This window comes from Larus michahellis, chromosome 1 (assembly GCF_964199755.1).
Source record: "Larus michahellis chromosome 1, bLarMic1.1, whole genome shotgun sequence".
Lineage (NCBI taxonomy): Eukaryota > Metazoa > Chordata > Aves > Charadriiformes > Laridae > Larus > Larus michahellis.
In genome coordinates, this window is record NC_133896.1 from 125,110,510 (window position 1) to 125,171,457 (window position 60,948).

General features: G+C 45.4%; 2 protein-coding genes across 2 annotated transcripts; both read right to left on the reverse strand.

The window, feature by feature from the left end:
• Positions 1–20,820: 20,820 nt before the first annotated feature.
• RIPK4 (receptor interacting serine/threonine kinase 4) lies at positions 20,821–44,614 on the reverse strand. Its single transcript, XM_074572868.1, has 8 exons — positions 44,377–44,614; positions 36,169–36,460; positions 28,149–28,297; positions 27,272–27,321; positions 26,032–26,190; positions 24,929–25,068; positions 24,183–24,408; positions 20,821–22,955 (listed from the first exon to the last, which is right to left on the reverse strand). The coding sequence occupies exons 1-8, from the start codon at positions 44,559–44,561 to the stop codon at positions 21,778–21,780; spliced, it is 2,379 nt and encodes a 792-aa protein (XP_074428969.1). The 5' UTR covers positions 44,562–44,614; the 3' UTR covers positions 20,821–21,777.
• Positions 44,615–52,128: 7,514 nt separating this feature from the next.
• Positions 52,129–60,621, reverse strand: LOC141737615 (histone H4 transcription factor-like). Its single transcript, XM_074572559.1, has 7 exons — positions 60,561–60,621; positions 58,997–59,013; positions 57,986–58,043; positions 55,239–55,359; positions 54,069–54,207; positions 53,175–53,290; positions 52,129–52,528 (listed from the first exon to the last, which is right to left on the reverse strand). The coding sequence occupies exons 1-7, from the start codon at positions 60,619–60,621 to the stop codon at positions 52,129–52,131; spliced, it is 912 nt and encodes a 303-aa protein (XP_074428660.1).
• Between the last annotated feature and the right edge of the window lie 327 nt (positions 60,622–60,948).

The following is a 60,948-nucleotide window of genomic DNA, read 5'->3' on the forward strand; positions in this document are numbered from 1 at the left end:
TGGCTCAGGACTCCTCTTCCCCGCTAATACTCCTCCCTCCCCCATACTCGGCTCTGTGAAATGAGGTCCCTCAAAGCTGGCCCTTGCTTCAGAGAGCTTGGCACCCAAGCTGGCACTGTTCTGCAAAACTTTGAAATATACTGCCTTCTCCAAGTGCCATTATGCTCTGTCCTCGTGATAGCTGCTTTCTGTCTTCCTGTCTCTGTCTTTCTTTCTGCCTTCTTCCTCTAAACCTAAGCTGTGTATGTGTAAGAGGAGCCCACTCGTTCTGCTCTGTCAGTGGGCTCACAGCATGCTCTCTGCCTGGCTGCAGTTGATGGGAAGGAGGTTTTTATCATCCGCCCATCAGCGGATGCAGCCCAGCCCTCCACTGAACATCTGTAGGGAACAGGGGATAATATAGAGGGTTGTGTTCAACCAACACATTAACAGACAAAGAGAAGTCAAGCTGTCTTTTAAGGCAAAAGATGAGCTGAAAAAATATGTATATCTCAATGACAGTGGGATTTAAGGGGTGAAAATAATTGGATGCAGTTTAAGGAATGAAAAATGTCCCAGATCTAGATTCTTTCCTGTATGTCAATATTTAGCTGTAGGATTTTATGGAGAGGGTATCTTGGGATCAATAGTTGTGTTTCAAAGAACGCCTTTGACCTACTTATGTGACAAGCTTGTTACTTGGTGTCTAAATAAAACTTCTGATAAGTAAATGATGCTGTTCCCAAGTGAACTCTACAGAAAATGTGCAGATTGTTAGCTAACTCATTTTTCACCTTGGGAGACAGACACTGGAGTGAAAGCTGATCATGAACTTGCTACTGTAAGCGTCAAGCACTGGAAACATTCATCATTGCTCACGGGCTGTTAAGTCAGCTTCCCGTTCCCCAGTACTCTTCTTATTTTGTCAGGTTTTCTCTCTTTATTTTTTTTTTCTTAAGTTTTTTTTTTCTCTCTCTTAAGTTTTTCTCTCTTATTTTCCAGTCTTCTCACCTCTCTCATTCCTCTTTCCATCAGCGCTGCACCTCCTATTGAGCTTCCTTATACCCTTAAAACACTGCCCACATCTCTTGTGGACAGGAAACTCACCATTCTCCTCCACATCATTGCTGGGGAGGAAGAGTAAAAGTATTGAGGAAGATGCCAGGAGCTAGGGTTTACATTTTTTTTGCAGTGGTTTGGGGTGATTATTTTATGGGCAAAACTTTTAATTTGAGCAGAACTTACATTCATGTCAATATGTATTTAATGACAATTAAATCCCCGTTCCGATTCAATTTTTAATTGGCACTTTTAACATATCCTACTTTGTGTATTGGCAAAGACAAACTTTTTCTCTTTAATGCATCCTCCCACTTTTTGACTCTTGTCCTTTCACTCTGTTCATTTCCAACACCTGATCAGCCAATTTATTTACTTAAGGTTTTTCAAGGTAAAAATATAATTTGGCATATGTATGAAAACATGCTATTCAAATGAATAAAAATAAGGAATATTGAGATTCTTTTTAAGTCCTCAAATCTACCTATATTATATTAATTTTCACAACAAAAGTTTCATAAATTATTTTGGAGACTTTTCATGGAATGGAAACTTTTTTCATGTTTCCTGTGTTGTTTTTTTGGTTTGGCTTGGGTTTTTTCCTTAACTAGAAATTCATGTTCTTTAAGAGCTGTTTGCCCAGTGCCATTTTTAAACTCCTACCATTATCTCCCATGCATACCTTTTACTTTAAGTATGTAATTGATGCTGGAGACTGCGCCGTGTTTAAAAACAATTACATTAATTCCTGTATTTTTCACATAATGCGGTGTGTGTCTGCTGCAGCCTACAAAGGCTTAATAACATGGCTAAATACTGCATGAGGGTGCAGTGAAGATTAGGCTGAGCATGGAAAGTGCAGAAACTGAAACGGAGGGGAAAGGCTTTTGTTCAACTAGAATGGGGTGAGAAACCTTTTCCTTACCTGGGACCACAGAGGGCTCTCGGGTACCAGATCAGTGGCTCTTGCAGTAGCACACACCAGTGTGTATTTCCTTTTCTCCTGGACCCTGCACAGTGCCCACTCTTGCCCAGCATCTCCCACCCCACAGCACCAGACTTCCTCAGCTTGCTAAGCCCAGAATCATCGCAGCATTCTCTAGCACCCTGTGTGGCACTAAGCTGCCCCGAGCCAGGTGTCAACCTGTGTGGAGTTGGAAAATGGGAGTCCCAGAGCATCCTTTGGGACACAGGGTTGAAAATGGAGAGTGGAAAAAGATCAATAGAAGGGATGGGAAACAGAGGTGGGACTTCACAGGGCACCAGGCTGTGCCGGGGAAGTTGTCATTGGGGTGCAGGTTTCCCACCTCTGTGCTAGAGAGTCAACTTTCAAAATCAGCCTAGCAAGGAAAGGGTTGAGCCCTAGCCCTGTGCGATGGGAGCTGGGCATGCACAGGTATGTTCCCTGGTGAAAAACGGCAGCTGTGGTTGTGGTAGAGGGAGCAGCTCATCAGTTTGGGGAGGGCAATGGCAGGAGCGGAGGGAGGTCCGCACTGCTGTGTGTACAGGCAATGTGTTGCAAAATGATAGTTGTGTCATCCTGCCAGAGGGGATGTGACCCAGAAAAGATGATACAAAATACGAAGGAATACATTAACTTGGAGGAGACCGTGTTCCCGGGCAGGACAGCAGCTGGCCAAGCCATGTGGATGTAGTAGGGAGAACTTTTTGCCTTTAGCCTCACTCTGGGGGACCAGATTGGGTAAAATGCAGATTTATTACCCAGGATTTAATTTCTAACTTCTCCCAGAGGAGAAAATTTAGAGCTAACCTTGTTCTTTTTTTCTCCCACTCTTGACACCCTAGAAAGGAAAAGTAACCAGCCGAGGTTTAAAGCGTCTGACACCAGGCCTGATGCAATGGCAATATGGGGTAAAATAACAAGTTGCAAACCCTGCCTGGGAGCGTGGAAGATTGCTGGTGCCGTGCTGAGGGACACAAGCTGCCGCCGGTGCTCGAGCCGTGGCTTCCCAGGTGGCAGTCGCACCCTTTTAGCCTGTGGTGTGGGCATTGCCTTTGGTGTTACTGGCTCAGCAGCGAGAAGTGCTGAGCCAGTTGCTGGCTATTTAGGTAGGGTTCCCGGCCTGTCTCCCAGGGAAATCAGAGTTGCGTAAGGGCACAAGTTGGAAGTCTTGCTGGGGCACAGGGGAAGTGGAAGTTGTAATGGGAGAAGTGTATGCAAGGGAAGATCCTGTGGGAGAAAAAAGGGTGAGAGCCAGGTTTCTCTTTGTTGGTTGGAGAGCAGACCACCTGCCCACCTGCTTATTTTTTCTAACTTTCGATCTGCTCATGGTTCGCCACCTTTGACCTGGTGTAAATTCCTATTCTCTGTTCATATCTCCATCCTCTCGCTTATAGCGGGTTCCTGTGCTATCACTAGCAGTTGCTGGAAATGTCGGACCTGGTCTTCAAAACTAGATGGCTCCAATTGGGTTGAATTTGCCCTGAAGACTTGTGTACAAACGAGTCCAATACACACACTTGGATTGGGTGGTGGGTGGCTGTGAAGAAGCCGTCTCACTGAGCTCCTTACAAGCACTTATGCAGTCATGCACACAAACCCAATTATGAAAGGGAAAACCAAGGTAATATGACAGGAAGGTCTGTAACAGACCCCTACGGCACGGGAGAAGGGATGGATGTGATTTATTATTTTTTTTCTAAAGGCAGCTATTGTGCCTGTCTGAGGGGTGGGACCTTGTGGTAAACAGACATCTCGCTCTCCCAGAGGCCTGTTGGAGCAGCAGTTGGGCGGCCAGGTTCCTCCAACACAGTAGAAACAACTCATCTCAGAAATGGGAGGCAGCTAATAATGGACTGGCTATTTTAGTATTTGTCCTGGTTAATAGAAACTGATTTAACAATCCAAAGGTGGGAGTTAATTGAGTGATCATAAAATAAGCCAGGTCACTATGATAATAATCATGGATTTCAGGAAAGGTATGGAGCTGGTCGATTGTTATCCGGGGCAAAAGTCTAAAGGGTAAAGGATGACTGACAATAAGATACTGTATCCAAAACATGCTGGTAGACTTTACTGATCTAGCAGCCAGCTGGAAAGCTCTGTCTGAAATGCCCTGCAGTCCCTGGAGAGGAACTCGGTACAGACAGGTGCATTCCCGCTTCAGGATGTGGCACAAAATGAAGCGTGGGGAATATCTCCTTGGCAGCAGTGGAGCAGAAGGATCCAGTTGTGAACAGAGTGCAAAGGATGGCCAGCTGCGATGCAAACGTGTCCTTCAGCAAGAATGGCCGAAGTCTAGACAGGCTTGTGCTCCTCTATGGCCTCGCTGGGTTTGTTTGTGTTTTGGGATTCCAGCACGTTGTATCTCAAGTGTTCCACATCCACAGGAATGTGAAAAGCATTAAAATCAAGATTAGGATGACTGATATAGTGCTGTTTGTTTGCTAACCTGGTTACAAAAAGTATTCCGCTTTGTAGTGCGCTCTGAATTATAAGTGAATGTAGCCCGATGTCTGAGTCTGCTCTGAAACGTATGTAGTGTAGCCAAACGTTTACAGTGCCCTGAACAGTGCTGACGTGTTAGCCTTTGTGCAGTCTGGGTACATGGGGGAGTACTCACTTTTGGTATAATAATAATAATAATGAAAAATTAGATATTTGAAAGAAATCTCATGGAACTGGCTGAGTCTTCCTATTCAGCTACACTTTTGTTGTTTTGCAGCCCTTTTACACCCTAAGTACATTCTGTTAGCTAATGCTAGTGGTTCCTTTTACTGTTACAAAGCTAGTTCATGAAGAGAAATATGTGCCGTGTCCAGCTTTTCCTGTTCAGGGAGTAATTTTTTCCATGACGTCTAATCTTTTTCTTTTGCTGAACTGTCAGTAAAGCCAGACCACTTTGGCTTGGCATTTCGCCCACATCCACCTACATATTTTTCTTAACAGCAAACAAACTAATTAAATGCCTTTATCTTATGAGGCATTCCTTTCTCTCAGGTAGTTACTGATTAAAAAAAATAAATAAAACTTCTCACTATTTTGAGAAAACAAGAGATGAGTCAGTGTGTTCACAGCCTGGTTTATTATTAAATAAGAAGCCAGGATCAAAAAATGAGCAGGGTGGAAAAAAATGTTAGTGCCATCGTATTATGTTTGTGGCCAGTGAAAAGAGTCTGTTCTCACTCCAGTGAGCATTTCCAATATTCATTAAAATTCATGAGCATTACATTTGCACATGTAGGTGGACAGGGGTACATAAACGAGGAAGAGGTACCTCTCATGTGAAAGATTACTGCAATAAAACGTTAATTTATAAACCATAGTGTGTATTGCTTCATGTTAGGCATGTGCTTCAATAGCCTTTCCAATAATGCTAACCTGAAGCAGAAAGGCAATTGTTCAGAGTCAACAGAGGTTCTCCAAATCTAATAGGTAACAATAACCTTACCAATTGAAGCTTTGTCTTCTTTTTAACTTAAAAAAGTGGTACACTTATAAAATGAATTAATTGGAAATGGAAATATTCAGAGAGATCATCTAGGCCAACATCTGCTATTGGAGGAGTCGTGGGGAATAACAGTATGTGTACTCTGGGTGTTACAGCTCCCAAGCAATTTCCCTTCATGGGGTAAAAAAGGAGCAGGAGCAAAGGGCAAAAAGCCTGGCTGGGTGGTGCCATGGGGGAGAGGGTGGGGGGCCTGATGCCTCGGTGGCTCCACATGCTAGGGCTGAGGAGCAAAGGTGCTGCTAGATAGCCTGGTGAAGGCAGGTAGCTCTGGTGTTAACCTGAACTAATCCCGATGGACCTTCTGGGCCTGAGCAAAATAGTTGTTCATTCGGCGCCGCTGCCTGAGCACTGACCGCAGCACCCTGATCGACCCGAGGCACCAACCAGGCAGTGAGTGATGAATGTACCAGTAAGCTCCTGCCAGGGCAGCATCCACTGTAATGCTCTACACTTAAGAGAAAACAACAATTAAGAGGTCTTTGGTCCCTGTTGTCTCTTTCCCTAATATTAAGCCCAGTTCTAGGCTTGCCTGTGTTTGCCTGGAGAACAATCTGTGCCCCAAGACAAACCAGGAGACGCTTGCTGCTGTTACCAGCAGCCCTCATTCTACCTTGGGAGGTGTTGCAAAATGTGTAAATCAGCTTAGCTCTTCATCCCTTGGTTTTCTTAATCAGGAGTTCGACTCCAGCCTTTGAAGCAGGCTTTAGTCACAACAGACCTATTAAGTTATTTGCTTCTGCTATTGTATATCCAGGAGATCCACACATGCCCCACAGTTACATAGAAGCCATCCAGACTGACACCAGTATTTATGCAAATCTACAGGATTTATCATTTGGCGTAGAGTTTGGGCCAAAGTGCCAACCCTGTATTTAAAAACTACCGTGCCATAGAGTAGCATCACAGTAAACTCTCCCTGCCCCAGAAAAAAGCAGGAGCTATTGGCTTGCAGTGGCACCATCTCTAATCCCAGCCTCCAAGGGCTGAATGATTCAGAAGCAGGCTGAGATCTTCCATGCATTGTTTTGATCCCTAATCCTGCCCAGTCCTCTTCCTTTGATATGTAATAGAGGGCTGCTGGCAGCTGTGGTGAGTGGCTGCTGTTCGCCAAAGGGTGGTTAGGAGGCACCAGATGCTGGAGCTGCTGAGGTATGTTAGCATTGGGCAGAAGGTAGAATCAGTGCAGCCTGAAAAAGGAGATTTGCTGCTGGAGCTGGGAAGGCCCCATGGGTGGAGCTGATGGTGAGTTTGGCCAGACAGTGCTCACGGAGGTGGTGAGAAGGGCTAAATAACTCTGACAGCGTGACACCAGCTCCCATCCTGCTTTCCCACTGGGCCAATTAAAGCAGGAAAACAGGCTCTTCCAACCCAAGCATTAAGTGTGTGCCCATAGACACATGTGTAGGAGTCCCTATCTCATCCCAAAATAGTCCAAAAGGTATTTGCTCCTTCTAATGCCAGCCATCCTCCTGCTTATCTGAGCTTTGTGAATCAGTTGGGCTCCTCAAACCCTGCTGTTCCTAATCCTGGCCCTCATCTTAGCACAGGACCTCCAGGAGCTCATCCTTATGAAAAACAACTAATCCTTTGAGGATGCTGCACAGGCTCTCATCCCGGGCCCTCAGCTTTACCTTGTGGTAAAACAAGAAACTCCTCAGTTCCTGTTGAATGAAGCCCTGGCCTTGCCCTAAGCTTTCTGGAGCGTTTCTACTGCCTTTGGGCTTTGATTAGCACTGGTGGCACGTGGGTGTGTGTTTGTAGTTCCTGTGTCTGAGGGACCACATGGAAAGGTAAGGGTCTAAAGAGCTGCATGGGTCAATATGTGCATGTGCCTGCAAGACTAAACAAGCAAAAGTGAGGGTGGCATCCTGAGGGAAAACACTGATCTTTGATTTGTTCAGGTGTGTTTTTTTAAAACACAGCAGAAGGCATGATGGTTAGGGTTTGGCTTAGCACAGGCTGAAGATCTCCCGGACTCTGTGTTCTGTTCTGCTGAGCCCTGCTACACATTTAAAAGTAGGATGGCTACCATGTGGGTGAGAGAGTCCTCTGGGAGCAAGGATATCAAGCCTGTTGTTAGGACTTAAGCTGGCTCACAAAGATCTGTAATTTCTGTTTGGTTCTTGTAGTCTCGTAAAACTGAAAACTTAGCATCACCTAGGGCAAAAGGCTCATAATTCATTTAGGTTCAGCTCAACATCACTGGGCCAGAGTGTTAAGGGCAGAAGCTGAAGAGTTTGATATAATATGAGCATCCTGTCTGGCTAAGATAAGGGTTGCATAATGTGGAGGCAATTTTGCTTTGATTTGCTCAGAAGTGGGATGAGAGTTTTCTGTAAGGCTAAAATGAGAGTCAGTGCCTCCTGGCATGAATTCAGTATTGATTATTCTAGACCAGATTCAACTAATTGAAGAGGCATTATGGTTTGCACCCAGAGTACAGGAAACTCCAGTGTAAAAGCAGAAAGGGTTGCGGCCTAGGCAAGAGGTAGGGCAGGTGTTAGGTCTCAGAAAAGCAGAAATTATCCTCATTGTGATGAGAAGTGAGTGGCAAGCTTGTCCACTGAATGTGAGGCTGGTGCCAGGAATTCTGAATGGAATATCTTTGTCTAGGACAAATGGAAATGGCTGGGTGTTACTGGGAAGGCTGAGAGTTACTTGTCCCTACTACTACCATTGGCCTGCATTCACTTTCTAGGCAACATTGCTCGGGTTATTTCTTTTGATCCTGTGGTTCTCAATGCTGACCCTAGCCTTAGCAAAGAGTGACTTAGCTCAACACATGCCGCTAATCCCTGCTGGCACCCTGCCTTGTCCTCTGTCTTTAGTGTGCATTTGATTTGATTCTGAACTTCCTCAGACCTGCCTCTACCAAATGACCATCTGACCTACCCCTCCAGCCGTGAGCTTTCCTATACCAAGGAGTCCTCAGCCAATTTCAGAATTATGTAGAGCCCTTCAGAAACTTGCCTTCATGCCCATGTCTCCCAGGGCACCTTCTGTGAGAGCAGCCCTGCTGCCCTAAACCCCAACCCTAACACAGCAGACCACCTCAGTGAAGCACTGCTAGCTCCTCAAGGGTTGATAACCCGTTTACCCCTAGAGACAGCGGCACTTACTCTAGGTCTTTGGTCCGTGCTTTTAACACAGCAGCAGACCCGTCTCTTTAGTTCCTTCTGTTCTTGTCCATAAACATAACCCTAACCCTACTGTTAGCCCATCAGTCTGGTCAATTCAACACAACCTATTAGACAATTAGCTTTGACACACAGCGAGTGCTCAGCCTAGGAGGACCCACCAGATGAGATACCTGGCTCTGCTACCATTGCAGTCCTCTTCCTTCCTCAAGAGACTGTACAATACACAGTCATGAGGCCAATTCTCCAACTCCTAGACCAAACACCCCTCAGAACTCCAGTGATACCCTAAGGCATGTCACAGGAGCTGCTTATCATGTCCCTTTCCTGGGGCTGTTCTAACAAAGCATAGGTAGCCTCGGTGGGATGTAGCTCTCCTTACTTTGTCCAGCCCAGTTCCCAGGGGTCCATCTGGGCAGTCTGCTTTCCCTCTCTGGTCAGTGCAGGGCACTCAGCTCACCCAGAGACACATCTCAGTGTCCGAGGAAGGTGGGATGAATAAACACACTGGGGTTTCCTCTTTTTCTCTCCACTGGCTGCTGAGGGACCGTTTGCACACGTGTGGTCTATTGGAGGCCTAAAGTTGGGTGTGCTGCATCCCACCTGGCTACGAAAGCTTGTATTTCATGAATAACCTAAACTGTGATCGAGTTACTAGCCCTGTTCCCCCTGTCTTATTAGTCTCTGGGTTGGTCGTATGTTTCCAGCACTTGCAAACGTGTTCTTTTGGCTCTTTGTTGGCACTCTCCATAATTAGTAAGCGTGTTACCCACTGTGCTCTGCATGGTGATCTGGGATGTGCAGGAGATGAGCCCACATGGCAGGGGCTGCCTGATCCCACTGCAGGAGGGCAGTGAGCACAAGTCCTCGGTGACGCTTAGACACTTGGTGCCATGGATTTCAGCTTTGAGGAGCTGGGACACTGTGCTTAGGCAGTTGGCTGAGCCCTTCCTTGGGACACCTGCCACTTCTGAAGTCTCTGAGACCGTGCATCTATGTTCATCCAGCGTGTGCTGAGGAGGAAGGGACTGTATGAGGAGGCCATGGAAAGATGCAGCAATCGGAGGAAAATGAAACAAACCCACAAACTCCTTTTTGTTAGGAGCAGTCATAAAAACACCTGGTGGAGAGGTGATTTCAGCTGTAGGTGCTGTTACCTGATACCAGCTTGATATCATGGTGCCATCTTGGGTGGGGTCTTTGCAGAGAACAACTTTGTTACAAGAACATTAAAGCTGTAACAGCTGGCTCAAACAATGCAAGTAAAGGGAAATAAAAGAGAAGGATAAGAAAGTAATTGTCATAATTAGGCAGGCGGAGAAAACTGAATAGGCTGTGTTGGGGGGAGCGGAGGCAGCAAAGCGCTGCTGGGCTACCTGCTGCAGGTGTGGAGCTGTAATGGCAAAGACTCAAAAAAAAATTTAGAGTTGTGTAATTAATACCCTATGAATAATGCAAATAGGTGCCCTCACAGGTAGTTGAATAACTGATTTTGTTACAGGGATACTGCATAATTCCACAATGTGCTTTTCTTTCCCAGCTGCCTTCTTGATTTTCTTCCTCCTCCTCCACATTTCTGTTTCAGGAGTTGGTGTTCTTTTCATCAAATCAATGTTTCCTGTGTCTTGTCCTGTTTCACTGCTGTGAGAGAGAGATCCTTAATAACTTGGCCCAGCCAAGGCAGGAGGAAGTGGAAGAAGGATCTCTCGGGACCTACATCATAGGTGAGACAAAGAAAAGGAGAAAGTCCCTGCAGAGGAGGGAGGGGAAAAAAACTGCAGTGACGGGGCCATGTTACAGGTAGGCTGAGTTAGAGAGGGTGTTGGCAGCTGTACTCCCACAAAACACTGGAATAGCTTCACCAGAGGAGCAGACATCCACTGCTTCCAACCTCTAGAGCACACGGTACAGCTCTGCAGGATATAGAGGGGAGGAAAAATCTGCACCAGGGGACATGGCTTGTCCCATGTGTTCATTTTGCACCCACCCCTCCGTGAGTCATTGAGGCTTCATCCTTCAACTCTGGATGTGCTCAATCACTGACGGCTCAAAGGGCAGGACCCAGAAGAGGAGCAGGAGGTGAAGACAGCAGGCTTAAGCACCCTTCCAGTGGCAGCTGGCACACCTAAGGAAAAGAAGGGCAGGCTGGGCTGTTGTCATGTGTGGTGGCTGTAGGCACACCTACGCACCCAGGAGGTACAGCCGGGTCACCCTGAGGTGACGGCACCCCTGGCACCTGCTGCTTTCAGGAACAAGCCAATGTAGGCATCTAGGAGCTGTCTTTAAGGTCTGCTCGGTGAAGTGTGCAGTCAAGAATGAGGTCAAACTAAGGTGGGACAGATACATTTGCAGCTTAATGGCCTTTTTAAGACAAGGGAACAGCATCTAATGTAACCTAGGCACAAAGTAGGCTCTATCGTGGAGCAGCCATTCCTTGGAGGGCCTCGTAGCTTCTTACTTGCATATATGTTAGAAAAATATCTCAGCTGGATGTGGGCATTTCCGGTGAGGAACAAGGTTCTTTTAATGGCTTGAACAAAGGATGGGATGTCAAATAGGACTAAATTTAATCCGTAGTTAAAGGATTATTTTTTGGCTCCAAAACAATTACATATTCAGTGGAAATCTGGTGATCTTAAGTATGTCACAATATAATATTAATTACCTCATTACACATTAACCATGTCACAATTCAGATACCACAGCCAAACTCTGCTGGCAACAGAGAGGCGTTTGTACTGACATCTTAACTTCACTGCTGTCGGCCAAATGCCTTTTGGGCAAAATAGGAGGATTGGGTTGGTTGTTCAGGAAGGTCATTATGGAGTTAAAAGCACTGGGGAGGCAGGTGGAGGCAAACCCAAAAGCTGAGGCTGGCTCTGGGTTGCTGGGAGGTTTCTCCATCAATAGAAATGACTTTGCTCCTCTGGCTCACTCACCTCCCATCCTCTTGCGGGGAGCAGCAGAGCTGCCCCCAAAGCTCCAGCATCTCTCAAGAGCTGGCCTGCACCTCTCCCCAAAACAGGCCTCCCCAGAAATTAAACTTTCAGGGGAGCTGAGGTACTGGGGCTCGCTCCCCTCGTGGGCAGCCCTGTCAGGGGGGGCCTGGTGGCAGCACAGCACCCTGCTGCAGCCTTGGCCAGGAGCACATCTTGTCCCTGGCTGGGTCTGCTCCTGTCACTCACTATCGGCAGAGCAGCTTTGATATCTGATTGAGGAAGATAATTAAAGCAGCTCGAGATACCTTCGAGGAAGCCATAATCCTCTGGCACTTCAATGGGGTGTGGGTGGCAAGGAGTGGCCGGGGCTCAACATGGAGCCCCTGGCACCCACCAGCATCAGGAAGGGGTAGGGGGACATTTTTAGGAGAGAGAAATAAATCTAGCTTTGCTGCGGGCTGTGGTCTGCTTGGCTTGGAAATTTTTGGCCCTTGCATCTTGGTCTCCAGTGAATTTTGTTATCTGGAACATATTCAGGGTCTAGAGCAAATACAGGAAAACAAACAGGGCTTGGGAAAACAGCAGAAGGGCAGGAGGAGGCTTGATACGTTGCTGCTTGTAAAAGCAGTCTGGCACTGCAACCGACTGCTTAGTCTGTGTGTGCATGCATACCTCTGCAATGGATGTAAGAAATACTCGGTGAATACCTTCTTTATGGGCCAAAGACTGCCCTTTGGTGTAAATTTGAGGCTGTTGCAGCATCAGCAGAGAAAGTAATTAAAAAGTGTGTTGAAGAAGGCAGCTGGAGGACAGGGGGAGGAATAAACCACTGAGAAGATGTAAGGTCAAAAGTAAATAAGCTCCTTCAGCTTTTGGTAATGCAGGAACAGCAGCCACACGTAGCATTTTGGACCCAAGTCCTTGCTCTGGGTTTGGATTTGGGTTGGGATGGGGTTGGAGCTGTTGTCGATAAGTAGCATCGTAGAGAAAACTAAGGGTTTATATCCCATATCTCATGTGACTGCTAGAGAGAAGGTAAAGACGACTTACTCTGCCACCACAGGAGGTAGAAGCAGACTCCAAAGGCAGAATGTCTTTAGACTGAACAAATAAATGCTTTCAAGGGCTTTCATATATATATGAAATACATACATATATGAATACATACACACACATACATATGTATATATATTAAAATATAAAAAATATGTATGTATATATAAATATTTTTTAAAAATGGTAACTGTTAAGAACAGTGTAGGATTCTGGCAGTATTTAAATATTTATTATAGGAAACGTGAACACTGTGGTAAGTGTCTGGGATGTGGAGGGCATTTTCCCTATGAGCATTTTACTTCCGAACTGCTTAGAGAAGGATTATGTTTTGATTCTTCCTTAGGCTTTCAACACAGGAAACTCTCAGGCAAAATACTGAATCTGGGGAGTGCTGCTCTGATCCAGATTGTGTTTACTGGGCTGGGAATGCCTGAATGGGAACAACCATACCAGTGTTCATGGTTCCGCAAGTTGATATTTCTTCCTCTTTCTTTTGCAGCCAGGATTTGATTTCTTTCTGACAGCGGCAGTATCTCACAGGAGTGGATTACAGGGTTGCGGCAGTGCCGTGATGTGTCTGACTCGAGCCGGTGGCAGCCTCAAGGGATGCACCCTGAGGCTGCCTTTAGTCATCTTGGATGTTCTGATAGACCACAGGGAGCTGGGATGGAGTAGCTCAAAGGGGAGAGCTGCAAACTGCTGTGGTACTGAGTGTTCGATGGGGATTAGGTTAGCAAAGCATTGCATGAACAGCCGTGCATTAGTGCCGTCTCCTCTCTCATTTCTGCAGTCCGTTTCTGAAAGCAAAAAGTTACAGCCCTGTCATTATGTGGCTTGGGCTGGGGTGAATTTGGTGGAGGTAGTGGTCTGAGAGCTCCCTGCCTTGAAAAGTGGCTAATTCTCAGCATGAAAATAAGAAATGAATATTGCATTTGTGAAGGCAAGGCAGGCACGTGTGTGCCTGTGAGCCTGCGTGTGCAGGAGGGCAAGTGCGTGTGCCTGTGTAGGTAGGTACACATGCACCTACACAGGCACACGGCCGTCCCTGTGATCACAGTGAAGAAAGAGATGCATTAAAAAGCTGAAATAGCTTGCAGTCCCGTCCTTATTGCCTCTGGTCTCCTACCTCGCCCAGCCTCACCCTGTCCCACGTCCCTGTTAATTGCTCGCAAACAGCAGCCAGGGACACAGCGGCAGCCAGGGTTGCTGCGTGCTCATCACAGGGCTGATCAGCAAGTCGGGTCCTTCTCTGGGAAGCCATACCGCCTTGATGTGATGCTCGTGCCAACCTGTGACACCGGCTGCTTCAGAGCAGTCGAGCAAAGGGCCGAGGGAGAGCCCTGCCTGCAAGCTGGTGGCACAAACTGGTGGAATGTACAAGGGGCGCTCATGACACACCTCAGAGCAAAGCTCTGGGAATTTTACACCAAAAAACCTGACTTTGGGCCCTGTGAGTTTTTTTCTGGGTGCCTTAGAGCATGCACGGGGCTGTCGGATGGAGGGAGGCAGTAGGGTGCTGTGGTGCATCCCTCAGCCCGTTTCCTCTACGGGGCAGGAGGGAGTGGAGGAGGTGACATCATGTGAAGGATCAGTCCCAGCCACCTGCAGGCATCAAGCACAGCGCTGGCCAAGTCCCTTAGGTTGGCGTCCCTCTGGTTTTAATGGGAGTCAGATGCATAAAATCCTTGTAAACTGGTTGCTGTCCTTAAGGGAATGACAGTCTCCCCCGGAGCAGCTTTTTCTGGCCCGCTCCAGCCTGAAGAGACTCTGTCAGGGGGCTAGCACAGCCCTGATACCCCCAAAACATCAGGGAGCAAAACGGTCCCTTTCTGAGGGTGAGTTTGGCTAGCAGTGCCGCTGCTGGGGAGTTGCACACTCTGCCCACCCCCAAGCCAGCCCCACTTCACCCCTGCCTTTTGGCTGCCAGCCCACACCCTGGCAGGGCGAAAAAGGGCATCCCCCTTCAGGCACTCGTCTCTGACGGAGGGGAGAAGCTGGTGTGTTCCTCTGTGTCTGTTGGCCTTTTAGTTTATTTTTTCTTTTCATTCCTCCAGGAAGGAGGCAACTAATTGAGAGGCAAGGGAAGCTAAGAGGGAGGAAGGAGAGGACCAGGGAGGCCTCAGCCTCCCCACTGGCACAGGCTGGTTATGAGCCATGATGACTACCCAGCCATTTTGCTTTGCTGGGTGCGCTGCCAGCACAGCTAATTACCATTGCCTTCACTGTCAGGCTTTACCCTGACTTAAGGCTGGAGCAGCTGTTTTGGTTACTAATGGAGAGAAACGAATGGAGAAAGTCCAGCGGCATCTGCAATGCCGCCTCCCTGCCAAAAAAGCCGGCTGGAAAACCTCAGGCAGCCTCGTCTGGGCAGGAGCCTCCCTCGATGGGAAGGCAGGCGGCAGTGAGCCGGAGCCACCTGTAGCGCAGTGCGTGCCAGCACACGCCGTGCGGGCTGCCGGGCTTCACTCGCCACCCAGGGCAAAGGGCTCCCATGAAGCTGCCAAGTCCTGGCAGGCCTGTGAGGAGGAAGGAGAAAGGGTGCTGCGCTGAAAGCATGTCTGGGGCTCTCTCCTTGGCACTGCTGTGGCCCTGGGAAGGGGATGGCAGGAGTAGTTCTGCACCTCTCTCTTTCCCCGGAGTCAGCAGAACCAAGGATGGCAAGCGAGCCCCTCAGTTTCCAAGTCTGCAAAGCTTTTTTGCTTTGGAAACTGCTCTGGTGAAAGGGAGGGCAATGCACGCTGCGGGTTGTAGCTGTGGCAAGGGAGCTTATCTGCATCTTGCCAGCTGGCCTGGTTTGCTGCACTAAAGCAAACTTCTTCTCTGGGAACCGGTGTGCTGAGAAATGTGCCAGGAGTCCAAAGGGTGAGGGAAGAAAAGGGATGGTCCTGAGAGATGTCTGACTTGGAGAGCAATGGCACAGTACCACCTTTCCTTAATAAACCACCGTCCGAATCAGGATTTAGGTCAGGTGGAAACAGAAAGCCCTGGTTGCTCATTAATGGTCAGTGGCCCTCTGCTGCTCTGCTCCCCACCCCCAGTCACGGTTACCACTATAGCAGCAGCCTTGCAGTGCAGCTTCCTCCTCCTCCTCCTCCTCTTCTTCCCTCCTGCTCCCCACAGGGAAGCTCAGCTGGGGCGTGGGCTCACGCATCCTTGTGTGGAAAGGGGGTGAAAGCCTGGTACCTCCCACCTGCCCTGAAGGTACTTCACATGTTGTACCCTGGCTGCACCCGGCAGGGAGATGCTGTCATGCTCAGGAATTGGAACCAAGTGGGAAGATACTGGGGAATAAAGGCTTTTCTGCTTTGGGAAGCCGTTGGTAAGGCTAAATTAATCTTAAGACTTCTAGCATCTTTAAGCTGGGGTGGACTAGTCTGCTGGTTAGATTTAAAAATTTACTTGTTTTTGAAAAGGAAGATGTTGGAGATTTTTGTGAGCCCCTGAGACTAGCAGAGGGACTTCAAGTTAGGCTGAAGTCAGCCTTTATATTCACCGCATACAAACTTCTAGACTTTGATTTTGCAAACATCTAAACCCCATTGCACGTGTGCTTTTGGATGTAGCTACTGTGATAAGTGTTCCCAATGTCAGTTATAATTGTGGCCTGCTTAACCTCCTACGATGCCCCTAGCTAAGCATCTTTGCAAAGAGCAAGACAATGTTGGGACAAAGCCAGCCTCGCTGGGGGTTTTAAAACACACGGCAGACATCAGTAACAGCAGCACAGGACCTGGCATGTTTTGCCCATTAGTGGACTAAGAAAGCAATCCTATTTAAATAGATAAAAAGGAAATGTATTGGACCCAGTCCCTGTTGAGGCAGGGTCAGGGCATGAACTCATGTGAAAACTGGCTCTACTAGGTCTTATTTCCTCTGATGCCATCAGGTGATGGAGACTAGGAGGGCGGGGGGCTCGGCAGGCAAATTTGTCTCTCGTTCACGTTGGGAGTCTGCAGCCCCTGGGCCCTTATTCCTGCCACTATCAAGGGTTGCTCTCTGCCCGCAGGGAAGAGCCTGCCCCAGGGAGCAGCACCTGCAAACGGGCTCTTGCCTGCTCTTTCAGGGAAGAGCGCAGAGCATCTTCCCCCTCACCATCGCCACAGCTGTAGGATCTATCTTGTGCCTCTGCATGTTTCTACTCGAGCCTCTCAGAGCCAGGTGTTTCCATGCAGATTGTGAGTTGCTTTTTATTAGCTTTTTAAATGGTCTTTGCTCTACATCACTGCAGAGAAAAGCCTGAAAGCCTCTCTTACTGCATTTCAAAAACACAAGGTGGTGTCAACAGTGATTTTTAAACCCTGTTTTTGCTCAAGTGCCTGCCACGTGGTTCCCTACCAGTTATGGGCTTCCCCAGTGCGGCAGCAAGGGCTTCCCAGCCCAGCTGGGTGTCGTGGCTGCCTCCGCAGCCGGCACAGCCTCCCCGCGCCGCTCCCAGCCCCAACACCCTGCCCTCGGCCCCGCGTCTCGCTGCCGCAGCCCCTGAGGCTCAGCCGCCGAACGAGGACGTGTTGGGATCTGCCTTCTGCCACCTCCCCTGCTCAAAGGGCTTCCTCGGCTCTTAACGCTGCTCTGGTTAATCAGCGCTCGCTTCGGGTTGTGAACCCCTCCCTGGCTCGGGTCGGCCATAGGAGCGCTGGTGTTCAGGCGTTTTGCCACAGCCCCTGGGTTATATTGTGTCCCAAAAGCAGGGAGAGGGGAGGGAGGGGAATGGAGCGGGGCCATGCATGATCCATCCCTCTGCAATTCTGAATCGGTGTGGCAAAAGCAGTTGAAGGCTTCACATGGGCGTTTTTGGCCAAAGAACAGGACAGGCTAAGCGTGGCGGACATCTTATCTCCAGCCCCTGGCCCCAGGACTCATGAAAGGCTCTTTCTTCCTTGCTTTTGTGTGTGTGTGTGTGTGTGTGTGTGTGTGTGTGTTTCTCCTTCAAAGAAACAGATCAAAATCAATGCTGCTGAAGACAGCCCTCCCTGTCTGAGACGGAGAGGGAAGGAGGAAGGTTGGACATCCCCTCTCCAAGAAGGCGCAGGGGCGATGGGATCCGATCGGCAGTCGGGCCCAGGGCCAGTCAGGGAGATAAAGCAGGTTTGCACCCCAGCAGCAGAGCCCCGTGGCACCCAAAGGCTTTGCCTGTTTTTTTGGGGGACACCTGCGAGCTGGTCTGCACTGTACGCCACCCAGCTGGGGTTAAAGGAACATGGAGGAGAGCAGATATCCCCCTCCCCAGACCTCTCCATGAAAGGAGACCTTGTAGAGCAGCTCCCACATGCCTTGTTTTTGTTGCAACCCTGTTGTGCAGAGCCAAGGTGGTGGTGCAAGAGAGGAGGCAGGAATGAAAGGGCTGAGGTTTGCCTCCGGGCCTCTTTGCAATCACCCAGCAATCCTCTCCCCTCGCCCCGCCACCGCCGAGCGAGCGTGTTTGAACCGCAGGCTTGTCGAGTCCTCCCGAGGCCTGTCGAAACACGGGGCTGCAGCGCCTCGCGCTAAGTAGCAGGTAAATAAAGCTGCTCGGGCGCTGGGAACGAACTGTTGCAAAGACAGGTAATGCATCAGGGGCTGCGCGAGCCCCCCCGCAGGCGGAGGCCGGGATGGAGGAGCGAGGAACAGGGATGGTGTGAGGCACCTTCCCCGCTGATGGGGCTCCTACATGGGGAGCCGGCACCAGCCCCGACTACCCCCACTGCAGGCAGGCAGGCAGGCAGGCAGAGCCCAGGTTGAAAAACCATGGCTGGAGATGAAAAGCTGAAGATTATGGTCACTCACACCATTTCGTTTTATGGTTTTTTACCTACATTCGTTACTCCTTGCGCTGAAATAGCCACCTGGGGCCACGGTCAGAAGCCCTAAGGAAGTGGGCGAGCACGGTGAATGCAGAAACCCTGCAAGGACCCTCTACCTGATTTTGGAGGTGATGTTCATCTTGCAGCCCTTTCTGCTGCCAGGGAAGCAGTCAGGCAGCGTGGGGGGACCTGGAGCAAGGCTCAGCTCCGTGGAGCCCTCCGTGCCTTCACACTACCTCCCAAAGCCGCTTCCCCAGCGTGCGGTGATTTTGGGCACGTTTTAGGGATTTGCGTGAGGGCTGGAGCCGGAGGGGTGAGTGGGCAGAGCCCGCGGCTCTGGAGCTGGTTCACACCGGTGCCTCGGCTTTGCTGCAGGGCACGAGCTGAAGTAGAGGGAGGGAAGCTGGCAGAAGGTGGTGTGGGGAGGGGAGCAGGTTTCCTTTCAGACTTGGGGCAGCTGAGTTCAACCTGCCAACTCAGCTGGGGAAAAGAAGTCAAAGGATAGCGAGTGTTCATTTACTGTTGCGTCTGGGGATTTCTTTTTTTCATTTGGTAGAGGGTTTTGGGTTTTTTTGATAGGTAAGTAGTAACAAAGCCTGATATTGCCATTAGATGGTTCTGTGTATTTTGGGGGCAATTTTTTAAAGAACATGGCTAAGATTGGAAAGAGGCAAAGAAATGCCTGTAAGCTTTAGGTCAGCAGCCCAATTAGGACTTCAGCTAAGTCAGAGGAGGGCACATATGACCAGGAAAGTCACCTGCAGGAGACCTTCACAAAACAATAATTTGTAATTGCTGCATTAGTGCTAATTTAGCACCCCCATTCACCCCTCCTGCCCCCAAGGAAGGCTGGTTCACAGGGACAAATACCCACTCCAGTACTGGCAGCATGTCATTGCAATCCCTTTGCTGTTTTGTTTTTTTTTTTCCAGCAGCAGCTGCATTACCTTCTATGTAATGCATAGCTGGTGCCTGGTATTGTGAAAGATGGCATGGAAAATCAAGACTCATGAGTGTGGCCTCATGTTTAATTAGAAGCTAATGTGCTATTATTATTAGGCACTGAAGGAATGTACTGGCGAAGCAGTGCTTGAGCTGTTTTAAAAGCATTTTATAAGTGTACTTTCCCCTTGCCTAGCTGGCATGCACCACCTTTATTAGGAGGTGCAAGACTGCTGGTACTTAGTCTTACAGCTCTTTTGCAGTTCAGGCAAATACCACTGGAATTAAAGTACCTCAAATCTTACTGTTTGGAGGACTTTGAAATAGAAGGGTATGGTGTGTGCTAGGCTAGGCCAAGTGTTTAATCACCGTGGCACAGGACTTGAGAGACTAAAAGTGGTCTGTGGTTGAATTTGCTATAAAGAGAGGCTGATTAAGTCCTGCTTAATGAAACATGACAACCTTATTGGTCTCAAAAGAAGTTGAAGGAAGCAGCAAGAAAATTACAGTTTTGGTTGTTTAATGAGAAGTTTCAGTGTCAGCACTTTTAGGAAGCTTGCTGTGACTGCCATGCTCCGGTAAGCCGTATATTGCTTTGTAACCTCTGTATATTGGCATGAACATGGCTTCGCCATCTGTTCTTTAATACAGTTTCATTAGGCAGTCAATGAACTGTCTTGAAATTCAAGAACTTGAACTAGGGGAGTTGCAAGCAGGTACTTGGAGCCAGGAACAGCATCAAACAGCAGCAGGTTTCCTGCGCCCTCTGCAAGCACCCATTCTCCTTTCGTTATCGCCCTCAGCCACTACCATCTCCAATAACAGGAGGCTGGTTTTTGCTTTTTGAGAAAGTATTGACTTTCATGGGGCTAGATTCCAACAGGAGCACTTTGCCTCCTAAAATCAGATACTGAGGTAGCACTGGCATTCATATCACTGCCATCAGGTATGTGCAAAAAAGGTCTGGAGCAGGAGCAGCTTTCTTGTCAGGGGAGGTGGGAACAAAGCATGACACTGCTGCTTGCTCCATGGCACACGTGGTAGGAACACACCACCACCAAGGAGAGGCGAGGTACTTGTGTGGGCAGCAGCCCACCAGCTACAGCATAAAAGCAAAGCATCCCAGTTGTACAGCAATGTGTTATGCACCTGAAGACTAGGTTATGTGGGGTTTTAGACTATGAATTTATGCTATAATTAACACCTCCAATTCATTCAAGCTCCTTACCTTCTGTATGAAAGCTAAGTGGAATGTAAATCTGAGGACAGCCTTACATGTCAACAGTTTGGGCTTCAACATCATTAAACATATTACAGCTGTGTGCTGCTGCTGGGCAGTGGGGTTTCTGTTGCTTTAACAACTACAAAAATACAGACAGAGATGGAACACAATCTTTTATTAATAACACATCACATTTGAACTTTGAAAAGAGTGAAAATAAAAGGTGTATTAAAACATACCCACTCTAAGCAATCTATTTTCTTCAGTAGAAAAAAAGCATACAACAGGTAGAAATACTATATACACAGTATATCAATCTAGTCATCAGCCCCTCCAAACATTGTTTTGCAAATTGGTATAATGGTGTTAGAATATACCATCCAGTTACAGTCCAGTATGAATTTTAGCTTTTGACATTTTAATTTAAGACAAACCACTAAGCACCTAGATCAGTTACTGATATTAGAATACATACAAGGTGGTACTGTATATGAAGATACCAGTGTTAAGCTTGTATTTCTGCTTATGTATTTTCGGGATCCTACCTTGTTAGTAAGTCTGCCTCATCGATTTCGAGTACAGGGAAATCTGTAATCAATGTCTCTGTTAAACAGAGTAACTTCTGACCCTGAAATGTGAATAGCGAATAACTATATTCTTAATAGCCCTTTCCTCATCTCTTATTTTAATTTCAAGCAGATTTGTGTTGTGTTTATTTCACGCTGGAGGCTTTCAGCCTAAAATATAGATCACTACAATAAATCAGGAATCTATGCCATCCTTTTTTTTTTTTGGCTGGGCAGGAAAATAAAAAAAGCAAAATGTTAGTTCTTAAATTAGTTTGGCACATTAAAAAAAAAAAAAAAAAAAGCAGGAAGAAACTCACAAGTTGCATCCTTCTCTCACAACATCCTTGGAAGAGGAATGTCAATACACAGACAGGGCAGGCACATGCAGAATGACTGCTAAAACCACGGCATAGCAGACTCCAGCTCTTAGCCTTACATCTGGCCTTAGTCCATGTGCGCTCTCACTCGCACACTCAAATGCAAGTAGCTTCTGCTGGTTGCACCTCAGTCCATCAGCTGACACCGCTGATGAGCACTGCACAACTGGAGAAGGCCCTCATGAGTCAAGCTCCAGCAGCCTTCTCGCACCACACAGAAAGGTAGCAAGTTCTATACCTTTTGTTTAAGTGTCACTTAACAACACAGTAACCGAGCTGTTACTGCTCTGCTGAGGGAGCTGTAGCAGGGTCTGACATGTGGGTCTTTGCATGTCAGTGTGCGCCCCATGCTTCAGAAGAACCTCAACTGTTTTTGTGTGCCCTCCTCGTGCAGCCAGATGAAGAGCTGTCCACCCTTCGCTGTCAAAAACATTGATATTCTCTGAACTGACAAGTTCTTCTACTACTTCAGAGTGCCCGTTTTCTGCAGCAAGATGTAACGCTGTCCTATTTAAAGGGCCTCTGGCTAGAACACTGGCCCTTTCATCTATCAGCAACTTCGTTGTTGCTAAATGGCCGCTGCGAGATGCCAAGTGCAGAGCGGTGTATCCTTCTGCTGTGGCTGCCTCAATGTCTGCACCATGTTTAAGGAGCAGCCTCGACGTGCTTGTGTGGCCAGTTTCAGCAGCTATGTGGAGAGCAGTCTGCAAGAGCGCATTCCGTATGTTGACATCTGTCTCCAGGTCTATGAGAAGGCGAGCGACACGGTAGTGCCCTCGTTGAGCAGCCAAGTGTAGCGAGGTCCTTCCATCCACGGTCTGCACATTCACGTTTGCACCCCGCTGTTTGGCCAGAAGCTTTACAATGGGGAGATGACCTTGCCAGGCAGCATAGTGCAGTGGCACCCAGTCATCCTTTCCTTTGATGTTCACATTAACGCCTCTTCTCAGCAGGATCCGCACAATATTCTCTTGGCCATACTGACAGGCTATGTGGATGGGGGCTCTGCCTTCAAAATCTATCTCATTTAAGGATGCGTTCTTATCAAGCAGCATTTTGGTGCTGAAATCATCCCCGTTTTGGGCAGCAAAGTGAAGAGCAGTCCATTGATCCTCATCTTTGGCATTAACATTGATTTTCCTAGCCATTATCAGCTCCACAATGCTTTTAACTTTCTTCTCAATGGCTATGTGAAGAGGGGTGGATCCCTTCTTGTTGGTGAGGTTAGGGTTAGCATTGTACAGGAGAAGCCATTTGACACATTCTTCTTGACAAGCTTCAACAGCCAAGTGCAAAAGACTGGAGTTCCCATCTAAAACAATATCAACATCTTGAGGCTGGAGGATCTTCATCAGCTTGCTGGTATCTCCAGATAAAATGGCCTCCGTTAGCTTTCTCTTCTGTATGTCTGTAGTACCAATATCTAGATGGATATAAGGAAGAAGTTTTTTTACAATGAGAATGGCAAAACACTGGAACAGGTTGCCCAGAGAGGTGGTAGATGCCCCATCCCTGGGAACATTCAAGGTCAGGCTGGATGGGGCTCTGAGCAACCTGATCTAGTTGAAGATGTCCCTGCTCATTGCAGGGGGGGTGGACTAGGTGACCTTTAAAGGTCCCTTCCAACCCAAACTATTCTACGATTCTATGAAAAAGACACCATCGCAATTCTGATACCTGTCAAAGCTTACTTGGCCATTGTTAATGTATCTGGTGGCTTCAGCAATGGCTTGACTGCAAAGAACCCCCCCCCTCCGCCTCCTGCAGTGGTTTCAGAACAATTTCAGGTCAGATTTGGAGCCCCACTTACTCTTATTCTGTTTCCTGTGAAAAGAAGATGTAAGGATGCTGTGGTTGACCTCCCTGCGCTAATCATTGTTTGCCTAACTGGAAAACAGACGCCTGGTTTTTGCAGCATGGGATTCAAAAGGGAGAGGTGTGTGCGCAACAGTGAGGGTCTTTATTACAGTGTTGATGGGGCTGCTGAGAAGGTGGCTTGAGTCTTCTCAAAAAAAACCCGAAGAAAAAAAACCCGAAGAAAAAAAACCCGAAGAAAAAAAACCCGAAGAAAAGAAAAAAAAAAGAAGAAAAAAAAAAAGAAGAAAAAAAAAAAAGAAGAAAAAAAAAAAAGAAGAAAAAAAAAAAGAAGAAAAAAAAAAAAGAAGAAAAAAAAAAAGAAGAAAAAAAAAAAGAAGAAAAAAAAAAAGAAGAAAAAAAAAAAGAAGAAAAAAAAAAAGAAGAAAAAAAAAAGCGGTGCTCAGAGTCAGGCTTAGTATAACTGAAAACGCCACAAACTCAGGTGACCTGACCAGGCATTGGCTTTAGTCCCACTTCGAGCAAGATGCTGGACTAGGTGACCTCACTTCCAACCAACTTTACATGACTGATTCTGCAATTGCTTTGGTGGGAATTCAGGTCACTTCTTTTCAAAAGTAAATGAGATTTATTATGTTTGGGAACCACCTCATTTAATTTTTTTTTTAAATAACTACCTCCAGTAAACAAATTTGTAGTGCTGACAGGAAGAGAAAGCAAGGCTAACAGTGATTTCCAGAATGTTATTCTTTGTGTGACTACTCTCCAACTCATTGACTCCCATGCCCCAGTCCAAACAACTATAAAAATAAACAACAACAAAAAAAACCCTGACCATTACCTGAACTCTCCCTTTCAAAGGAAAGGGAAAGGGAGCCTCTGGATGAGAAAGCTGAATCTACAGATGAAACTCCCGAAAGCCGCTTGTCACTGGAGGCAAGTTTGGACTCAGAAGAGCTGCGGCTGAGATCCTCAGGGCCTTCCATAGTCTGTGAAATCCCTGAATCCAGCTGGGACAACAACTCTGAGAGACTGTAATCCTTAACTGACGGTAAAGCAGGCTCCTGTTTCGGCTGGGATAACGCAGACATCCCCTTCAAGAGAAGCACGCAAGCATTTTAGAAAGGTCAGTAAAGAAAACTGAGCATGAGACACCACAAGAAGAAACGTAAGATTGTTTGTTTGCAGGTAGCCTTTAAGCACTGTTTGTATTAAATGAGCCTATGAATAAGGCCACTGAAAATTTTCAGATGCAGGAGGGCAACTTTCATCAGTACTCGCACAGACACTAAAGCCACACGGCTCTTCTGTCTACAGCATTTTTTAAGATCAGTCACACCCACATGGTCCCAGCCTTTATTTCCTAACTGTCCTGCTCTCCCTCAGCAGGCTGAGATCCACTTGCACTTAGTCCTGCGCTGAGGTTTTCTTGAGATGGCCCATGCATCTGCTGTCACTTTTGCATTCCAGTCCTTCACCAAGACCCACTTCTATCAGGCAAGAAGGTGCTCAAAAGCGGCAAAGAGAAGGTTGCTTGCGGAGTTACAGGTCACAGAGGAACCTGTTCCTTGCAAAACCTACTGCACTTGAACAAGAGACGGAAAGAGAAAATACCTCAGGCTGCTGCTCTGGGGAATTCTTGGTGTCCAGGTCCTGAGTTATCATCTCTCTTGTTTCATCTTCTGGTTTCTCACAAAGGGCCTCTGTTTCTGAAGTGATTTCTTTGAAGAAAGCAAGAGAAGGTGGTGTTTTGGTTTTTTGGCTTTTTTTTTTTTTTTTTTTTTTTTAATAGGAGACTTTCCTGAGATGCCCTGCTGCCTTTATCTATCATTAGAGATTAACAGCTTTGAGATACTGTGGGAGAAAAACTCCAATTTTGACTATTCCATCTAGCACCTCATCAGGAGGTACAAGTGTGTAGCTAAGCAAAGAGTGCATAGGGTTGACTCAACAATTCATTTTCACATTCAGACCAGACTGACGTTATGTGGTGTCTACGCTGCAGGACTGTGAAATGGGAACCAGCCTACTGCTGGCAGACTTAACGACATATGTTTTTAAAAAGATGGGATCCCTGTTCCCATCAGTCCCCATACCTTGTTTGGCCGGGGGGAGAAGGAAGAGGCAAATATCTCCCATTAATTAATGCTAAATGAAGCTACCTGGAGATAGCACTTGCTACATCCTTCTGCACCTTTGAATTCATAACAGGTGCATTGGGTGAGTTCAAGCCTTTCACCAGGGTTGCCTTTTATTGGCAGAAAAATGACCATACAAATTGTTTTGTTACAAGAAAACAATTCAATTTCTCAGCATACAACAGCGAGTGCCAAGCACCTTCAACGCTTTGGTATGGTGAAAGCCGCAACAACTCCAGCTCGGTATATGCCCTCATACACACAGTCAGAAATGAACATAATTTCTGGCTAAATGGATCAACTGGTTCAGTACTGTCCTTATTCCTGATGTGTTTACATAGCACCGTCATGGTCAGACTTGTCCCCAGATAATCTCTTCCTCCCCAGATGAATAACTGGCCTGTATCATTGTCTCTACCATACAATGTGCTCTATTTATTCTGTCACTGAGGTTCACAGCATTTACCCCAAGGATTAAGAGAGTCCTGAGCAATAACGTGACTCATAGAAGAATAAATGGGCAGCCAAGTTACGAGGAAATCTTACCTTGAAATGTTGGCCGTTCACCAGGATCATCTTGCCAACATTTTTGCATCAGTTTGATCAAGTTATTACATGACTGAGGCCTGGATTTGGAAACAGCAGGTAGCTCTGGGCGGTGGCCTTTAACTACTTTTACCATAATATGTAAAATGTTGTTTTCCTCTGTAAAGCAAAAGCACACAAATTAAAGATCTCCCAGCAAAAGGAAGATTTCTCTTTTGTCTAAGAACATTAACGGTGTATTTAGGCTGAAACTTTGTTTTCATGCCTTTTTTTCTAGATTTACAGTGCTTTCTTCTTTTATCAACAGGGAAAAAAGAGAAGTTGCTCTTACTCTCCCATAATACCTTTGTCAATGCAGTAACACCTACTTCCCGTTTATCAGTTAAAAACAATTGCCAGTAAGTGACTGTGTTCTTTTTCCACCCACAAGAGACACAGAACCAAGGAAAAAAAACTCAAACAGTTCTTTGCGACCTCTCTCTGGATTTCCATATCTGCTGTAAGAGAACTGAACCACAGCTTGTAGTTAGACCAGGTACCTGAACTTTTCACACAGGTGAAGGAAGCACACAAATCAAGCAGTGGCAGTAATGTGGCTCCTGACTCTGAAGTCAACCATTGAGCTAAACGGGATCTCTCGCTTGGAGAAAAATTAATAGTAGACTGGAACGTGTTCAAACATGTTTGCTATACATGGGCTAGTCATACACCCAGGAAAAGCCATAAAGAATAAATAGCTGCCTGTTGATCAGTACATTTACTGTGGGGTGGAACAAGGCTCATTCTCGCAGACTGCTTTTTTTTTTTTTTTTTTTTTAAGGAACAAATCAGTACCTACAATCTACAAATAAACTACAGAACCTCTCTATAGGGAAGCTGTTTCTGAAAACAGCACAGTCGACTCCCACTTGGCTTTGCTCTGCGCTGCTCCTCGTTGGCTGCAAACGCGCCAGAAGCCTGCGCAGACCACACGCTCCTCTGGGCCCGTGCAGCAAACTCCGGCAGGAGCAAAAAGGTGCAACTAGGGCCCCCTGCAGCAATATGGGTTCTGCTTTCATGATGTAGGACAAAGAAGCACTTAACATTCGTGATCAGAATTTCCGAGCTTAAAAGCATCTGCCACACAAGACTAGGAATTTGGAGGACATGCCTGTAATCTGGGGCTGGTGGGGCAGGAAGCGTGCTCAACAATGGGAGAAAGGAAAAAATTCCAACACAACCCACAAAACATCAAACTTACCTGCAAAAGGCTTCTTCTGTGTAAGAACTCCCCAAACCACAATGGAAAAGCTACAAATAAAGGCAAAAAAAATTATTTCTAGAAAAGCTTTAAAAAAAAATAATACATAACCCAAACAAATAACAAAAGTGCCAAAAAACTCACAGAAGTATGATTTATTTTCCTAAATTCTCTTTCCCTGTCCTTCACTTCTGCATCTAACTCAGCTGATGAACACACACAGCAAGATGCAGCCGAGACCCATGATTTGAAAGTCTAGTTTTTGCAGGGAGGAACCTGAGGCAGTGAACACGGGGACCTGCTGGAGGCTGCTGAGTTCTTGGTAATATTTACCAACTACTCCACACCAACACTGACAAAATCAGAGAGCAGCAAAGCGTTACTGTGGATTTTATTTAATACTTCTACCCTGCAAGACATCTTTAAAGAAATACATTCCATTGAGAATATGACACGTCTTTTAATCTACAGCTATGATTTCCTTTTCCTAATAACCTTACCATGAAAGAAGAAACAGAGACCTAGTGATGAAATCCACTGAAGATAGCTAAGAATTTTGTCACAGACTCGAAAAGTAGGTCAGGATGTACCTTTTGATGGGGAAATTAAAGGTGGGCAGGCTGCCTCACATGCCAGTTACTTATTTATAAGTGTTACTTGGAATGATAATGCTCAAGACCCAGGATCGGCTGCAGTTCGTTAAAAGGCCTCTACACTATAAAGACATTGCAAAAAGCGAAGCAAACATGACCCTTCGCAAGATGAGGCTCAAACTAGATTTAGGGTTTTCATGCTCCATTAGGTTTTAGAACCAGAAAGAGGGCTCATTTTACAGCATTACTTAAAGAGCTTCTAAGTGTTTTCATAGTTAACTGACCTGTACACATCATGTTTGGTGTCAAAACACCTGTTTTTCTCTTTGATGCGCTCTGGAGGAAGGTACGCAATTGTGCCACACAAACCGTCCATGCTGATGTCATGGGAATGGGACAAGCCATTGCACTTTGCAAGTCCAAAGTCAGAAATCTGCAAAAAACGGAGGAGGAAGAGGGGAAGAAAAGTTCACACTACCATTAGACTTTGGAGGTGTTAACAAAAAAATTTTCTGTAGAGAACGACAGAGGTAACAGGATGACCCACCAAAATATAGTGAGCTGCCGTTCAGAAATACTAAGGTAAGAAACCATCTCTGGAAGAATTACGCTATGGTAATGCTTTATGGTTAAGCAAAAAAAATAAAGTATAAGCAGTTTTTTGCAAGCAGCAGCATGTCACCCCATTACATGGCAAACACAACAAACAGTCAGACAATCTATTGTAATTTGAAACTAGTCAAATTTAGCTAGCGCAAACTACACTTTAATGTAATTATTGGTCCTGCCACCCCCTTTCCCTGCGTAACCTCCCATTGTATGTTACGTTTAAGTGTTCTGAGCACCTGTTTTCAGACCATGAGCTCTGCAGTGAGTGCAAGAGAATTGCTCTTTCAGATATCGCTGTTACAGTGACCATACCAACAAGGACGAAGCCCAACACCAGAGACACAAAAAGTTTGTTGTTTGTTTGGGTTTTTTTGTTTGTGTGTTTTTAGTTTTGTTTTTTTTTTTTAAAGAAAAATACACAAAAAACCCAAACCAAAACACACACACACACACACACATCAAAAACCCACACAGGGAATTCTTTTTGGCAACGAGGAGATATGGCAAGTTGGTGCAGTGACGCAGTGAACACAGCTGAAATGAACTAAACAAGTGACAGCAAGTTTATAAAAAGGAAAACACACCTCCACTTTAATTTGAAGTGTCAAACAAATATGCATTCATTTGCTCTCAAAGGCATACCAATCATCAAGCAAACAGATAGGCAAGGAATTTCCTTTGTCTCACTTATTTCCCACTGCTCAAAAATGTCTATTATGCTAAGTGGAAATTTCAAGAAAAGTCAAGTCTTTTTGGACAACTCAGCCCACTGATTTTTGTCTACATGTTAGATAAGATTTCCTCCCCGCCCCCCCGACTTATATATTCTTTTTATCTAATAAATACTCAGGTTTTTCAATGACTCATTCCCCTTTTGATCTTCACAGCTTCTTTGAGAAAGTTCTCCCTCAAAACAACAAGCATAATTAAAAAAAGCTTTTTTGTTTTTCTTCCCTTTTTAAATAGGCTCCAACTTTACCCTTTCAGAAGTTTCTGCCTAAAGATACCACAAAGCCAGTCGTAACATGCACCCGTTACTGGAAAGGGAGAAAACTGCTGCCAGCTTCGGCCTCCTGGAGAACAGGCAGGCTACACAGCCATCGGTCTTCAAATGCTAGGAATCTCCCTTTGCCGTAAACCAAACAAAGCGACCAACGCCAGCTTCAAGAAGAACTTCTCCCAGGCACAAAGCACTCGACAGAGGCATTCTCAGGAGCCGTACAAGGCCTGTACTTTAGCACACAGGTATATTTGACCTGTTGTCCACCTGTATCTTAAATCTGTAGGGTAATGTGGGAATGACTTGAAAAGAAGAATAACAGAGAGGGGGGGAAGGAAAAAAGCGAAGTCATCGGGAGGAATAGTTTCTTGTGCTTGTAGGGCTACACTCTCGGAAGGGGATTGCTGGCCTCCTCAGCAAGCCGAGCGTTGGAATCCAGGAAAGCAGTAAGGATTCAAGAAAACCAGGTTCGCAAGCCAGCTTAGCCCTGGGAAGAGCTGAATCAACCGCCCCAGGAAGTGCTGCAGGACTCTGGGGCACTTAGCACTCCACGGGAGAACAAAAGCACAACCCCAACATCGCACAAGCCCGTGGTGTCAGGTTAATAAACGCAGCACCAACTGCTGCAAGTCTGAACAGATCCGACCCGGCGAGGCGCTGCTATCCTTTGATTAACGTGGAGCAGAGGCTTGTATACACCTCAAGAAATCCATATGGCATGCAGGCATAATTAAAGTAATACACCTTCCTCTTTGTCTAAACAATACCGGGTTTCCTACTGCCTAAGTTAAGAAATAAAGATGAAATGCAGACAGCACAGCGACACTCCTGCGTTAAGAGGCACCAGCTACGTTGCGGGAATCTAAGGCTAGGGGCTAAGACAGGAGTCTAAGCACGCCAGACAGAAAAGGTCTCAGTCTCTTTAAACCAAGAAACAGCAAAGGTCCGTAATATACCCCTCTCCCCAGGCTAGCAAGGACTTCACCTCGTGAACCCGCCCCTACCTACTATGAAGGACTTGGTTTTATACCAATTAAGAGGAAATTCATCTGTAGAGCAGGGCTTCAATCATACCAAATTCTGCAGAAAGCAGTGGAAATTGAAGAGTTGTTATCTTCCAGGCTGCAACAAAATAGTAAGATTCTGCAGACAGCTTTTGTGGCTTTTATTAGTTCCTTTGGGGTAAATTTTCCACACTGCACAGCGTATTTAGTCATGCAGTTTCTTTAAACACCAGTGGGAACTGTGCAGTGGGTGGAAGACGCGGCCATTTAACGTACCTATTTTGCCTTTAAATTGCTTGCCAGGTACCTGGTTCTGCAATACAAGGCACCCTTGGCTGGTGAAGGTAGTGAAAGCGGAGCAACCCTCGCCGCTTCTTCCTCCGCATCCCCACTAGCCCTGGCAGCCCACCCCGGCATCTGCCCTGCCCCACGATCCCACAGAACCCCTAATCTCACTCCTCACATCAGTTATTTCAGGCGGATCCCACCATGCTTCAAAAGCACACCCAATATCAGCAAGAGTTAAGCGGAGACACGGAGGCGACAGACTGCTTCATGCAAAACAGGCGGTGAAGAGGTAGGAAGAAGAGAAAAAAAAAACACAACAAAACAACAACAAAAAAAAACATTGGCCAAAGCCCACGCAGACAGTGGGATTGTTCGTGTTCAGACAGCTCGCGCCATCTCTGCTCTGAAAATGTCTGCATGAGAACACACACGTGAGCGGCAGCTGGGGAGGGGAGCTGTACGTGTTTTCCTGCTCACTTCCCAGCAACACTTCACTTTACTGAGAGATTCCATGAACTAAAGATTTTTTTTTTCTTTTTTTGTTTGTTTTAAATGGAGTATGCTACGCACACAGCTCTTTCTCTGCTTCTGTCATTTGTGGATGTTTCAAATCCAGTTTGTAAAAAAACTCGAAACGCTCACTTGCAAAGTTTTAAATGCTTGAGCTTGTCAAGTTATTTTCTGGAGGGGTTTTGGTGGTTTGGGATGTTGGGGTTTTTTTGGGGGGGGAGCGGGGTGATGTTTGGGTTTTGGTTGGTTTTTTTTTTTTCCTATTTGTTTGGTTGGTTTTGGTTTTTTTTAATAGTAGATATGCTCACTTAACTACAATGGTTACTAAAGTTCCCAAACTATTCCCAAACACTGCAGGGATCTAGCTCCCAGGAATAAAATTAGCACTTGGAAGGTGCTTTCACTGATGATTCCCGACAGGCCATCCTGAAGCGTGCGCTCGGCTTCTGACACTGCATGTCATTTTTCTGCAAATAAGACTCAAGAACCCACTACAATGGACTCGGGGACAGAGTTCACCTAAAGGTTTTCTTCATCAAATAGGTAATAAAGCCATCAGATTAATTTTTAATCACTGCTGGCATATCCAGTATTTGTCTCTGTCCAAAGTCTCTGTGCACTTGGATATTGAGAATGCCACCACATTTGTCTGCAGGGTTTTTGGGTGTTTGGGGCATGGGGGGTGCTGGCCTTCTTTGTTTGTTTTTCTGGGGATAGAGGGAAATGCTGGTTGTTTCAATTTTGTTCTCTAAGAAATGCTAGAAATTTTTAAGAGACTTACATAGGGCACAGATTTTGACTACTAAAAATTAGGAATAAAAATTCATTCCAAGAGTAGACAGACCAGCATCCGCACCTCAAACATATGTCTTTACTTCAGTGTTTATGAACACACTTCAGTTGTTAGGCGCTAAAAGAAGTCTTTCTGAAACAGACTGTACTGCCATCCTTTTCCAGCCTGCCCTGAAACTTCAAATCCTCAAAACCTGTTTCAGGTGTGATGTTTGCAGTGCTCTCTTCAGAAGCAGCAGAAACCAAAGCCACGGCCAAACATCCATTTTAATCCATCATAAATCTACATTACTGTGACAGGGATGGTCTTGTTCCCTCCCCTGTGCCACCACAATTAGATCAATTAGAGAACTGATCAAGGTGAAAACCAGCTTTGTTGGTTGGGATTAAAGAGCCACCTAACAACAGCCCGACATGGAAACCTTGATCAGGAGGGGTGGGAAAGAGGGAGCAGGGACACCCAAAACAACAAAGCCTCTTCTCATTTCTAATAACAGGAGAGCATTTGCAGCTGATAAAAAGAAGTGGCTGTGTTAACTACATCAGCTAGGCTAATAAAGTGAGACAACCGCTCTTTACCAGCCTGGCCTCTGGGTATTACTTTGACCTACAGTTAACGACCTACATTAAGAAGCTTTCTGATACACGAATTTGCCCTGTAACTAGGCTCCTAACTCCACACGCAGAAATTTTGCGGCCCCTTCTTCAGCCGAAGCAAATAAAGGTGAAGACCACAGGGGGAAACCTGTCTATGTTCAGTAAGACCGTCAGCACAGAACAACACAGCAGCAAACTTCACTCTTGACGCTGGTTTAAATTGGAGCCCTGGGGCAGGGGGAAATATAAAAGCAACTACAGTGAGCTCAAAGCAGTGCACAGCTGAGACCAGCTCAGCCTGCTTCAAGTTCCTTACAAACAAAATCTGGGAGATGAAAAGTAACTGGTGGGATTTACCCCTGCGTGTATGCCCACACGTATCTACATGAGTGTGTGCGTATATATACATATATACGATGAGATGAGGAGCAGCAAAACCCAGGCTGGATAGAAAAAGAAACAAGAACTTACAAATAATGCTTTTGCCCGAAAGTATTAAGTTGCAGGTTGACTTCATTTTAAATACCTGAACAAAAAGTAACACTCTTAACTATGAGATTTGGAAGATAAGAAACCTGGGAAGCAAGAACAGAGAGAGCATGGCGGGCACGGTAGCTGGCAACAAGTTAGGGTACGAGATTACTGCACGGCACGGCATGAGTGTGTGTGTGTGTTTGTGTGTATTCTCCTACTGAGGGCCCTGGAGAGAGATCACATCGGAGCAGGGAATGAGCAAACTAACGCGGCATTGCCTCCCCAGCAGCAGCTCCCCGCCAGCAATTGTCACATCTCAGGGAGCTCAGGGGAGAGATCCAGAATTCTTACAGAGGACAGGAGAGCTGCAGAACAGGCTCATAAGACACGGTCCAGTTAAGCAAAAACTAGATGTTAAGCAGCCCATTAAGTATCGGAAGGCTGCATCAATGGAACACTGGAGAATGGGGAGGGAGGGATCTTGTTGGTACAAATAGAAGCGGCAGGTTGAAATTAAAGAAAAAACAAATGCATGCTGATCCTGGCTAGCAAAGCCTGTCTGGGTATGAAATAATCCTCCCAAGGAAACCACACTGCCTAAGGCAACCATGATGGAGCAGGACACGGAGGGGAAGGGAGCTCCCAGCTGAGGCTCTTGTCAATAGTGAGCTCCACCACCACCCCTCGCCAGGGAGGAGGCACGCATGCATGCGTCCATCCTCCAAAAACCAGCAAAGCCTTACCTTGCATTGTACATATTATAGACATATATTTAAAATCACCAAGGAATCCCCAACATGCCTTTGGAAAGTTAATATCTGTCTATCTAATATCCCCGCTCAGTGCTCGGGCTGATCCCATCCTCTTAATTATCCTCCCAAGAACAAAATTCGGCACACACTTATGTAATGCGCGGGAGACGGCTTTATGATATGGAGGCACCCACTTGATGATAAGTTCTGTACAACACTGCTGCCTTAGTCATCATCCTCACTTGGGGTTTTTACAGTAAGTGGTGTGCTCGTAAAAGAAGAAGGGTGTGTTTCCATTTAACTAGCAATACGGCACAGAAGCATTTCTAATGCGCTCCACTGGAAGAACTGTCTGTTTCCTGGCTCAAGGGCAAACAGTTTATAAAAGTCCTCCCTACCTCCAAACTCTTCTTTTGCAGTCTGTAACATCTCTTCACTCACCTTAGGATTCTATTAGGGCCAGGTCACCTACTAAATTAACACTGACATTTAAAAAGTAAAAACACTTCAATCAACAGCTCTATTAGCCTTCCAGCAAGAAAATCAAGCATATTCAATCAAGCTGCAGGGTCTGACATTTAATTACAAGCTTCACATCACACAAAAAGAAGGTTTGGGGCCACATTTTTAAAGTGAAGGCACCTCACAGAATATGTACATCTCTTATTTTGCATATAGGTTCCTATGTCTGCTTTGCTGCTTGGAGGGGTTTCCTCCAAGACGCCTGCAGATGTAAAAGACTGCTGGCTGGAAAAAGGTTTGGATTAGACCCTCCTTTTCTGAACTTAACGGCAAGGGTCTGAAGACCTTCATGTGTTTCATCTACAGAGCAAGTAGCAACAGTTTAGTCATGTCAACAGTGACCTCACCAGAAACATTCTCCTTTTTGAACATTTTGCACTTTGCCCCTTGTATTACATCACCACCCAACGTAGGCTGCACAGTAGGCAGAATATCAGGCAGCATTTCAACCTCCTGAAACAGTGAGAAAAATACAGCCTTCATATCTTGGCTCATGGATGAGTCAAGAATTAGGAATTTAAGAAGTTATGCAAGCCAGCACAAACTTTAGGTAAATAAATACTTAGCGACGGCCTCTCAGCACCAACATGTAAGAATATACTTTTAACAGTTCAAACCCTGATGTTCCGGTCATGATACCATGGACCGCCATAGATGCCTCTTATTCCAGAAATTCCTTCTAAGAAGTGAACCACTAAGAGGCCTAGTAAAAAAGCTGAGACCGTCACAGGTGTGACTGCATTAGAGGCACACACCTCTTACGGCTCCAACCCTTTCCTGACATCAGGAGAGGTGTTTTCATCTCATGAAAACGTCGTTTTTAGAATGGTACAGGCCAAAGCTATTTGGCCAGTTTGAGGGGGACAGGAAAATGAAGCAGATGGATGATGGCACCAATTACAATCTAGGACCACTTGTACTGAGTTATATCAGCCAGCCGGGATGATTAAGCCTGCAGTTCTAAGGTGAAGAGTTCGGCCATTGATTTGGAAAAAAAAATAAAAAATTGGGAAAAATACGTATGTTAGTCCCTTTCTTCTCCAAAAGAAAGGATCAGAAAGCAAGCACAACCGCCTTAGTCCAGCTGTCAAAACAGAACCTCCAACAGAGAAGGCCAACAAGTTTTGCTAGCTTACTCTGGAAATGGATAACGAAAAGAATTTCATGCTGATACAGCCACAAAAATTTCCTTAAGTGACCTCTGGTATGCACAAGCAGTCAGGACAGAGATACTTCTTCACTGTATGTGCTCTGAGTAAATGAAAGAAGAAAATGAGTTGCCTCCAGGAAGGCTTCTCTGGACTCCAGCTGTAAATGAGATTTGGGTATTTAGTGGAGCGTACAAAGCCAGAAACACCTAGACAGAACAAGGTTACCACTGAAGCTGTGGAGGTGGCATAGATGATTTAGAGGTTCACACCACTTTTCTCTCGCTGTTCTCATCTGCCTCATGATCCTACTGCGAGGAAATTTATAGCAGGGCCCATTAGGTATCAAAACCAGAGTCCACTACACTAGCACCCTCCTAAAATTTCAAGAGAGTTCTCACAAGCTCCCTAACTCAGCCTCAATAGAAGTTGTAACAAAATGATGCGTAAATCAGGTAGGCAAGTTTGGGGATTGGAGAGGCTGGGTTGCTGGGCGTTTTTCTAATTCAAAAGGAATGCTGCTGGTTTCTCTCAGGCCTCTGAGTTTGGCAGGAGCCACGCAGGAATATCCAAAAGTGGGTCCCTGGTATAGAGTGCCCAATGCGTACCTTGACATGGTAGTGGGCATCAAGCAGGATGTTTGCAGGCTTGAGGTCCAGGTGGAGCAGTGGAGGGGACATGCAGTGCAGGAAGTTCATCCCCACAGCTGTCTCATGGATGATTCGGAAGCGCAATTCCCAGGGCAGAGGTTCTGAAGCCAGGAGTTTTTCTAGAGACCCCGTTTCCATGTATTCCATGACCAAGCCAACAGGTTCTTTACAGATGCCATAAACAGGAAGGATGTAGCGAAACTTTGCCATTTCCATCTTCCTGGCTTCTTCCAGTAACTCCATGCGCTCCCTGGGTGGAAGAGAACAGACGGTGAAGGATGGAGTAGCTGTTTCTTCCCCCCCAAAATGTGCACAAAAAGTTTCTTATGAAACTGAACACCGCGCTTCATGATCATCGCTTTCATGACCACGCTACATCTCATCAGCCTGTACTCCAGGCGTATTTCCACAGTTGCTAACTTTGTTTTACACTTCTAATGGCAGGCAGCTCACAGCTGCTGAGCCACAGACGAGTTGCACACTTCGGTGGCGCAAATATCCCCAGCGTAAAGCCCGTCCCCCCCGCTTTGATGTTTATGCTGTGCTGTTCAGAACGAGGACGATACATGCGGTGCCCAGATTTACCACCGCTGTAACTCCTTGGGCTAAAGTCATTAACTTTTTGTGAGTCATAAGGCTGTGTTAATCAGGAGCGAGCAGGGATGGCATTGCTTCAGCCGCCCTGCCCGGCGCAGGCTGCCGGTGCGCAGACCCCGGCCTTGGGAGAGGAACCCCCAGGACCCACCATGCAGGGGAGCAAGCTGCCCGCTGCGGCTGGGGGGACCCAGCAAGAGCCTCCTCGTCCTCAAAAACCCAGGCTTAGCAACTCCAATACCATGCTCACTCAGCTCCAGCGGATGCCGAAAACTCCCAGCATGCCATTTTCGGTGATGTAACAGTCCCAGCGCCAGCACGTGTAATGAGCACCCCCGGGTTGTTTACGGGTCACTCCAGCCTGACCCCAGAGAGCACGAAGCGTTACTCAGGCCAAGCTGCAGCCTCACAGGTCAAGACCCTTAATTGCCATGCCCTCCTTCTGCACCTCGCACACGGCCAACCTGCCGGGAGTCGCGTTCGCAAGAGGAAACAAAGGTCCTCTCCCTTGGCCGACTGTGCCCCCACAGAGGAGCCACACCTGATGGGTGGAAAAAACCTTCATTCCGTCAAAAGCTACATTACTAGTGATGATGGGCAGTACCCAGAGCAGCTTTGGGCCAGGGGTACTGATGCATCTCCGTTGCTGCCACCCACCGGTTCACAAAAGAGGACAGAGGGAGGTCAGATAGATAATATTTCCTGAACAGAACCTCTCTTATTACACGACCTTGTAATGTACCCAAGGCGTGTACACTATTTAATGGAGAACAGTACCCGAAGTAATACGACAAAGTTTTAACACAGACACCTGGTAAACAGAGAGTCCTACTTTAAAAGAAAAAAAACCCAACACATTGATTTGACACTCTCCTACCCACCCAGGCGTTTTGAGTTGACCAGCCTTTCTGGAAGACATCAGGGTTTAAATATAAAGCTCAGCAAGCACGTTCACAGTGGCTGCCACAAGTGATGAGAAGAAAGATGCTCGTAGCCTGGCAAGGCAGAAAGCTCTGTCGCCTGCCCCTTCTGCCAGTTCCCGAGAGCTGGAGAACACCTGAGGACCGATCCTGACCCAGTCTCAGTTTGTGCCCTATGCCACTAAGAAGTGATGCCAGTCACCACCAGGGAAGCCTCTGCCATGGCAGAGCTATCAGCTCAATCAAACTTCTTACTATTTTTAAAATACAAGGCCAGCTAGAAGCACTCTCCATTTCTAAAAAGAGAAAAGCCAAGTCCAACCTTAGTGCAGTAAAGTCTCCCCTTCCTGCGTGTCCCCCTCGCCGATGCCCGAATGACCCAGGGGACACCACACACCACCCACATGAAACATGGCTTGCAAGGGACCCTCAGCACTCCCACGTGGGAGCAATTTTGGGAGCCATCATTGAGCCCTTAGACTCCTGTGCATCAGGACACTCCTGTGGCCCCATCCCCTTCCGCTCTGCTTCACCGGCTGCGGGAAGCGCAGCGTTGATGTTTGCCCAGACAAGGTTGGGAACGCGTCTGCTGCCTGTTCCTCACCAGCTGCAGCAGCCTGCAATAACCCGATGCAGTTAACATTTCATGCTGGGGGCGAGTCTAGCCCAGCAAGAAGCAGCAGACCTATTTCAGAGGCAAGATTAGGCTGAAAAATGGTTTAAGAGGGACATACACACTGGCAGGAAAAAAAAAAAAAGATAAGGGAAATAATTTCTATTAACCATGTTGGCTCCTGCTGCTCCCTACAGCAACTTTCTTGTGAAATAATTGCCTTTGTAGACAAGTACCCAGTTTGCTCTTTGGCACGCTGGAAGGGAGCGCCTATGAATAATGCAACCAACTCCTTGCCCCCAAGCCACATGCATAGCCAGCATAATTCACCAGGCTTCGGCGGGCTGAGCTCTGGAGTCAGGGATGTAAAGTACCTGTCTGAGCCCTCCAAGGCAAGGCAAGAACCCAGCAACAGCTACAGCCTAACAAGAACCACTAGACTCCGGGGATGGGGTTCCCGGGCTGACAACAGCCTCAGAGAGCATCATCAAAATGACAGGCATCAGCTGCTGGAAATGGGGCATTTTCCCCAATGAAGAGAGAAGTTCTAGTTTCAACAAATTTTTTTTTTTTTTAAAAAAAAAAAAAAAGCTCCCTTTCTGCTTGGACCAGACCCAGTTAGTTGAGTGAATTAACTGACTAATTAACAGGCAAGGGCCCTTTATCTAATTTGCCTGTTTAATAAAACCCACACACAACAATTGCCACCTTTAGCATCTTCCCATACCCAGAGCATTCAAAACTCAATCAGCCAGCCACCTGGTACAGCCAGGGAGACATGTCGGTTTTCAAATACCTTTAGAAACCAGAAAAGGAAAAAAGACAAAAGAAATAGAGAGGGACAAAATGCAACTCGGTCATTAGCCAAGTGCCAGAGTGCACTTGCATTAATCGTATTAACACAAACAGGTCGTTAAAGCAAGATCTCCTGCATCAGGCAAAGATGAAAGGTCTTTCCCTTCCCTTTCCCCTCAGCGCAGGGCGCTGCTGGCAACTCAGCACAGCCTTGGGTGTTCCCAGTGCGCCCATCACCTCAACGCGCAAGTGGTAAAGCTGCGACAAAGGATGCTGTAGGTATCCTTCACCTTCACGTTTAACAGATCAAAGTATGCGCTGGGATGGGGGGGCTGCTGCTCAGTTACTCCTAGTGCTTCGAAACTACTCCGCGGCACTATCACCAGGAAACACCTCCCTCCTAAGTGGGGGAAAAGAAAAGCTCCTTAGGACGTTTCTCAGTCAAGAGGCATGAGACTAGCCTCTGTTATAATAGCTTCTTATTTAACACCTACACGATTAAAGAGTCAGAATTATCTTCCCTGAGCACCTTGGCTCCATTCCCCTTCCCCTCCACTAATATATCCTAACATTATAGTTATAAAAAGTAAAAAAGGAAAAGAAAAAGCTCACACACAGGGCAGCCGAGCTCATGTAAATCATGGGGTGCGTACACTTTCCCCCGTAATAGTATTAGGGGACGGGGGCATTCGCAGCAAGAGATCTAGCACTGGGTTCAGTGCCAAACAGCATCTTTGTCAGAGAAGTCAATGACAGATCTCCCATTTTCAAAGCAATCAGGAGCATTACATGAACGAGGGACCTCCGACATCCCCAAAACAGCTGCCTGCTTCTGCTCAAAGTCAGACCCCGAACGGATAAGGCCACATTCTTTGGATTCTCCTGGAGAGACAAGGGCCTTACTCCTGCCCACCGCCTCACTCCCCAGGGCCCAACCCTTGTACCACAAACCCTGCCACAAGAACAGCAAGAATTACGACTATATCCACATTTGCATGTATCCAATCTTTATGCCCTAAAGATAACACTGTGTTATAAAAGCACAACTTTAAACTCACAAGGCAGTCCTTGCAGCTTTATATTCCCCCACCACTACCACCACATTTCCTTAATGGAGTCTGAGACAGAGCAGTTTAAAGGTGCTCCAGAGAAAAATCAAAAAGCCCCGAAAAGCTGTAATGGGGCTGTTTCTGTGAACCACCTCCAGACAGAGAGCAGCCAGGCTTCTTTCTCCCAGCCCTGCACAGCCACGCTGCTCTCCAGCGGGGAACGCCAGTCACCTCTTTGCAAGCTGCAGGCGCTGAAAGATGGGGTCCACAAAAATACAACACCCCGTAATTCTTTCAGGGGCTCTTTCGTCTGCACCACGGCAGATGTTTAAGAGCATACCGTGACCTCTGCTCTGCAGGGTACCTCTTTAATGACCTTCACGCTGCTGGTCCTGAGAGAAGAATGTGAGTAAGAGAAGAAAAGAAAAACCACTGCATGGCCAGGGCAGAATATGTTTGGGGAAAAGGAAAGAAAAAAAAAAAAAAAAAAAAAGGAAGAAAAATCCCTTCTTTCAGGTTAACACAGATCTCAGCCCTGCTAACAGACCTCTGCTGCACAGCCCCGGTACAAGGGGATGACAGGTTAACTCAGACAGCTAGGCTCGCCCCTACGCTTTAAGGGGCACAAGTTGAGTTATTAAGTTCTACCTACACATCCAGGGACCGCCAGAACAGACATTCATTCACCTTCGTCACCTAAATAAATGCAGCATCCGCTAACAGCAAGGCATTTCTAAAACCTCATGAATTTCTAAATTCCACTCCACTCCTAAATCCAGGTCCTGCAGAGGGACATGTAGGGCTTTGCTCTTTTTTTTTTTCCCCAATCAAGAAGGCAGACCTTTCCACCTCCACACCCTGTAGTCACCCCCACCAGAGAAGAGCCCTGAAGAACCTCTCTGGGAACCGTTACATCGTTCATACTCATTGGAGCCTGCACGTTTACGTTCAGCTATAAGAAATCCACAAAGGCTTCCAGGTTGCTCTCTGAGCTCACCACCCTTTTTCTCCAGACCATACTTACATTCTGGCCAACGAGAGTAAAGAGAAAAGACTTGCTGCTCTCCGCCGCAAGTCCTGGGGGAGAGGCTCCTCCACCTTTCTGGCTCACACTCTCTTTTATTCAGGCTTACACTGAACCTCCCCATCTTATACAATCATAGAATGGTTTGGGTTCGAAAGGACCTTAAAAATCACCTAGTTCCAACCATCTAGTCCCTGCCATGGGCAGGGACACCTCCCACCAGACCAGGTTGCTCAAAGCCCCATCCAGCCTGGCCTTGAACACTGCCAGGGATGGGGCATCCACAGCTTCTCTGGGCAACCTGTTCCAGTGTCTCACCACCCTCACAGGAAAGAATTTCTTCCTAATATCTAATCTAAATCTCCCCTCTTTCAGTTTAGCCCCCGTCCTATCGCTACACTCCCTGATAGAGAGTCCCTCCCCATCTCTCCTGTAGGCCCCCTTCAGGTACTGGAAGGCTGCTATAAGGTCTCCCTGGAGCCTTCTCTTCTCCAGGCTGAACAAGCCCAACTCTCTCAGCCTGTCCTCATAGCAATCTTGAGAGCATCTTGAGTCACATGCGGGAAATGTGATCTCAGGAGACAGAAAGTGGGAGCAAATAAGGTGTTAGGAATGGAATTTGGCTTGATCGCCTGAGAGGGCTTGGGCTTAAAGGTAAAAAACACTTCTGGCTGTACATTCAGTTTTTCTTCTGCTTGAGGCCACTTGGCTCTATGCTGCGATAATTGCCAAGGGAATTACTTCAAATCTCTTACTGTCTGCAGAAACACAGTAAGAGAGACTGTATACAGAGTACTACTACCACCAAGCCATTACAAACAGGGTTTTAATGTGGTACCAAATAAATAAATAATAAAAAAAGCACCTCTGTGTTTTTCAGTTAATGTTTCTGATGCCACTAACTCTGCCGCTTCACAGAGTTCCAAGAAACGGCTAGTCAAGTTAATATCCTGGATTAACAATCTAATTACACAGGCTTGTTCCAACCTGCAAACTAAAAAGGTAGTGGTTTATTTTGTCTGTGCCCCCCACCCCACCATTGGAATGGCACAATTTAGAAAAGTTTCGGGTGAAAAGTCTTTTTTTTTTTTGGGGGGGGAGCGGGGGGGGAGGGCAGCGTTATCAGCTACTGAAAGGGGTTTGGTAGAGCAGCCTAAGAACCAAAGGAGAAGCATGTACAAATTCAGCTTAGCTTTTATTTTGCAGAAACAGCCATTTCAATGGCCAGAGACCCTCCAACTTCTAATTAATGCTCCCCTTAAGCACTTGAAACACAAATTCTGCAGTAAAAGAAATAAATTAGTGTTTCGAGGATTGGATCGTCAAAATGAACCAGGAGCTGCAAGAGCCCCACGCCCTCAAAGTTCCCAAATTCCGAACGCATTTTTGTGTACTGCACTGCATGTTTGTACGGTCCTCACAGCCACGGAGGGACAGGCAGTTCTCTATTGCTCATTGAAGATATTAATATAGAGATTTGGTAGAAACTCTCAAAATTAATTGTTCACATTACAATAGGTGGCAGCATCCTTCTTCTCTGACTGAAAATTCACTTTTGAGTAAACTTCTAAATGCACTCTGCAAACGAAGAGTATAACAAGTGTTCCAGCTTATTTTTAAGAGTTGTTTTAATTTTAACTGCAAAATCAGTCAGCTACAATGCAATTTTTATTAGGCCTCAATAAGCAGCAAGTCTAAAGTCTACTTTGAAGTTTTAATGGCAGGAGGGCTCGCAGGTTAACCCAATAAAACACCCTCGGCAACTTTGAGGTCTTTTCTGTGTCACCCACAGACAGCACAGTTACCCTACGCATATATTAAACTCTCCCTCTCCCCTTTTAAACAAGGATCGCTTTTATTTTATTTACTATGCTATATAAGCCAAAGTCAGCAATTCAGATAATGGGCAAGATGCCCCACTGCCCTAGTAATCTTGCAGAAGATGGGCTCACAAACGTCTGTCTCCCTCCTCCTGCAGGAATGGCAACAAGGGAAACCTTTTGTGACCGAACCAACCCACTTCTCAAAAAAAAAACGAACTGCAGAATCAGCTCGTGAGCTGGCAGAGATCCCAGAGACCAAGATGGAGCTGGAAAAGCTGCATGAACCCGACTTGGCCACATTTCACCTCCCTCCGCGCAGAGGCCGACCTGCTGGGAAATCACTACTGTCCCTCAAAACAGAAGGATGCTTCTGAAGACGCCTCTGCCAGCCTTCCTCTCCTTGGGAAGGCGAGCTGTGCTCGATCGGCCCCACCACACGCAGACGAGTGTCAGGCACGAGCACAGCGTAGCTGACCATCCTCCACCACAGGCCACAGCTGGTTACAGATGGCAGGGGAGCCGGAGGAGGCTCTCACCATGCAGTATCTTTACCTGCCACACGCAAGACGGCTCCTCACTGGACCACCCAGTGAGGACGCACCCTGGGCAGAGGCAGGGAGAAGCGCCGGCCCTGAACTGAAGCTGGAGAACGTTATTTCCCAGCACGTCTCCTTTCAGCACCCGCTCCTGAAAGGCGGAACGCCCGCGGCTGCGGCACCCGCACCCCAACGCCCCCCACTTGCCCCACCAGCATCTGCCCCACGGGAGTCGCGACTAACGCGTCTGCAAATGCAAAATGCAGGCTATAGGGTTTCTGCAAGGTATGGAGATGACTGATCCCCAGAAGCCCCCGGGGATCCCATCCGGCATTCCCACTCCTGCAACCTCCCATCCGGCGCTGCCTTCCGCGACCTTTGGAGCCGCGGCAGGCGTTAACGCTTCGGTGCAAGCCGATACACGCGCGACCAGGGGCAGGGCTGAATGCTTTTCCCTGGATGGCTCCCGGGGAATCAAGCAAGACCCATGCCGCAGCCCGTGCGGCCAAATGACACCTTGGAAGGAGGGGTACGACGGAAGGAAAAAGGCTGCTCTTGGCTTGAAGTGTGGCAAAGGCCACTTAGGGAATATTTAATTGCCCGGCGTTTGGTGAGAACCTTCGTTCCCGTTGTCGCTGGTGGTTAAGTAGGGCTACTAAGGGGGAGCCCTCGGTTGCCCCGCGGCTCCCCGGCTGCGCGTACGCGCAGCCGGGGAGCCGCGGGGCAACCGAGGGCTCCAGGCTGCCCGGAGAGAGGTCTCTCCCATGGGATAAAATGCTTCCCACCCCACCACCACCACCAACCACCCTTACTTCTCATCCACATGCAGGCTGGGCGAGCACTTGATGGCGAGCCAGGTCTTCCAGTGGAGGTGCCGCACCTTGTACACCTGCCCGAACCCCCCCGAGCCGATCTTCTCCCAGCTGCCGAATTCGCTCTCCTCGAAAGTTTTCAGGAGTCCCATGGCCCCCCAGGGCGAGCCGGGCTCCCGGGACATGATGATGGTGGTGATGATGATGATGCTCCTGCCGCCGCCACCGCTGCTGTTCCTTCTCGGTCGCCGCCGCCGCCGCCACCCGGCACCGCTACCGTCACCGCCCGTCCAGGTGAGTCAGGTGTGACGGGGGGGGGGGGGGAGTGGCGTCACTTCCTGGGCTGGACCCGTCATCCCGGCCGGGCTCCCGGCTCGTAGCGCCCTCCTCGGTCCTTGCGGAGGGAGGCGGGATGTCCCCGGGGAAGGGACAACGCTTGGGACACCTATAAAGGGCAGTGTCCCCCTCGCCCCCCCTCCCCTCAGCGCACGCTGTCGAGCTGCGACAATTAAGCTATTAAATAATTAGCACCGGCGACTGCATTCCTTCTTTTTCTTCAAGGCAGGGGCTGCGTCCCTCCGGCAAAGGAGGACAAACCCCTTCACCCGTGTGTCCCCAGGCTCGGGCCATCCCACTTGCAGGTTGTGTCTGTCCATCTGTCCAGACACGCTCCAAAGCGACCATTTTTAAGGCTCTGGGAAACCCTATTGATGCATCTCTGGTGTTTTTTTAGTTGTTTTTTTTTGTTGTTTTTGGTTTTTTTATTGGTCGCCCCCGGGATTCGAAGCTTTGATGATCCCTGCGGCGGATTTCAGTGCCTGAATCCTTTTGCGGATCTAATTCGCAGGTACCGCAGGATGAAGAGAAGAGGTTTAACTCGGTGACCGAGGAGAGGTCACAGCTGCAGCTGGGAGGAGGGAGCCCGCAGCCCCGGGCGAGCAACCTGGCAGCAAAGAGGCTACTCCCATGGGCATCAGGACCTTCACACCTATCGCGTGTCTAAAGGTTAATAAAGCTCGTGTTTGTTGTACTGAGTATTGGACTCGGGTTGGTTGTTCTAGGCCGTTAGTGTATGATCATTTAATCTGGCGTGTTAGGCAAGAGATAGAGGACAATGTGTTTTAAAGCTGGGATAATAGCAGTAGTCAGCCTTGTCTTTGCAAAGCGCCATTTAAAAAGAATCCATAGAGACATTTAATTACTTTCAAAAGACATGGGACATTAAGTCTGTTCTCAGGGCTTTATTCCACATGGACTTGTTCCTGCTTAATTTACTCTGGATTAAGTGAAACAATTGCTCATTCTGAATGAGAACATCTCTGTTTAAATAAGTCAGGAATAAGAAATAGCTGTGTCTAGAGACAAGCCCTTAGGCCACCTGTGTGACCCAACAAGACACCTCTATCTGACCCCCTTCTCGTGGCTATCATCCTAACTTGTTCCTTGCTTTGATTCGGGACTTCAGCTGTGAGCGGATCAGCCTGGAGAGACTGCCACGCTCTCAAGGAGCTCTGCTGCAGTTGAGGGATTTGGAGAACAAAAGCCTTGGATGCTTTGTCTTCTGGAGGTGTGCACAACTTACTTAGTTCCAAGCAGCACAATAGGTATTTTATTCCACTGATGATACATTGCCATTCAAACTACCATTTTATTGAGAAGATGGCAAAAGTTGTAAAACTAAATGATTTAGACAAAACCCAACTTGCGCTTAGTTGGCAGTGGAGTTTAAGCAAGAAGTGGATTGTACACCTTCTACTTGCACTGTGATTCGAGAATTAATTCAACAAACAGCAGCAACAGAGTGAGAGCTCATGATGGAACATGGAAAGAGCTCATCTAAGAGAATTTCCATTACTTAAGTGCTTTCAAAAGGGCTAGACCTAAATAAAATTCACATTTAAGGTGCTTGGAGATCTGGCTGCCCAACTTCTGCGCTGCTAGATGTTGAAGTATAGGAAGGCTGGAAAAGGTCACCAGAAGATCTTATCTTCAAGAGGCAGCAAAAGAAGGTGGCAAGGGCATTCCAGAGCAGTCAAATGTCTGCCTAAAAAGAAAGAAATAAAATATGCTCACAGCTAGCCAGGCTGACAAACAAGAGTCAATACTAGGTATATTAGAACAAATCATGTGAAACCACCCTACTATATCTTTTTGTGGCAAGGTAACCAGTCTTGTCTAACTCTTTCTCTCCTGTGCACGTACGTTACCAGGGGCATCACAAAGAAACAATCTGTTTCACTGCCTTGCAGTATTTCTCAGTCCTTTCAGAGAACAGGATTTAATACAGTTCTTTAGTCTTTTCTTTTTAGAATGAAATCCTTCCAAAGGGTTGTTTGGCGTATCAGCCAACCTGAAGATTCAACAGGTCGTAGGGCACCTTTGTCCCCTATGTTAGAGCTAAATGTTTCGCTTCTATGTTCTGTGAAGAGACAGCAGATGGCAACTAGGTAAAAGCTTTAAAGCTGATACAAAAGAGCACTAATACGCAGCTTTCCAAAAGATAAAACAAAAACCCGTCTATTCGCCCACTCTGCAAACGTATAAGCTATGCCTAGGCTGTCATACACAGAGGGTGCAATGCTGCAGGTGGCTTAAGCCGATCTGAAACTACGTTGTGCCTCAAGGAGGCTGCCAGCCCCTCTTTTGTGTCGCCGCTAGTGTTCACGCGGTTGTACTCGCATTCACGTGGTTGAGCAGTAACTGAATCAGCTCAATGATCTCACTTAAAAAAACCTCCCTTGGTCGGTTCTCAGACAGATCGGAAGGCTGGCCTGACTTACCAGCTGCTCGTTCGTGTCAACAGAAAGGGAGGCGAGTGTGCTGGAAGGAAACTACCTCCGAAGAAGGTGATGAAAGGGGCATCGTTACACATCCTCGCAGATGCTGGAGTTCCTTGCTGATCTCATTTCAAGCACACCCTCGCAAACAACTGCGAAGCGTGGTGTGGAGGTGGAAGCGCGCGGTAGGAAGAGGGTGGGGATTCTTAAACCAACTTTTCCACTGAAGAAAAGTAAAAAGAAAAGGACAGGGTAGGTAATCCTTCTGAAGGCAACTACACACTGCAGCTGGGCTGCTCCTAGTGCCCAGAGTCAGGCATGTGCGTGAATTTTTGCTAGTTCGGAGCTTAATGGCAGCTCTGCCTGCTCAGCACCCCAGGAGTCAGTTCCTTTATAAATTGGTTTGAACTTACAAAAGTAAGCCATGAATTAAAAGGCAGGCTGGGGACCATGCCTGGCTCTTCATCAGCGTGTTTTTAGTGCTCGGGACTGTAATAGCTGAACAAATCAGAACACAAGTTAATAAAAATCTTGTGGCTTCCTCGTAAGGCTGAGAATTCTTCTTTAGAGGCAGAAAACTGAGGCACGTCAGAATTTGTTGGAGATCACACCAGCTCCTCACTGTAGAGACAGTAACAGAACGTACTCTGTATTCGATGGGTAAGAAAACTGCTGGTTTGGGCCTTTAGGTAGCTTTGCGGATTGCTTTTAACACATCTTACGTGATGGAATTATATGCCAAAAGCCAGACCAGGGCAACCGCTTCTCTCCCAGATGCTAAACTTTAAAGCCCATGCAACATAATAGTGCTGCTTAATGATCCAGTTTTGAGATTTTTTTTTCCCAATAGACAAATACTGTGCTTTTTCACAACTGCTTTCTTAGAAACTACTAACATTTGCTAACATTCTTCCTCTGTAAGAATAATAAAAAGCCCTGCTTTCAGTAACGTGAGAAGTATTAAAGAACCCAAATTTTACTTATGTCTCATTATCAGCTCTGTTTATGATGGTAGAAAGCCTGTACAAAAGTGAAAAACCACAAATTTTAAAAAAAAGATTAATGACATTCGTGTAAGCAGTGAATGACTGACATGACTCTTTCTGTGGTACTTAGGAGAAGAATGCCTAGTTTTAAATTTTTGTTCTCAAACCCCTGAGAACAAAAAAGGTGTTCTGCATGAGTTCCTCAAGCTCCGTCTTGCTCTGCTTCCTGGCAGACACTGTCATTTTTTCGGTACATTTTTTTCCTGCTGTTAGCTGTGCTCCGGGGCACCATCCCCGAGGTCATTATCAAAGGGTTTCTTTGTCAGCCTGGCAAGCTGTCTCCTCCTGCCTCCACAAAGCCAAGGGCTAGTCCGGTCCCACCAAAATCCACCAAGGTCCCATGCCAGAGCCACACTCAGACATTATGCTGGTTCTACAGACTCCGGTGGACCTGCGCCAGTTTGCCTTATCTGATGATCTGGCTCCATGAGAACAAGTCACGTCCGTGACTCACGTCCACCTCATACCCGCCGTGCACGGGAAGGAGTTGTTTGTCAAGCCGGGTCCCGCACATCCCAACAAATAACGTCGTCTTTTTCTCCTAGGGCTTCTTTCTTCTGGGAGGCGCTGAATAAAGAGTATGTATTCAACCAGGATATCGGCTTGGCACATGCCCCCGCTGTCGCACGATGTCGTCCGACGAGGCGGCGGGTTCGGTCCGCGGGCACCCTCTGTAGGCGCTCCCTCGGGAGCGCGCTCGGCAGCGCTGGCTGGGGAGAGAGCAGCTTCAGCGTCACGTTGAAAATTACGCAGAAACAAACAAAAACTAGTTTTCAAACCCGAATAGACTTACATACAGTTATTTTAGTACGCTTACCTAGCATGAAAGACGCATAATTTGGTAGCCAAATCAGAAAATAGCCTCTTTTTACCAAAGTGTTTTCGTTCCAATGGATATTTTATTTCGCTTTGTACGTGCAAACCAGCATCTTGGAGTGCTAATATAACACTTAATTCTTAACGACAAATTTGAAAAGAACTCTGAAAAAACACCTTTGAAATCCATTGTCACTAACAGCTATTACCCAGTAAATACAGGGCTGTCGACAAAGCCTCTGGATCCAAACTGATGTATGAATGTAAATTCTAAACTAGATTTCTGACTAGAAAATGGATGTAACTTCTTAGCTTGGCAAAGCCCTTGCGTGAATGCAAACACTGTGAAGAATAAGAAAGCGGAACAGGTACCTAAGCAATAGTAGAGTAAAACTCCAGAGTGTCATTAAGCAGCGTAACTGAGGGAAATTATTTTAAAATATGATTTTCAAAAATAAGTCTCCACTAATAAATTATCATCCCATTGTGTCTGCCCCCACAGTTGATTTTGTCTTCCAAAACGTTTTTAATAGGCTCCCACGAAGTTGTGGCAATTTAGAACTTGCAGGTCATAGCCTTGCCCTGCAAGCGCGGTTCCACAGCTCCAGTACCAATCTGGAATGCCATGTTTAAACCTGTCATGTGAAGTCTTTGTGTAAATTAACCTTGGGACCTGCAGTGCAGCTTGCATGAAGGCAGCAACCCCCAATCAGGCAGGCATGGGGAGCTGCCCAAAGGAGTAAATTGTTGGTTATTGGATTAGAGGCTTCTGGTAAACTATTCTGAAAGATCTGGAAAGGACTCCTCTGTATTCTGGTTGACTAATACTTTCCATTATAAAGGACTCTTTCTTTGGGAAGCATTAACACCTCTGTTGTTTGTTGCAGGCCTTTGATATTTAGCAGGGGAAATCCCAGAGGCTATAGTGGTACCTATTCATTGCCCAGAGAAACGTGAGTCAGTTTTACCCATATTGTGAAGTATTAAAAATGCTGGGTCTCTGATTCATGCACAAAAGCAGATTAAAATCAGGCTGCCACCCACAGCTGTCTGGCCTGCCACCACTGCACAGATGGCTCAACTGCTCTTGAAACAGCAGCTGAATTGCCACAAATTACAGCCCCGGCGTATTTAATAGTACTAAAACCTGAGCACAAGGATCTTAGCTGCCTGCAAAGCAGGAACTTCCAAGGCAGGAACTTTCAAGGCAGTAACAAGGCAAACAGCTACGGAAGGAGATTTTTACAGCCGTCACTTTTAATCTGCCTATATTTGTGACAGGGGTCTTAAATGCCTTTTCTCTCTCTGACTGAGATTGCTAAACGTCGTAGAAAAGCTGGTCAAGGTTGTTAGGCTGAAGCAGCCATGAGCGTTGCTGTCTGAGCACAGGTGGAGAGTCGGAGGCATCACTTAGGGCTCCCTGCAGCAAGCCCCGCTCTCATTCATAACACAATGGCACAGAGCCTTCCGTTGGCTCGCTCTCCCCACCCTCTTTGCGACAGCAAATGTAGGAAGGAGAAGGAACAGCTCATGTAGGAGTGTAACAGATCCTACGCTGATACCGCCTCCTCACCCGCTCCTGCCAGCCTTCCTGAGGGCCCTGGGCAGAGCACCGTGCTCTTCCAGCCGTGGGGATGAGAGCGACCGAGTCCTGCCTTCCCCCAGCCCCACACACTGACCTGGCATGGCCTCATGGTCCTCACCTGCAACAGCGGTTGGCAGTTAGGTGTTGAGGGCCCAGTCCGGTGGAGACAGTTTTCTACAGAAGACGCACAGTGTAAATCCTCCCAAACAGAAGTGCCCCAGAAGCCTTGGGGCTACATGTCAAGCTGACCTCAATTTCAGACGGCCTATTTTTGTTCACACTATTTATTCCCAGTCAGTCTGATATTCCATTCTGGTTGGTGGGGGGCTCAGCCGTGTGGGGGTGGATTGCTTGCCCTGGGCTCGCAGTGTCAGTTTGTCTACATAAAGGAACAAGACCCAGTAAGTGAGGGTGACACAACACTGCTCTGCCTATGCACTCAAAGTTGCTTTCCAAGTGGGACAGCAAGTCCTTCCCAGGGAATGCCTCTGGGTCCTCAAGGGATGCTGGCAGGTAGTAGCTAACCCAGGGTAAATTAGTCTTCTAGCTGAATGAATATGGCCTTCTCCTCTATATAAATCTTATCTATTTTAGTTGGAGGGTTGATTCAGTTCTTGTTTTAAAAAAAAAAAATAATGTTTCAAACACTGTAATTCATTTTTACTGTGACGAAAGATACCTGTCTTTTTGTCTGTGCGTTTTATATAAGAATGAAATAAACACCTTTGCCAAACACTTTTCCTAGCAGGTCAGAATAACTATGGCTATGTGGAATTATTTATGAAAATACAGTGCATTATTTATGAAAATACAGCACATTTAGCTATGCTGCCAATATCATTCATTTACTTTCTCGTCATTGTACCTGCAGCACCCAACAAATAACTATAAAATTTCCATTATACCAAATGGTATATAAATCCTGAAGTCAGCCCTATGAACACCTTTAGCTGTTTTATTTAGACGTGAGTTTCTTTTTTATTTAAATGTATTCATTTAACAATACATTGCAGCTTAAAAGTCCATTATAATAACAAATTTTCTGTAATGATTCTTGAAATAATTTTAAAGTCACTAAGTAAAGCTAAAAACCCTGCCAAAATTGTCAGTTTTTTTATATATCTCACAAGCTGTTATCTGATTTCTAATAAACAACGTAGTGGGCTAATACAAATTGAGATGTTTTACCTATCGATTCAAACTGTTTGTCTCATGCATCAGCTCAACACTTTACCCACAGGCTATATATTTTTTAATAAATAAATAAATACACACGCACACATATATATGCTATATGAATACAAGTTCATATTTATAGCCAAAAGGCTATAAATTAAAGTATTATGTGTGCATAATATTGTGTGTATCTTGCATGTATTCTCTACGAACATCAGAAAAATTTAACATGAAGGCTGAGAAAATACAGGATTATATACAAGATTTGACAAGGATAAAAGTCAAGACTTTAAAACGTATTTTGTTTTAAAAAAATAAACCTCTTCTGAAGAGTATACTTCTCACAGTTTTTCTAGAAAGCTATCTGAATTCCCAAGCCCAGTTCCACTTCTAGTAGCTTTTCCTTCACACTCATTGGTGTTGTTTCATCGACTTTAGAGGAAGCACAACAGTCCTCAAAGGGCTGCGCGGCAGTTTGAAGTTCAGAATACACAGGCTCTGGCACGGAAGTGCCTGTTTCTATCAGAATATTTTCTCCAGTAACTTGTGACCACGGCTGAAGCTGCGTGAAAAGTACTTTTGCTGCTGAAGCATCTCTTTCGCAAGAGGCCCCTCCTCCTCTTCCAAAACTATTTTGACTTGGTGAAGACTTACTTGTTACCATCTTGTTATTACGAGCCTGACCTAGACCCGTGACAGCATTATATGCTGCTATATTCAAACTCATATGACCCTCATCATCTTCTTTATATCTAAGGGAGTAAAATTGAAAATACTGAAACTACAAGTTACAAACATAGCATTTATAGCAGCAAATAAGAATAACATCTAATTAGATTGCCAAAACTGAGAATGTCAGCAATTAAAAGATGAATTAGATTGTTATTTATTAGGTGGCACTCAAAACAAAAGACATTTTATGTGAAGGAACACCTGCAAGAGGGTTGGGTTCCAAAAAGTAGTTTTACCAAATACACATCATATAAGAGGAAATAAGAGACACCTATTCATAATTATATTTTATTTGCTGGATTTTCTTGTCCCAAAATGGAGAGTATGGCTTGTTTATACTACAGAAGCTGTTGATACATTTACATACTCTCTTTGGTGGATGCAACTTGCAGGCTCAAAAAATTTCTTTCAACAATCTAGATTACAACAATTTCACAGCGGAAAAAGCTATAAAAGCAAAAAGACCTTTTTTTCCCTTCGTTTAACCATTTTTGCACTAGATTTTCCAACATGATAGTGAAACCTAAGTAGTAAATTGTTTCACACTCTGAATGTTTAAAACTGAACCAAACTTAAGATAGCATTTAATTAAATATCTGGATCTCTTAAACAAAACATTTTAAAAAAATTCTTTATGATCTGGACAAGAATCAAGTGGTAACACACCTGAACCGAGAATGACTCCTGAGCTTATGAGCTTTTCGAAGATGTAGGGTCAATGTATAACTCCACGAGAAACATTTCTGACAGATGTGGCATTTGTATTTCAGAATGCCGTTACTCTTGGAAAGAAAGACTTTTAGAGTCATTGAAGGCTTCCACATATACATGACAAAAAATAATCCTTTGTTGAAAAGGAGAAAACCACACTAACTATCTGAAAACTTTCTTGAAGTTAACTTCCTAAAATGTTTAAAATTTGTGGTTTTCAGAACTTGTCTGATTAAAGAAACCCCAGTGAACACGGAAATTCTCCGCATTGGCCACCAGTACTGCAGATATCTCCAACAGCGGTGTGACACACAGCTTCCACTAAAATATATTCATTTTATAACATAGCAGTGATCCTAACTCAGAAAGTTGAAGAAACAGGCAACAAGCGTGCATAAACTATAGCAGCCAAAACTGTATTTTAATGTAGCCAGACTCACTCAATTGAAAGTGATGTAAACTTTACACACTTTATAATTTCTCTATTTTCAGGTAACGTATTAGTTCTCAGGATGGAGTACCAACATGAGGAGAAAGGTAACATTGGATTTTAATCCCTGAAATATTTTGCTGTTGAGATTAGGATTGGCATGTTCTTTTTTTTTTTTTAAAAAAGGGGGATGGGGGTTGGCCAGTGTTCAAGACTGTCAGTATGCAACTGCATGCACCTAAGGTAAGCATACAAAATCTATAGGTAAGGATGAGTCCTAGAAATGTGTGCAAATACATACTTGATTTGATGCAAAAATGAAACATTTCATTAATTCGCAAAAAACTAAACGCAGGTGAATTTGAAACTGTAGTCTCATTTATAGCAATATATTTTATTCTGCTATTTAATATACTTACCACATGTACTCTCTTGTAATGCTGTCTCAAAGTTTGTAAAGTCCGTGAAGTAAAACCACATCCTTCAACATCACAGCTGTAGGCATCTGAATCATTGTGTGTTTCAACATGTTTATGCAGATCATACGTGTTCTTGAAACTGAAAACAAGGTAAAACAAATAACAGATATAATAGTACAGAGGAGTTGTCTTGTGGTTAATGTTTAGGACTGGGAGGTAGTAATTTTTGGCTCTGACAATGACAAGTGAAAGCGGAATATGTGTAAATCGCTTCTCTACCTCATTTTTTCCACTTGTGAGAAGGGGATAGTATAGACATCTCTTTGATGTGCTCTGGATTTCATTTTCCAGTCCCTCTTTCTTCCCACACATCCACGCCATGCCCAAATATAGGTAATTTTTCCACAACCATGTTGCAAGGCATCACCCCCTCTTTCTGTTCACACAAAGAAAATTCTTGTCCATTATTAAACAGTCGTTTCATTCTCTCTGGTCTAGAAATTCAGATTATTTCCTCCGTCCACCCACAGTGCGAACACAAAAGTACTTAAATATTTGTTCACTTTATCCTACTTCCAGCATACAAAGGCTAGACCTCTCATCTTCTCTGGTAAAGTTAAACATAATTTGACAATGCTTGTATATGCAACTTGATCTATCACCTCACAATGCCTTTTTTTTTTTAATTTATTATTTCACTGCTGTGTGGCATCATATGGTGAAAGCAGAAAAAAAACCCCACCACAGAATAATGAGAGTGCAAGACAGCAGAAGGTATAGTAAGCCTGTGGCAGAAAAAGTCACTCAAAGGAGAAGACCGTGATTCTCCCAGCAAACAGCCAGCAATCGTTTAGAATGGCAAAACCCGGAGTTTAAGGCAGTGCTGCTACACATCTCAACTTGTTGTGATGACCATTTTGTAGTACACATAGTCTTGCTAAGAAAATCCACCTTTTAATGCATTGGTCCTGCTTGCACCAGAAGTTCACGAACTACAACGTCTCAGCAGCTGAAGGCAGATGAACAGCAGATGAATCTATTAGATTTCTGCATTGAACAGTTGATTATTTTTGTGGTTGAAAACTTTTCTTTCTTTACAGACTCCTATGTAAAACACTAACTTGGTTCTACAGTTCTGCTCACATAGCTATGAGCCTCAAATTTTCTTACCTTCCATCACAGAGGTGACAATGGAAAGGACGTTCATTGCAGTGTCGGAATCTGATGTGTGCTTTCAGTGAGGAGACGCTTGTGCATACCATATCACAAAGGGCACATGTAACATGAGTAACTAGAATAGATCGTAGAAAGAAAGATAATTTCAGCTCTGTATCGCCTCTTCACCAGGAGATTGTCTGCTATGACATATAACCAAAAAATTTTATTAAAATGTCATATTAAAATTAACAGATTATAATACATTTGGGAATAAAATATACAGAGAAAAAAAGATATAAACATGAAATGCAGACACAATAAAGAGAGTAGTGAAATAATGGTCAGTCTTACAATGTTTCAAGTTACTTTAAAAAAATAGATGGTAAGGGAAAAAGATGTAGAGAATCACATTTCACTCTCTAGGCTCTAACAAAAAGGGTGATTATTGTCTTGCCCTTGGCACTTTGGGAGGATTTCTAAAAGGTGGATGTTGTCTGGAGGCCTTTTGACAGACAAGCAGTGGCAAATCTACTTCTGCTGTTTAAGGTATTACCACTCTTTAAAAAGGTGGCAGAAAGAATATGCGTCTGTCCTCCGCCTCCCCATTTCACATTCAGATATATTTGTTTAAGGCATAATAATACTAGGTGCTTGCTAAGCTGCCAGACTATGAACTGCTACGGCTGAGACACGGGTTTGCTCTGCCGACTGTGGATTGGGGAGAACCTCTGGCAGACTGGAAAGCTGCATATGAATCAGTAACCAGATGAAAGCTGTAGGAAGACTCTCAATAAAGAAGTTTGGATTTAGGCAGAATCTGTTATATTTAGGACTTTGAAACAATACATTATCTTTTAATCAGCCCAGTGCTTTACAGGTCTCCAAAGAAATCCATGCAGTTGAAGCGCTCACGTTTTCTCAAAAAAGGAAGTAAATATAATGCTCTGTAACTATTCGGGAATCACTCCCTGCATAGGCACTTTTCCTCATAGTTTGTCTTTTTGTTCCTTCTTAAAATAAATAGCTTCATGTGGAAAACTAGTCCGGAATAACTTAATCTGCAAAACTGCATCAGTGAAGATCATCAGTCACTTGAAATGAGAGAATCGAACAGTTTACACAGTTGTGTGGCATGTAAATGTGTCCGTGTAGGGAGTGATTTCAGAGTGCATACAGCATTTGCATTCACATCACAGCTTATTTCAGAATAATTTCTTATATGTAGGCAAGCTCTTTAAAAGAAAATTTCAATATTTATCTATACCAGCAAGCTATTAGGAAATATGCTGGGGTAAGAATCTGAAAATGTCATGTCTGAACTGGCAGTCTGCACTAACATGCAGACATGTATGCTGCCAGAATTTCTAAAGAAAGCTGAATCATGAACCAGGGAAGTAACTGGCTCTATTATCTGAAGGCATTAGGTTGTGCCTAAACAGTTGGACCCACGAATGCCTCCCAGCTCCCTCAGCCAAGTTCACATTGCAGCTGGCTTACTGGGACACGACACTGGGTCACATCATCCTTGTTCCTAGGTCCAGCCACCTTGTGATTTTCCCTGACTGCGCAAGCAGAACACAGTCTGAATTATCAGGGGACAAGGACAGCCAGGCACGTTGTACAATTCACAAAGGTTTAAGTGCAGCCAGACTTACCGGAAACAAACAGGTGAGCTAGCTATGTGCTTTATTTAATATATCAAATCTATCTTAACATACGTTATGCTTCAATTTAAAAAATAAAAATAAAAAACAACCCCCAAAACAACAGCATATTTAAACTGCTTCATTAGCTAATAAAAACAAAACAAAATCTTAATTTGTATTTATTTCCAATTTCTATCCAAAATCACCATGAGACAAAGGAATAAAATTAATCTAGTAAACAAAACAAAAATAATTCTCTATTTTCTATTATAAAATGTAAAAATTAAGATATTTTAGTCAGATGCATGTCTATGAAACCATTAAATACGAACATGGTCAGTCGTGGTAGCTTACAGTAAGCACCAAATAAAATGCATAGTTGTTAAGTATTAATGTGTTGACTTGCAGACAGTGAAAAATCATATTTCCTTAAGAATGCAACTAGAAAATAGAATCTACTCTGATTGAGCAAGTCTGCACAAAGCTACTTGTATGTTTATACAACCTAAATGACTGGTGCTACACGGTTCAAATATTCCTATTCGCAAAGCAAAGACCCACCCGCCTCTCGGCTTCTGCATTTCCTGTATGTCCAACAGCAATATCACAGGTTTCCTTGTGCTTAGATGCTGCAGGATTCTTTCCCAGCAAGTCATAGCTGTTGTAGTATAACTTGTGGGAATAATTTGGGGACCTCAGGGAGGTTGTGGTTAGGTCAATGAAGAGCTATACCATTTGAGTGAGGCTGATTATGCACTGCAAGGTGAGCCGAGTTGCAGCCCAAGCTTTGGCTTTAACCATGCCCCTCGTCAAGAAAGCAAGTAAACAGAGATGCAAATGAAGAATAAGCATCTTCACGAGAGCTACAGCAAAACAGAAAAGCCCCTTAAACTTTTTGATCAGAAGGCATGAAGAAGGGAATTGCCATGCTTCAGAGGGCCTGGCAGTGAAATTCCTACTTTCCAGCATTTGTAATGCAGTTCCCCTAGTTCTATATATAAATTTTCTTAGCTGATACAACAATACTTATAATAACTCTGTAGTTTATCAAACCTGTTCTGTACAAGGTAACCTTGAGAAAAGTACGTTTTATTTTAAAAAGCTCTGACTTACCATGTCCCCTCATGTGATCTCGTAGCAGCCTTTCATTGGCAAAGTGTTTCTGACAGGTCTGGCAAACAAATATTTGTTCTGAATTTAAATAGAAATTATTTAGTGGCAATACAAATAACTTCTGAAAGATTTATTAATAAATAACCTACAGCTGCCAGTTTCATGAATAAACTAATGCAGCATTGAGACAGTTTCAATACTGTTTTCCATTACCAATACTCTTCAGAGGAAAATTTAGTTTAGGTTAATGAAAAGGATTGTTTATCAGTAACTTAATTTTATCCTAAACAGAATCACAATCTGTTAAAAACACTAACAGTTTGACATTTGAGGTCTTATGTCAATTACCTAGAATGCACCTACTTTCCATCACCAAAACACCCACAATTCCTACATATATTCCAAGCACTTAGAAAAAAACCCCATCCACTTCTCCTTTCCTCTTTAGCATGCAGGAAAGCATGCCCAAATAATACACAGTTGGCTGAGGCAGGGAGTGTTCTGGTGAAGAAAACACTTACTGGAAAAGCAAAGCTGAAGAGAAAAAAATTGCTTTTGACCTGGAAGTAGTTAAATGCTCATTGGGTTTACTTGCAGAGATTTTTGTAATCCGAGCCTGGCTCTTGTGGAGATTCTCTCTTCAATAATCAAAAGTCTTTCCCATTCATGGGCAGTTTCCCCATGTCAGTGACATGGCATGCTGTGCCATGGGCACCAAGGGATGAGAGGCAGTGCAATGCCACAGCTGCCAAGTGAATAGCTTTTCTGCTGAAACACATAGATCTAAGGGTGTTCTGTTGCTCACTTTCATTACCCTAATTGATCAAACATGCAAAGTCAAGAGAACTTCCATGCCTCATGAAAACAACTGCCTTCCTGGGGTAAACCCTGCTTTCCTGCAATTGACTTATATGAAAACCAGAAATATTTATGAAATTACACGTGCACATTATCACAAAGCACCTTAAATGAAAATGTCTTAGATTTAGAAATAAGAGCATATCCACTTACTATCTTCCGAAACTTGTCTTTTTGCGTGATCAAAAAACTTAGTGTTATTGGAGAACATTCCTCCACAGGTAGGACATGCTACAACTCTATCTTGTGTGTGTGTTCTTAAATGATCCCACAGCTTATGCTTTCCTTTAAATACACCTAAACAATCTAAAACAAACGGAAAAAAAGCTGCACATGAATACTGTAGTCTTTCTTATTTGAAACAGAAGAGGCTATTACATACCTATGTGTTATTGTTGTATTTTTAGAAACACAAAAAAAAAAGCTTCTTCTAGGAAAAAAAATAAAGTCAGGCTGGCAGTATGACAAACATCAAGTGACATTTAACCCTGCAAATATCCATGCCAAAGCCAAATTATTCATCAGCAATCAGAATTCTTTAACACATGCTAGTCATGTGTTCCTCTTAAGAAAATTTCAGTTTTGAATCAGCAGAGAGCATGCTGCTGTACTTTCCACCCTCATGTGTCAAGGTTTTTAACGCCACATGTAAGCTTATACAGTAGGAGAGAGATAACATTCATTACTATTTCTGTTGCCTGCCCCCTCTTCCACAATCACAGAACTCCAGCAATCTTCATGGTATCTGGAGAACCAGGAGAACACGATGGAGTAGTGAACATATGTCAACCATACATCTCCAGGAACTCCTCTTACTGACCTCTGTTTTTCTTTTTTTTTAGTGAATCATCACATTTTCTATCTTCACATACACATTCACACAGTGGTTAACCGCAAACAATCAGCTATCCATCAAACAATCTTTTCGTATAAATAGCTACATCCTCAGATCTCTTGAGTTCAGGAGCAGTCTGGTACAGTGAACACAGTGCAAGTTTTAACTGGACAAGTAGAAAGCTCTGGCTATTGACATGTAACAAATAAGGGGAAAATCCCTAGTAGGTTAATGCGTTGCTGTAAATGGAGCTAAAGAATGACTTTCAGGAAAAAACTTCAGCCAGATGTGAAGGAATAGCCCATCCTCTCACAGAAGGAGAAGGAGCCACAAGTCTCTCTTATCTACCTAACAAAGATAACAGCTATGCAGAAAGCTACCTTTTTAGAAAGGTGAAATAATAGCCTGGACCAAATCAAAGACTCTTAAGAATCAAGAGGACTAATTTCAAATTCAAGAGCTAGAGGTAGAGAAAGATGAAAAATTCTTTTGTGGATGACACATGATAAGAGTAATCAAGTGAATCAAACTCAATGACAGGTTGGATACCTTTAGGTCTCAGAAATTAATGTGCCGCGATTGAGAATTAATTTTAAAAAAAGATTTGCCTAGTTCTTTTAACCAGGTTGGTGCATCATGAGTTCCATTTGTACTATGCATTGGGACATTCTCTCAAGTAGAACAAGAATGTAATAGTCTTGACAGCAACCCACATCCACTCCAATGTGTAGCGTATAGGCAACTTCTTGGAAAGGAGTTTTGAGCTCCAGATTAACATGCTTTGTAATGGGACAAAACTCTAGACTCCTTATTAAAAGACAAAGGAAATCCTAAAACCTCACCTTGCCTACAATGAGGATACAAGATCAGTGTCTCTCTCACCTCTACTGTGTACAGGATACTTCCGATCAGGAGGGGCCACAGAAAAAGGACAGTCTCCCATGTCTAGATCAGAAGCTGGAGGACTGATTATTCTTCTAGTGCAACACGAAGAGTTCTGTCTCTGTTTAACCCCAGACTGAAGATGTGATATACAGGACATCAGATTGAATCTCCCTCTTACATCCTTCCTTTGTGAACTCTGCCAGGGCCCTGAGTATACCAACAGCCTCTGGTTGCCCTGACCAGCCCGTAGCCATCTTCCTCTGTAACCCTCCACTGCAGCCAGTTCCACCCCACACATAAGAGATTAGTTGCCTGTGTTTGAGGTCTGCTCTAATATGGTGATGCTGTTCAAGCTTCCATCACATTTCTGGAGAAAGAGCAGTGA

Bases quoted from the DNA above. Each gene is read 5' to 3' on its own strand.
- LOC141737615 (XM_074572559.1), bottom strand. From the start codon at position 60,621: ATGGGAGACTGTCCTTTTTCTGTGGCCCCTCCTGATCGGAAGTATCCT. The intron at 55,360-57,985 runs GTAAGTCAGAGC...GATCTATTCTAG, and splicing joins AGATCACATGAGGGGACATG to TTACTCATGTTACATGTGCC. The intron at 53,291-54,068 runs GTAAGTATATTA...TTTCTTTCCAAG, and splicing joins ATTACAAGAGAGTACATGTG to AGTAACGGCATTCTGAAATA.
- RIPK4 (XM_074572868.1), bottom strand. From the start codon at position 44,561: ATGTCCCGGGAGCCCGGCTCGCCCTGGGGGGCCATGGGACTCCTGAAA. The intron at 28,298-36,168 runs GTACGCATTGGG...CGTTTTTTGCAG, and splicing joins ATGCCCACTACCATGTCAAG to ATTTCTGACTTTGGACTTGC. The intron at 26,191-27,271 runs GTAAGTTTGATG...TTTGCTTTACAG, and splicing joins ACAGAAGAAGCCTTTTGCAG to AGGAAAACAACATTTTACAT.